Source organism: Hippocampus guttulatus, chromosome 5, assembly GCF_054856545.1.
Source record: "Hippocampus guttulatus isolate MCC_2025c chromosome 5, RoL_Hgut_1.0, whole genome shotgun sequence".
Taxonomy (NCBI): domain Eukaryota; kingdom Metazoa; phylum Chordata; class Actinopteri; order Syngnathiformes; family Syngnathidae; genus Hippocampus; species Hippocampus guttulatus.
In genome coordinates, this window is record NC_141265.1 from 11,093,914 (window position 1) to 11,145,916 (window position 52,003).

Here is a 52,003-nt window from a genome sequence, read left to right on the forward strand (position 1 = left end):
ATTGGGATTGTTAGAGAACTATTCATTTAGCAACATGTTTATTAATGTAGATTTATTTTGCATGAGTGTGGAACGGCACTATAACTACGTCATCTGACTTAGAGGTTTTTCTAGGGTATACGTGACTCTTGTTGGAAACCAACACATTTCACACACCTTTCCTTAGTGCAATTCGACAACGTGTTGTTCGCTCAATATTTCCCTGACTGTGCATTAATATATTTGTAACCATGTATTTTTTTCGACAATGCCCTTGTTGGATGACATTAGATTGCATAGCTGTGACCAGTTGGTTACATATAATCTATATTATTCATTGTATCATCAACATTTTTCCCTGCATGTGCTTTCATTGGCAACATATTTATCAGGCCGGTTATCTAGCCTTAATGTAGCCCACTAGATCTTACAGACTTATCCAAGTAAAGATGTAGGGGGACATCAGTGTTTGTCCATGTCAGTCCCCCTCCTCCAACATAATTGGCCCATCTCTGGCATAACTCTTCCCCTCCAAAGGCACCAAAAACTGTAACCGAGCTAGTGTGTTTTTCACTAATTGAAATGCCTAATGAGGTCCCAAGGGCCACAGCCCATTACCTCTGAATTAATTAAAGCCTAAGCTGCTCGCCAAATGGTGAGTAAAGATGCAGTAAAAGTGCAAGTGGAACAGGGATCCCGAGCACTTTTCACTGTGCTGGGACAGTGCTGACCTCCTTTTTTGTCATTGATATGGGACACTATATGTTGAGAAGGAGCAGATGTTCATTATTATTTTATTTGTGTTTACTTCAGGCTTAAATTTTTTTGTCAGCCTGGTTCGGGTTCTCATTATCCAATGCGGTTTGCCTAATTGTGCTTTATTAAACATTAAACTGTGTGGCAGCATCAGCAAGATTTTTATTTAGCCATCTCCAGTTTGGAGGGAGACAAAGAGACAATAATGTTGGAGACCCTTATTCAGTGTTAGTGTGAATTTCATCATACACTAAATCTCCTCAATAAAACCTTTGTTGTGGTCACGAGAATATTAATCCTAACTACATTAAATTCTAAAAATGAATTTTATCAAATCAACTGAACATGAAAAACAGGAAAACATTTTCCGTAAGAAACCATTTCAAATGTTTATTTAACATGTCAAAGAAGGGGCACACACTTGCGAATTGAAAAGAGGGCTGAAAAATTATTGGCCAGCTCAAGGACAAAAACAAAAAACAAAAAACAATACTAGAATTAATCAGATTTTGGCTACAAGGGATATGTATTTTTGTTCGATTTTTGTTTTTATAAAGAAACTGTATGTACACTGGTTCTTTTATACAAGAGGTTCGTTGGATAAATGCATCAAAACAAAAACGGTTCTGCAGGGAACTTTACAAAAAATACATTTTGTTTCATGGAGAGATCTAGAAAAGGAGACGGTCAAATATTGACCAATAATATTTCTTCCTTTTCTTTATTTCGAAAAAAAGGTTGCTTTACTACCTATCTGAAAGAAAAGCAATATACAGCTTAATAAATGGTGGGAAAATAGTTTTTGCAGATTCATTCTGTTGGCTTGGTGACCAAGGACAAGGGCTGTGACTGGAACAGGGCGTGGTGGGAGTGAAGGGCTGCCTGATGGAAAGGTGACGGGGGTGAGAGCATGGAAGGGTGCAGAGATGTGAACGGGATCGGCCTGGTCAGGATGGGTGTAGTCGACTGGCTACCTGAAGTACCAATTGGGATAGAAATGGTCGGCTGTGAGGCAGATGACGATGAGGAGGATGAGGAAGATGTGCCTCCCGAAACTTTTCCAAGTACAGAGAAGTGGTGGTGCATGCGGCCCTCCGGTTTGGTGGTGAGCGAGAGCGGCTGGGCCTGCTCGGAGTGAGTGGCCGCAGGAGCAGCTGGGGAGGCCAGCGCTGCGGAGGGGGTGGCTGGTGAATCCAACATGCTTCCGTGGGAAGACGCCGGGCTGTCACACATCTTCTCTGAGGGCAGGTACTGAACGCACTGTTTCTTGCTTCTGATTGAGAAGTCTGACAAACACAAAGGAGAGTTGGAAGCATTTGAATAATGGATCAGATGCTGCCTTCAAAAACTAGTACACGTCCCTCAATGCCGCCAGTGATAGAAGTCAACGAGTGATTGCTAAAACGGTGGAGATGGTAGCAATGAAATGTTCACGTTGCAAAGTGAAAAATGTTCAGGACTCAACTGGTACACATGAATGAAAAGCGTGATGCACTGAACACTCAAATGTCGAGGGCCCCAACTTATGTTATTATGCATTTTAATTTATTGCACAACAGCAGACATACCTGCCACTATTGGCACTGTACCTCATAAGTTGCTTGTTAAAGAATAGAGTCAAGCGGGTTGTGTTAGAGAAGGACATTGAAAAAAAAAAACACAAGTACATACATTCGTTACATATTCATTGCATGTGAGCTTTGTTGCTTCTTTTGCAAAGGAACTATGAGCCACTCGTTACCTTCTGGTTTTGAGTCCGGTTTATTGTCCCTCTTCCTCTTTTTCCGTTTTCCCTGCACACATTAAAAAAGGGGCTAACGTGCACAGATCCACTTTGATTACACACAATGAAGCCACATGAAATTGTCCTACTCACGTAGTTATCTCGTGCTGACCATCCAGGGTAGAGCTGGGAGTGGAGTTGCCTCTCTTTTCTTGCCAGCTCATAGTATTTGGCTTGTTCCTCTCTTGACAGGGAATGCCACTGTGGGAAAAACAACAAGCATACACATATATCAAAGGTTTCGTGAACATCCCAATGGACAAAAGATAAAACACACTCGACAGCGGTCTGGGCCACTTACCCGTCTTCCAAGGATCTGGTTGATAGCAGCACTTTCCTTCAGAGTGCACTCTGCCACTACTTTGGCTCTCATCTCCTTCATATACAACATGAAAGCATTCAGAGGCTTTTTGATATGAGGTTTCTTGTCCTCTTCTTTCTTGGGAGGAATGGGAGATTTCCTGCTGATCCGAGACATTGGAGAGATGATGTTGATAAAGTGATCTTTAGAGCAAAAATACTTGGTTGGATTTCTAATCAGAAAACTAGTTAATCTTACGCATGCATTGATGGGGTCGTATTGTCACTGTTGGGCTCTTGCTTGATGGCTGGTGACACGATTGCAGGATGGGGAATACCGGTCTGGTGCAGGCTGTGTGGTGGAGGAGTCACCATGTGAGGGGAGAAACGACTGGACACCAAGCTAGGGACAAAAGGGGAGTGGAGTTTAAAAAAAGTCCTTGAGCTCCACATGAACTAGTTCATTAAACATGCCAGAATGCATCTTCTCCCCTCAAAGAGAAAGTTGCTTGCATCTGTGACTGTCTAGATTACATTCATACACATACACAATGTGTTACATGGTTGCTTTTTTTGTTCAAATAAAGACTTTTTCAAAAGACCCCTTTATTCAGCAAGGGCTCGAGAAAGTAAAGTGTGTTGCTACCATGGTGACAGCATGTCCGTGACACCTGAAACCACTTTCCTTGCCATGTTCCAGACCAGGGAGAGTGTTCTAACAACCTTCCACACAGAACACCCTTTTCAAGAATCTTTCAGTTTTTCCCAATGCTTTATACAATGAAGCTCTGTGGGAGAAATTAGGCACCATAACCCAGCTATCACGAGGTCCTGTTCGATTTAGACTGGACAATTCCTCAATTTGAAGTCTTTTGGTGAAGTTGCATGCATCGTGATAGAAACTAAACAATACAGCCTTGGTTCTCTCCTTAAATGCAGAGTCAGCAGCTTTACTTTAAAATGCTCACTGGCTGAGTCAGCTTCAGCAGCCTAAGTATATGGAGGTTGATTCGGTGGTTAGGAAGAGATCTGGTGAAGTTCATGAAATAAGATTTGTATAGCTAATGCAGTCTTAACTGAACCGTGCCAAGATCTGCTGTATAATACTTCAAATAATTTGACCTGGATCCACAAGAAAATAACATTATATATATATATATATATATATATATATAGATATGTGTTGCTTTAGATAAACTATGATTTTTGTCCCCCCCCCCCCCAAAAAAATCTGCATGATGAATAGAGCCACAAAACCTTGGCATGACTCAGAACTTGATCATATTTCTTTAATCAATTTAAAAAGCGAAACCAGTCTTTGAAAGGCTTTACCTCTCTTTCAGTCCCAACAAGAATGGCAGTCTGGGATCTGACGTTTTGTCATAGCTTAAGTTTTATCTTTTGTACAGTCTTATTATCTAATCGTTTCCAATGTATCACCTCGTCAGCATTGAAATGGCGCACCAGCCATTTATTCTAAACGTTTTGCAAATACTTTGCACACAAAGATGCCATGGATGTAACGGAAGTGGCAGATACAGTGGAACCTCAGTTCATGAGTTTAATCCGTTCTGTGACGCCGTCCGTGAACTGAAACATTTGTGAACCCATGTAACCTTTCTTACTTAAATGAAAGGAAATGCAATTAATACTGGCAAGACCCAGAAAGTTTTATTTACCAACAAGGCTGTGAAGTCACACAGTGGAAGATGGCAAGTTAAAATGCAAGAAAAGAAAGGCGACTTACAGGAAAACATTAGCCCACAAAAGGTCCTTGATGGTGAACTGGTACATTTGCCTGACTTTGGTGCAGGCAGTGTGGGTTCCGTTCCCGCTCATTGACAGTGTGAATGTTTCTCTGTCTTTATATATGCCCTGCGACTAACTGGTGACCATTACAGGGTCCAGTTTGCCTTTCGGCCAAAGTTAGCTGGGATAGTCTCCAGTTTCCCTCAACCGTGAACAGAATAAACAGTATAGAAATTGATGAATGCCCGCAAAGTCAGACTAACACTATCACCAACTTGAGCAGTCCAGTTACCATTGATTCAATGCCCTGGGAATGAATGACCTGGATGATTGAGGACATCCACAAGCCTACATCTCTCTTTGTGTTGTGGCTCCTCCTACCATGGAGGGAGTGCTCATGGAGGGCTTCTTACTTCGCTGCCCAGAACCCACGGAGCGTAATAGCGTGTGACCCATGGTAATTGTTTTTCAAAAACCTAGTTGATACACGGATTTTTCATCAACTGGGCTCATTCTAAAACCAAGGTTCCACTGTATAATATTGATCTCTTTGGGAAGGTGGGAGTGTTGCTGAATTCGATCCACTCACCTGGACATGGATGCATTCATAGCCAGGGCTGGATAGGGGTGACGGAATCCCCCGGGAGGGATGGAGTACATGTGCTGGCCCTGCCTGGGAGATAAAAGAATGTGATGGAAATGTGAGGTGGATCACACACAGCTGACAGCAAGCCCAACAGAACTAATCCTCCACTCATCAACTCTAATCCTCCGCTTGTGGAAAAGCACCGTGGCAAATGGTTCCATGACTCCTGGAATCATTCAGAAATGTTCCTATTTTCCTGTGAGTAACTGATAACTTACAATTAGTATTACCGTATTTTCAAGACCATAATACGCACATAAAAGTCTTAAATTTCCTCTAAAATGGACGGAGCGCCTAATGATGCGGGGTGCCTTGTGTATGCACCGATTTCCAAAATCTGTCAATGCTGTTGTGTGCCTTCGAGGACGAGTCCGTTTGACAGACTGATGTGGTGCCCACAGGTTGCTTATATAGAGGAAAGGTGGACGTTACAGTGGGAAGGGTGGGCGTGATAGAGCACGCTAAGGCCATGCCCCCCCCCCTTAGGTGCCAGTGTGTGCATTGTGCAAACCAACATCCCGAAAATGGCCCCGACAAAGGGACATGCTTACGAAGCACAATTTAAACTGAAAGCTACCATTTATGCAGAGGACCATGGGAATCGAGGATTCGCGAGAGAATTCAAGATTGACCAATCCATAGGGCTTGGTGCTTTAGTTTGATGAAACAGCGCCATCTATCCATCCGGGCAAGGATGACGGGCGCGCAGCAACATCGGGCGAGTTACAAGGAAGAGCTGGCCAACTTCCAATCCTACTGACATAAAAAGTGTAATGTTCTGCGTTATAAAGACGCTTTTACTCCTTTATTCTGCCTCACTTGGCTTCATTTACCGACTGTTCTCTCAACCAAATCCCCACATTCCTAGCTTATCCGCTTGGGCTACAGCAAGTGATGAGGGACAAGCGTACTTTGCATTTTGAAATACAAAAAAAAAGATTGCCGATAAACACATCCTGCCCAACCACATCGCCAACATGGATGAGATGCCGCTCACTTTTGACAATCCCACTGAACCACACTGTAGAGAAGAAGGGGACCAGCACGGTCGCAACACGCACAGAGGCTTTTACGGTTGTGTTTGGTTGCCATGGTAATGGACAAAAACGGCCAAAGTGAAGTTCCGAGCAGCCTTACTAAGACGCAGCATCAGGCGAGTTACGCCACAATTTGTGAATGGATTGTGGATGCTTGGCTTTACCTGTCTGCTTGCAGTGTTGTTTGAGCTCACGCAAAAGCCGGCATCATTTCTGAGGAGCTGTACAGTCACGAGACTGACTCTGACAATGACGCGAGCGAAACTGGCGTGTTTGATTATGAACTTGCCCGGCTGTTGGTTTTGGATGCAGGTTCGGACTTTGATGGATTCCATAATGAGGATTGATCAAAAAATAATGTGAGTCCATTGTTAAATACTTCAATAAAGTACAACCAGATGCAGTTTTGCTCCTGCTGCCTTCTTAAAAACATACGCTAACGTGCATGCATGCTACCATATTGTTTAAGCGAGCGTACGTTTACTATGCCTGCATCCAATAATACAATGTGTCCTGTGTATGTGTTAAATGCAGAAATAGCACTAACTGACACTACGCCTTTTAATACGGTGCGCCGAATGGTTGTGAAAATAGGCGATTGATTTGGAGTCTAAAGCGTGATTGTTTTTCCATTGTAACACAAGATAAAACACTGCACTAAACATTCCGTGTTTTTTTTTGTAGTAAGAAACTTACTGTGGCATGAGCCAGCCTAACGGGTGTGCAATAGAACCAACTGCACCAGGAGACAAGGGGTAGTATGGAGACAGTTCTGATGGGTGAGGAGTCCGGGGAATACCTACAGATGCCAAAAAAAACAAAACAAAAACAGGCTTTTAAAATGCAGCGAATACTTCAGGTACTTCAAGTGAGACATGATTCTCAAACGGAATTCAATGGGGAAAAAATGTCGAGACCTATCATTCACTTCTCATTGGTATAGTATTGACAACGGATTCCAACAATAACCATTTTTAAATAGAGAAAATGTGTCTGGGACTAAACCAGGCCAGTCATGCTTTTTTTCTTCTTTTTCTAGTCACCGTAACACTCTTAAAAGCAACAGTTTTGCAGTGTGAAAACATCTAGTTCATAAGGTCGGCATAAGGAGAGTAGGAAGGTCTGTGTCGATTTAGACAACCTGCTGCGTTTTCTTTCATTGTTCTGAGTACTTTTTCAAAAGTGTGACTTAAATTGAGAGTTTTATTTTCGTGCTGGGTCGCCAAACTTTAAACTTTAAAACTGGAAGGGCTGGCCATGATTCTGTTAATGCCATAGCACGATCTCCTTCATGAGCACCCCTGTTTTAGTGTAACCAACACGAATTCAAGTTGAAAATCAAACCATTCTATTTACAGTTTATTGTTACTTATGTTGCAGTATCTTCAAATATTTACTCATGCTTTGTTCTATGAACGGAATTATTTTCATCCATGGCGCATTACCTGTCTTTGGGTCAAGTATTTCCGGAGAGAGATGTGACGGTGGCGTGCCAGGGGAGAAGTGTTCATTGCTGTATGTGATGAGGGGTGTCAGCGGGTGAACATGGTGGGCGTGCTGCACCACAGGAACTTTATTTGACTGTTGAAGCAAGAACAAAGAAGAAAAGACCAAATTTAGGAGGTGATCGTTGGCTTGGGTAATAGAGTGCCGTGAAAAAGTATTTGCCTCCTTCCTGATTTCTGTGTTCAAAGATTTCAGTTCATCAAACCAATTTTAATATCACACAGACACCCGAAGGAAATACAAAATACTAAATGCTGATTTAATTTATTTAGACATAAAAAAAAAAATCCAAGCCTACCTGCCCCTATGTGAAAAAGTAATTGCCCTCTGAACCTAATAATGGGTTGTGCGTAATGAGAGTAAGAACTAAAATAAAGCATTTACGATAATTGGTGAGTCTTTCACATCTCTGTGGAGGAATTTTGGCCCACTCTTCTTCTCAGAATTGCTTCAACTCTGCCATATTGGAGAGTTTTCTAACATGAACTGCTCGTTTAAGGTCACACCTCAATTGGATTCAAATCTTTGTCTTATCCGCTCCAAAACCTTTTTTTTAAAGCCATTCAGAGGTGGATTTTTCACATTCGCCTTAATAAATTAAGTTGGGATTTTGAAACTGCATTTTGTATTCCTTGGGTAGTCTTTGTGTGATATTAAAATTGGTTTGATGAACTGAAACCTTTGTGTGATAAATATGCAAAGAACACAGAAATCAGGAAGTGGGCAAATACTATTTCACGGCACTGCATTTCAACATGGTATACATATCCACAAAACAGTTTCAGCATTTAGTCAAAGGAATAGGTCTTCATTTGTAAAAGGACTTCATGCTCAGCATGTGTCCGACTGTTCCTCTGATGCAATCTGGATCCGAACCAAAGAACACTTAAAAAGCCTTGCAGACACATGCCAAGACCATTACAGTCATTTAGCAGAGGAAAGAACTGTTTGTGCAGTTCAACCAGAAAAAAACAACAGTACCACCATGTCCAAATGTCAGACAAGTAACTCACAAACAATCAGGCAAAGGTAAACGTAATGCTGGTCAACAACTGGAAACATAATCTCCCACTCAGTCTGACAGCAGTACGTTGGTGGACACAGTATGTGGGAAATAGACACGAATGGGTGGATTACACTGCCACACTGTGCTACGTATGACCCCAGTCTCACAAAAGCACTCCAAGTTCCTCGTGGAGAACTGTAAGTCCCGAGATAAAGTCTGCCTTTCCTGGAGCACTTGCATGGTTCTTTTTAAAAACAAATATTGCATCACGTTGAAAAAAATGGGAATTTTTGACAAGATCTGACCAGCGTTACCACTCCAATGATGATGAAGCTCATAACAACCAGCGTCTACTTTCATTAAGCAATGCTCAGCCGAGCAGTCATTTCCCTCTGGCTGTCTGCTGAATAGAGCACTTGTTGGCTCAACTTGTCACATGGGAGGGTCAAGGGGTGGGAAGGGGGTGGGGGGGGGGGGGGGTGGGGGGGAGAGAAAAGAGTCTTGTTCATCCAGACTAACCTTTCTTCAATATTCTTCCCCACCCCCTTCCCAACCTCTCGTCTCTCCATCGTGGTCTGGAATGGAACAAGGTTTGCATTGAACCGTTTGTACACGCTCTTGCTTCACGCTGCTTAGAATTGTTCCAAATCTCTGCCGTGCTATTTTTTTTTCTGCCATTTTTAAGGAGGGCCCGGCCGTTTCCTCCTTTTTAATCTTATACAAACTGGTTTCTGCAGTTTCTAAAGCATACTTTGATTCTGGTGATGCCAGATGGAGAGAGGAAAATATTTACTGGTGTTAAACACGGCTATATTAAGATCACTTTGCTCAAGGATTTTTGAGTTTCCCCAAACCCACAACATTTAGGGGCAAGGTATACTCACTCAAAACATTTTTGAGAGGAAGCTTTGAATCTTCAAGCCAGAATTATTGTGGCACGTTCAATTGGAATCCCGGGTCCCACATGTCATGTATATTTGAGTTCTGCTTTGTTGTTCTACTTGTGTACGATATACTGGAATTTTCCCTATATTGTGAAGGCTGTTTGAGACCTCGAGACCAAGGTGCCAACACATTTTGGGAAGCAGTTCAGTGAGAATTTGAAATGATGCCTATTAATAATTAATTGGCTTGAATATGCCAATACTGTGCTCTAAACATATCCGAGTTTGAAAGCCCACATTTCAACTCCAAACTGCCTCTGAGTTCAGCCTGACAAAATGACCAAGCTATTATGACCTGTTTTCTCCGGGTTGAGGACAGAGAAGTTCAACTCATCCCGCTTAGCTTGTCAATAAAATTCAATCGTTTTTTTCTTTCATCTAATCTAATTAATCCCAATTATGTTGATAAATACTTCAAATGATACGGGATCAAAAAAAGCTAGGTGAATGACTTAATCATGGCTCAAACTTAAAAAGTCATCCGTCAATGGCTTAAATGACTTTCTTTCTTTGTGTAGGTAATATTACTCTGCCCTATGACAACTTCATATAGCTCTATTCATGACCCACAAGCAAAGTGTACTAAAGAAACCACGTGTAACGTGAGCTGTGTTTTAAATATAAACAACATCAACGTGGTAGAACACATAACAAGCAACCTGGAACCAGATGGTATCGACAATGGCAGAGAAAAACCTTGCTCTTTACAGAAAAGTGCTTTCTGCAAACAAGTTCGCAGTCGCGCATACCTCTTAGCCAGTGACTTAAAAATAGCAGGAACTGGTCCTGCAGCGATAGGACCAGTAACAGGAAGTTTTAACAGGATAAAAAGGCAAACTGAAAAAGAGCCAGTGCAGAGAAAATATCTCTGTCTCAACCTTAGAGCCTCTGAAGCTAACTCGAAAGGCCAAGGTGGTAGTATACCTCGCTTGGCAGTCCAATTTGGAATGGCGCTAAGAAAAGCACAGTCCTTACTCAATGTGGGCGGAGGGGTGGATTTCATTCAAGCAAACATGTTTTTGGATCCTGCACATCTGAATTGAATTACTAGGCAAACAGCCGATGGGGAAGAGAGCTTTGAACAAACTGAATAACCCCGCAGCTTTGTGTGTCTTTATGCTTGGCGATTCTGGGTGGGAGGCTCAGAGGCCTTTCAAAACTCCAGGAAAGACAGGGTGAAAAGAATGCCTGGCATGCTGAGCAATCCAAGCCTTGTTTGTCAACGCCAACAGGAAGCGGACCGGAGAGCGAGACTGACCGTGTCCTATGTCTTTAAAATCAACCACTCCAAATACTGCCATTCGTCAAAGACAACGTGTGTTTTATGTCTGGCCATTGCCTCTGAAAAGGTCAATGGCAGCAATATTCCAGGGTTAAAATAATAAAGAACAGGGTGGCATCATATTACCGCAGTCGCCAACTCATGGTGTGAAAATCCGCAATGGTCATTAACTTAAGAGGGCACGCAAAATCAGCAAAGCATCTGCGGGACACAAACAGAAATCCTCTGAATTTGTTTGGCTAATACACACGGTAGGACTGGGCGATATGGCGGAAAAGTATTTCATATTGGTCTATCAATAATTATTGACTTTTTTTAAACTAAAACCTGAAGAAAAGTGCTGAATGTAGTTAGTTTTATTTTAACATGTCATATTTAACCTTTAATAAGAAGACAAGACAAACTATGAAAAAGTCAAATAAATTGGTCAGTATAAAGATTAAACTACAGGATGCAGTTTCTGGAGAAATTGCATGACATTATTAGAAGTACCAAGAACTAAACTGAGGCTCAGATGGGATCGAGCCTTTTCTGTTGCTGGTACCTCTCTCTGGAATGACCTCCCACTGAACATTCAGCAAGCCTCCTCGCTGCCCATCTTCAAAACCCTCCTCAAAACTCACTTGTATTCTTTGGCATTCGACTCAGCATGACTTAGATTTGTTCTTGGTTTTACTGTTTGGTGCTTTCTACCGTCTTTATTACCGATTTGTTTTACTGTTTATTGTATATGTTAAATTGCTCCATGTACAGCACTTTGTATGCAGCGATGGCTGTTTGAAAGTGCTCTATCAATACAGTTGAGTTGAGTTGAGAGGTGAAAGGCTGAATGAAAATTGGAATGGAATGGAGTCGTTTGAATCGGTCAAAAAATGTAGGAAGTAGAGGAAAAATATCCCAAATATGAATTTCTCTATTTTGGAATTTTGAAAAAATGTAGTCTTAAGAGTCAGCTGAACAGTTGTGTAAATAATAGCAGGGGGGGAAAGGGCAATATTTGGCTTTTTTTTTAACATTGAACAAAATTTGTGGGAAAAAAAGGAAACAAGGATACAAGGAAGCAATCAAGGAAACGAGGAACCAAGGAAGGAAGAAAGCAAGGAAACTAGGAAACAAGGAAATAAGAAAGCAAGAAAAAAGGAATCAAGGGATCAAGGAAGCAAGGGAACAAAGAAGGAAGTGGCACCAGTGGCATATTCATAAGTATCCAGTTTACGCCTCATATTTAGCGCAATATGGCCGCCCTATTGGTGTTATGGTTCTGGAGCAGTCCGTAACAGGAGTGGATCCCGTAAACGCAGACAAGAATAAGATCAAGTACAAAAAGGTTTATTTACAAAATAATGTGACTGCTAATGTGAATGCAAAGCATCCATGATGTGACACACATGCTAACAAAGCATGACGTTGATGTTTTCACAATACAGCCCTGCGTTTTGACTTTGGCTTTTGAGATTTGTACAATAAATGTTCTCAGAATTACCGCACAGTAGAGCGCATCTTTTCATTCATTTTTTTTTCAACATCATGTCCGGACGCTAGAACTCTTCAATTTCTAATGTAATCCAATGTTGATTAAGTAAACACAATTATACACTCCAGCTAAGGAGGTAAAAGTACAGTTAAGAGCAAACGGCATGTCACGGTCATTATCAATTTCGGGCATCTGAGCACTCCGAGCCGGGTAACCGCCGAGGGAATTTCAGCTGTGAATCTCATTCAAGTGAATGGGATCCGGCAAGAGGTGCTTGCGCTCGTGAACATTTTTACCCCATGTTTCAATAGAAGAAAATAAATATTGTTTGAGAGTCGAGGAGACTTTGGTCGGTTGAATGTTGACAACCTATAGCTGTTTTCAGTCGCCACATTAAGAAATTGGGTGCAGCCTCGATCGCTGGTTCAAATAAGCCACTGGAAAACTAAAGCCGTATTGACAAATGGCTCACGATAACTTCTGAAATCACTCGCAGCAGCGCCATATTACCTCCTACGTCAAGCAGCAGAAGCCAGGACTCTTTACGTGTCAGTAACTAGACCAACATTAATGTATTTGAGGCAGCTTTCAATATTGATCTAATGTTGCTGGTATCGGACCGATACAACTGACGTCATTTTATCCCCAATATGAGTACGATAATGACCCAAATACTCTTTATACGCCAAAGAAAAATGAAACAATAATAGTAAGAGTGGTAGTGAAGGTGTCCATGCTGTGGTCAGAACACAGAGATGGGACGTTGAGACAGTAGAGCAACGCTCAAGGTGGACTGAGCCTGATAGAGTTGAATGCGAAAAAGCGGAGGAGGAGAACCCAGCATGGCGGATGGGAAGGAGTCAAAGATGGAGCAGGATAACCACAGCATGGCATAGGGTCACCCGACTGTGCCATTAAGATTAAAGTTGACGAATGCTAGCCAGTTAGCTGAGGGAGCTAGCTACCCATGTGGCACGAAACAACAGCAAGAGTTAGCCGCTCCGAAACAGGTGAAAACCTGCCTGGGTTGCATCTACGGCCACAGTATGGCAATTAAGCTTAATGACGATTAACCATTAAAAAAAAAATGATTATGTCTGAAGCATAAGCCTAAATGGCTTAAAATGAGGCTATAACATTTAGAATGAATCTCACTTCTGAAATCATAGTTGAGTCCAAAGCATAAACAAATGCAGGTAGACATCCTCCATGTGAGGAATGTTCCTCTTGAGCATATCACTTAAATTACTTTAAGAATTTGATGACTAAGTGACTTATGACATGTTGACTAGACCGTGTCTCTTACTGGCAATTGGCAGTCAGACAAAACTAACAAAGAAGTCAATTCTTGCATCAATGTCAAGGGAAGATCTACCCACATTTATGCTGTGATCTGATAAGCATTTAGGGGTCAAACACTGGTCAATTTTACCCCAGTGAAGTGTCAGCGCTTCCACGAATCAAGTGTAACAGCAGAAGGCATTGACAAAGAGCGGAGAGGCCTTTTATATCAATTACTGCAAGTGCCGGAATGGTCTCAATGAGTGCCATACACAGCCATTATCAGATCAGTGTTAATGTCTGGGAATTGCTGAGTTTTAGAAAATGATGCATGTATAATTCATACAACAGCACCTCTACTCTCAAGTCCAGTTCAGCCACCAATGATGGGATGACAAGTTCCCCATACGGCATCACCTGGCCCTGCAGCACATTTGATGGATTATTCATAAAGAAGCAGCCAGTAGAACACAAACACATACAGTGTGAGGGCTTTGGGGGTTTGAGTTGTTTGCCTCGTGCCTACTATCCTCATCGAGACGCAATTGCCTTCATCCCACTCTTCCCACTATTATCGTTACTATCAAATGCAATACTCACTGAATTCTGAACAAACCTGTCTGTTGAATAATTGAGGACCTCAGGCCAAAGGAGACTTTGATTTGCATAGAGGCCCTATGAACCTTATCTGCAGAGTGACGGGACTGGTCTTTCGCTGACATTCCAAGCAATTGCTATGATTTCCGATGCACAGTGTTATCATTTGTTCGACACCACCAAAATTAGCACAGTAACATTATTCCAACTAGTACATATGATTGTGATGAGTAATGGATAATATTGTATAGTATATCTTGATAGCACCGTCTCAGCATAAAACCATGTTATGGTATAGCTCCTAAATTTATAGGCGTGCATATAATGATGTTAGACTGCTGAACATGTCTCATTAAAGAGTTGTACAGTACATAATACTGTGTACAATATGTTGTTTAGGATTTCCAAGAGCCTACCATTTAAGTCCTTTCTAGTGGACTCTAACAAGAAAAAAAAAGAATGCCTGCCATGTGAGGAAATGAGTAGCTGCTTAAGCAGCCCCTACTGGTGTATCCTCATCCTCTCCTTGGGTTTCGCTCTCGCTCCCTTTTCACCCTGGGCAGTAATCCTTGGACCCCTGTGGGTGACCACCCGTTCCCCTTACTCTCATTAGTGCGGAGTTGGGGGCCATAGGGAGGCTTGCAGGCTTGGGGAGACAGCCTGCCGCGAGCTGGGTAATGAGCACATAATCAGCCTTGCTCCCTCTAAAGCAGCGAGACACCAGAGGGGAAAGTGGGCTCCTGGCCCGAAGTGAGGTGTAAGGACACTTTCTCTCCTCTGTACCCAGGGTACCCAAGATTACAACATTTACCATCTTAGATCAAATGGTCCTCTTGTCGCCCGAGAAGGCATGGTGAATTCCACCACTTGGAGTTCTCCCTACAAAATCTAAAGCATTTCCACTCCATTTTTGCAAACTTTATTCTGCATTAGATCTCAATTTACATTAAATTTAAATATTTTTTTAAGTGTATGGCCTTTGATTAGAAGCTAGAGATAGGGTTGTGCCAGTAAAAAGATCAGTGAAATAAAGTGACTGTCCTTTATTATCCAATATAAATTTCAATTACATGGCATTAGCTTCAACCACTTGTATTGACTTTATGGATTATTATAGTGATTCGGTTGCTCCACATATAATTGTTCTGCTGAATAAAAAATGAATTACACTTTTGCAATAAAAAGTAAACACTTTTTGTCATATAAGTTGCTAATTCCTTTACAAAATCATCATGACAGTAATATATGATAAATATGATCTGTGAAAAAGAAGCATTCATCCTTGGTTCCATCTTGTGCCTCTAAGTTTATATACCTGTACAAGGAAAAAGAGACAGAAAGCATGGCTTACAAGGTGTCAGTCATTTGCAGCACGCTCACAGGTACACTCATCACAGGCACATCTCTGCAGTCTTGCACTGAGTGACCTTATTCGTAATGCAGTGTGACGATAACACCAAATGTTATCGCTTGGAAGGTTATTTTTTTTGCAAGAAATGACTGAGACCTTGTAATGCACACCTTTTGTTTCTGACTCGTTGTTGTTTTTTGTTGTTGTTCTTTTTTTTCTATCAGGCACAGTGTTTTGTTGCATATCCAATAAATATCTATTTTGTCTATTATCAATATACTCTATATTGCTGCGGGTAGTGACACAGTGGACGACACAGTGTAATGGGCATGGGCAGGCTGCGGCCTTCCCGTGTGGAGTACGCATATTCTCCCCATGCCTGTGTGGGTTTCCTTCGGGTACTCTGGTTTCCTCCCACATTCCAAAAACATGCAGTCTAAATTAACCATAGGTGTGAAAGGTTGGTCGTATATATGTGTGCTGCATTCACCTGACCACCAGTTCAGGGTGTACCCCGCCTGCTGCCCGAAGACGGCTGGGATAGGCTCCAGCACCCCCCGCGACCTTTGTGAGGATAAAGCGGTTTGGAAAATGGATGGATGGATGTTTTAATATTTGGCAATAAAAACATTTTCCGGCTGAAAAGTTATTTAGGTCACATCACACTGCATAAAAACAAAGATTCATCGCCATTGCTTTGTGAGGATAAGCGGTTCAAATAATGGCTGGTTGAATGGATGATTTATGCTGTGTGTTGTTGTTTTTTTTCTGAGGAAAATCCAACTTAATATTTACCGTTTTTGGGCAGTGTCTTCTTGAAGCGATTCCTTATGGAAGGACCTGACTTGTAAAAAAATATTTGCGGCATTGTAATAAGATCAATGATGACTGATCAATTCAAGTGGATGAGTAGAAAGTAGTAAATAAAATAAAAGCAAGAATATGTTGATTTCAACCCATTTATGTAAGAATTGTTTACTGGCCCAGATGGGCCAACATCAGTGAGCTTCAATTGGGCCAATGTAGTTGCTCCCAGGACACCTGGGCACTATCGAGTCAAAATTACCATTTTAACTAAAATGACAAAAAGTTTGTTTTTATGTTTTTATCTTTTTTTTTTTTTTTTGCAAGCTACCATTTAAATATGCAAATAGTAAATATACAGTTGATCTGTAAACATGCATCCATCCATTCTGAGAACCGCTCATCATGAGTAGGGTCGCGGGCATGCTGGTGCCCATTCCAGCTGTCATTGGGTGAGAGAGGCGGGGTACCACTTGAACTAGTTGTCAACCAGTAACAGGTCATATCCGTTACAGTGTAATTATAAAATCTACCTTTTGAAAGGACTGAAATATTTTCTGTTCCTTTAATTTTAAACTGATGATAATTATGTCATCATCTAAAGCCCCCAAAATCCCAAACTGTAACTGTTGATCTCATTTTGATACTTCAAAACGAGGTCAACAACTACACTGTGAAGTTGCAAAGAAGCTGTAAGTGTCAAAGAAAATTTATCAGGGTCAATGGTAGGTCAGGACTTTCTTTTTTTTCGAATAAATATTTATCATTGGTTTCAAATGAGAGTAGACGGCGGTGGATTCCCACAGGCCAACACCACCCCGTCCACAACAGTATCCCATTGAATGCGCTCGATGAGGACTTTGTCATGTGCATCACTGCGATTATGGGAAGCGGCAAATTGACCACAAACTCAGCGAGCATGGTTAGACAGGGTATCTAAGGTCAAGCGGCTGAGCCACAATGGCTTCTTTACTTAAGTGTGACTCTTTTTCCATGCGGTCGCTTGGCATGACTTCTCTATCAATACAATCAAACAGGTGAGGATGTTGATAGGTGCCAAGAACGTCACGCAAAGTTAAGCAAATTAAAAACAAGAATGTTTTCAGTCCCAAAAGTCCCAGCCAAAACACAAATCAAATGGGTCCACTGACGCCATGCATAGTCGAACTGCAGTGAGATACTGCGAGGTCTACAGGTTTACACCTGAGTGGGAAAGTTCAAGACGGGCACAGAGCATCACACTTAGAATTTTATGGAAGAAACTGAGTTATTGCCATATTGACAGACAAAGAAGGCTGCAGTTTGCCCTCTGGCTGCTGCAGCTGTTTCGAACTGAATGCGAAGGGATGTGAACCAGAAGACTTAAGTGCAGACGATAACTCTGTCATTGGGAGTAACCACATTATGCTGCTAGTTTGATTCAAGCAAATAATTTCTTCACTGTTAATGGATTCTTCCCTCAAATTTGCATGATTGGTTTGATAATTTGATTAACGTTTTGAGGTTCCAGTCTGGAGGAAACATCTCATTAGTACTAAACATGCAGGGAGGAGTGATTTCTTTGGGGGGATGGGGGGTGAACGTATACTGCCGGAGAGTTTATTTTGTGTGATTCTCATTGATAAACCCCTCGTCCCCAATTTCTTCACCCCTTTGGGTCATGCAGCACTTTTGTCAAACAGAACTCTCTTTGTCTCTGATGCCCGCATCAACACCAACTAATGTGAAAAAGACTCTGTAAAACAGGCAACGCTGACTCAAAACTTGATCCGAGATCTAATCAAATATTTCAATTACGGTGTTTCCAGCTGCTGTGTTATAGTGTTCATGTGCACTCACTAAATGGCCCGGTGTTGGAGAGCGAGAATCTTTGAGTCCTGCAGAGCCTGGGACATCCAAAAGAGGCCATTTCATCTGCAAATACTGTGGAGAAAAGGCAAAACAGCAGATTGAAGGAACAGCACAGGGCATGTAGCAAGACTAACATACCGGTACATGAAGATAATATTTGCTGGGTTCATGCAGAATGATTTCAAGTTATATCAAATCAACTTTAGGGGCCACAGGAAAAGTAAAAGTGACTGGTGTCAACAACAGAGTGGTGGATGGCTGTGAAATTGCTGTTTGTCAAGGAAAAACAAGAGGGCAGCTGCGGATGCCCATCGCAGCGCGGTTGAGAAGCGACAGCTGGAAGGAAGCCCCGACAAGAGTGCAAGGAAAGGTTGGGCTGCAGAGTTGACGCAAACTCTCTCAATCGATTTGGCCTTTTGTTCCACCTTCAGTATCACTATTTTTCATGCATTTTTCAAAGTTATCATCTAGGTTGTGTAATTCTTTGCGTTCGGTAGCACTCACCAACCGGCCGCAGAAAGCTGTTTCCTCAAGTTTTTTCCTCCTCTTTTGATTTATAGCACAACGCAACAAGTTCAACATTTTTTGTCCTCCAGCAATCGGGTTAGCATGAAGCCAAATTTTGAAAAGCACGTCTCCACCATCTGGTTTATGAATCACTTTAAATGTCGCATACGGCAGTTTGTCATGCATGTGTTGTTGTTTTTTTCACATTGAGACTATCTCAGATTAGTTTTCCTCATCCGTGTACATGTAAAAAATAATAATAATAAACAAATAAAAGCAACAAAGTTGATTTTATTTTTCTCGCGTGTGAATCATGTGCTCTGAATTCCAGCTCACTACGCCACTGTTATTGTGCTAATGGGCTCTGTTCATCAGCAGCCTGATCCAAAATACACCAAAAAAAAAATACATACAGTAGATATACAGAAAGATAGATATATATAGATACATAGATATAGATTTTATATATATACAGTACAGTATATATACAGTATATGAAGACCGTTGTCCCATTTTCAAAAAGGGGTGCAGGGTAAATGATGACAAACAAGCTTGCTGGAGGAGTCATGCTTTCACGTTTGGATTTTTAAAACACCATTCATCACTCCTGTTTGTAAGGAGGAAGGAAGCTTGGATGGCTGTGGGTTAAAAATGGAAAATACATTACAGGGGGTGGGGGGGGGGGGGCAAGAGGGGAAAAAAACATTTTCAGGAATGAGTTTGTCGAGCAGGCGGAGGGTATTGTTTCCTGACAGCTGGGGTCCAACAGAGTACTGGGCCAGGGGGAAGGGGACCCTTTTTTTCTTCAAGAAAAGAGGGGAATTTCTTGACATCAGCCCTCTTCATTTTCACTATTCTACGCAAGGCTGAATTGTGGGTTCCAACTAATGGGCCCAAGTCCATACAACTGTCAGGAGGCAGTTGCTTTTACAGACTGCTAGCTCACTATTGAAACTTTCTGTCACTGTGTGCATGGTGCCTAATGAATGCTGCACTGTGGGGATAAAATCCAAAACAATGCAGTTTTCTACATCTAATCTATGTCAATCATGAGGCCTTCCACAAATGAAACAAGTGCTATTGTGAGCATTTGGTTAAGCCCAGCCCTGCCCACCATGACTCTCCTACCCAATCCATCCATTTCTGACAGCTTTCTGCCAAGAATGAGGAACGTGCCCCGGGGCCCCTTTTTTAAGAGCGCCTACCTTTCTTTTAATTGCCAGTGCGCCCAATGGAGCAACTGTTCGCACATTTTCAATTGCTTACTGTCAAATTCGCCGTTGGGCGAATGATAAAAACTACAGCATAATTCAGTACCGCTCACAAACATGTGAGAGGGGGTGTGATAGTATAAGGCGATGTGAGTTGTTTCAGAAAACAAATGACCAGGAATGATGAGCTGTGTGGCTCAGCAAAAACTTATCTAAAACTAAATCATTTTGTGAAAAACGAATAAATGCCACTTGATAACAAAATAACAAGAGACAAATTTGAAAACAGAGATGGGTTCGTATCACTTAACGTATGTTTGACACTGAGTTAAAATATGTCTTTACTTTTTTTCGAGCACATCGTTTTAGGAGATATTGTCTTTTTTTTTTTCAAGTTTGACCCACAAAAACCTGTGCAATGAGGATTTTACCATGCCTTGTTACTTATAGCAAGTTTAAGGAAAATTCCACCTGTTGTTGAACCTCACCCTTAATTCATAAATATGATTCCATGTTTTATTATTATTATTTTATTTATGGTGTGATGTGCTAGATATTCTGAATCAGCTTAAAAAATCATCATGAAAAGTCTGATTCAAAAATGTAAACATTTGTTGACCAGTGTTCTATATTTTGAGACCACCCACATAAGTTTGCAATTGTAAATAAATTGCAAGCTCGTAAGCTTTATTGTGTCTGTGTCTGGTTCAGTATGAGAGTTGGAAGCACTATTCGATAGACGTGGACAGACAAATGAAAGAAATGTGTGGCTCAGTAATGTTAAGCTGATCCATTTTTTACAATTCTTTAATTGTCTTCCAGTCTTGCTTTGCAGCCTCCAAAGCTCAGAATAAACATCAGTCACTGTGCTACTTTCACGGGACCCAGATGCAACAAAGGTGGCAAAGATCCGACAGAATTTTTCCAAACTGGAACTGGGACCCGTTAGCTTTTTGAAGAGTGAATATGACATATGCTCTGGGGCATGTGGCCTGCCAAAGTGGGGTTCTAATTGTTACACTGCTCTCACAGGGCGCTGGAAAACACAGCCAAGAGTCTTTGTCATCTGTGAAGTGTGTGGTGCCATGCTGCAGGCCAACATCACAGTGTCGAAAAGAGACAGATGTGCGGACATTTGCTGTCAAACTAAGTCACACACTCGGCCAAAGTGACAAAAAGAAAAAAAAATCCGGAACTATACAAGCAACTAACCTCATATTTCAGAGGCAGAGCAGTCATAATTGCACAATCAGAAAAACTGAAAATCGTTGGAATTCAATCTAAAATTCGACACCAAACTACAATCGGAGTGGGAAAACTTTTCACCGTATGCAGCTCCGATCCAATCAGACAAAGTCAAAGGGCAAATAAAAGAGTGGATGTGTGCAAAGGGGCGGCTCATACGAGGCTTCACGCCTGTGAAATGGCTTCGCCTAACTTGTAGTGAATAGCATAGCAGCAGGAATGCCTCCACGGATCGCTCCAGCAGATAATGTCAATCACCTACTGTGTGGAGAACCCCTCCCCATTGTTTTCTTTTAGCCCCCAACAGCAAACAAATGGGCCACACAGCTTGCTCTTTTGACTGAGGTGTTAATTACCATCCCCTGCCCATATGAACAGCAGCTCCAGACAATAGCCCCCGTCAGGTCCCGACACAACAGTCCCTCCCTGGTTTACTCTGCTGATATCACCTGCTTATGCGGGGCTATTGACACCTCAACCCGATCTATGCATGAAACACAATTAAAGCGTTCGGAACAAAGGAACTGTGATAAGTAGCCCCCGCCTAGTCTCCAAGTTTGCATTAAAGTCATTGTTTGCCAACATTAGAGGCAATTACATTGACAATTCTTAAGCAAACCTCCGTAGCCATTGTGCTAATTAGTGTGTAATTGATGGGGAAATGACGAGCAGCTCAGTTGGTCAGACCTGCAAAGCCCTATTGGGCCAAAACAGACCTTCTTATCCCATCACCATGGAATAAGTGGATTAGTGAAGGAGGAAGCCATTTATTAAGACTATCTACAAAGAGGGTACAAAAAGAGAGAAACAACAAACATGTTTAGAAGGCGGAATTGAAAGTAAGCCCCTTCTTTCAGCTAGACATCATGTCTCTTGCACTCTATTCGGTACATTTTTGTTCCCCTGAAAACTGCACGCTAAATCGGCGTTGCCATATTATTTCAACTACTTTTGCCACTTCTTCCCGTTATTCTGTCACTTTTTATATCAACTTCCGTAAAGCCTACGGTTCTGTGTTGGAGACGGCATCCTGCTAATGGCTACCACATTTGAAGTGCCCATTAGCCTACTGAGGAATGAAGTTAAGTGACTATGTCAGGGACACTCCCTCGGTTTGCCGGGCTTCCATTGTGACCCGCTTGGTCGTCTCACACTCTTATTCGCAGCCAGTTAAAAAAAAAAAAATGGGTCAAAGGTCAGACATCCAGAGTGCTGTGGTTTCTATGGTAACACAGCCTATTAAGGCCAGGCTCATTGGCCTCTTAACATGCTCTTGTACACAAAAGAACTATTAGTGCAAAGAGGGAGAGAGGAGAGTGAAGAGTGGAGGAAGCATCAGGGAGGTCCGAACAACACGGCTTCAATGTTTTTCCAAGATTTGGAAGATGATTACAATCGAGCCGCCTGCACCTCTGTTGGACATTTTCAGATTAGCTCAGAATATTTGGAGAAAAATAATGTTTGTTGTAACAGTGAGCAGCAGCAACAGCGTCACAGTCCACATTTTGCCCTGCGCAACAAGCTAAAAATGCGTGACTGACTCATGCATATTCTTTAGGTTGTCAAACTGGCCCACAAGCTGGGTTCATTTGAAAAATCCTGGGAGTGAATTTACTGCAGTTCCAGTAATAAAACAGCATGAACAACCCACCCCCAAACATGCTTCTTGAATATTCTAACCCAGTGAGTTTAAATTTTTGCAAGTCAAGCAACATTTGTAGGATTTTTTTTCCCTTCCTTTTGCATGACATGATCCTGAGTTATTGCTTCCTGTATCCACAGCTTTAGAGCGCTAACTCAGAGCTCGCATGTGCTGTTGTACCGTGCAGCTACCATAAGTAGAACTTATTAGTAAAACTTTCAGGTCATTTTAATGACACCTAATTGCAAAAAGTTCCTTACCTATGGTTAAGGTGATGAATAAGTGATTTATTGTGCTCGGGACTGCTACAGCGGGTCATGCAGAGCTAATTGTATAATTAAACACGCCAGAACATAACTATGCATCTGGTAAGGGAGAGGGCCATCTCATAAAGACAGAGAGGAGAGGGTGTAAAGCTGTTCAAGTCAATTACAAGAAGTTAGTTATGTGGTTTCTTAAACCTTCCAGATCTGTTTTCAATTGTCAGTGGCACCTCTGCTCAGTGTCAGCGTGCTCCCATGTCAAGATGGCATACGCTTCCAGTGTCAGAGATTTCGTCACGTTTTGCATCCTGTGCCATTGTTTGTCCAGTTGCACAGGAACGCTACGTTTTATTGTTCAGGGAATAGGCTTATTTCATTGAAATTCACAGCCGTTAAACGTCTGTGTAATTAACTCCAGAACACAACGCGGTTAGCAGCGCTCGGCTGGAGGTTTATAGCAGAGCTCGACTTAGAATATGAGCGTGCACCTCCGAATCGACGCCAGTGGCACACAAGTGAGACACTTTCATTTGTACCTGAACCCAGACTGACTGATACAATGCAGAATTTCCTGCTTAATCATGGGAGGTAATGATAAGCCTTCTTACAATGAACAGGGTGAATAGCACAGCACAAGCCCCCACCGCCATCTTGCTTTTCCCAGATGGGGGAACGGTTTCAGATTTTTCTTGGCTCTTCTTTTAAATAAACTTCCCTAAAAAGAGTCGCTGACAACAGACAAGTCAGTGAAGACATTTGAGGCAGTGAAGTGGGCATAAATACGTGTAGGGAAGGCAAAAGTTGTTGTTGTTGTTTTTTTAACTGACTAAATTAAACACATTTGTTTCTGCTCGCACATACCACAAGTCTTATGAAAACAGAGGGCTGATTGTGTTCACTCTGCTGGTCCACCCCCATGCCCCCTTCTCCTCCACTCCTCACCACCACCTAACACCACCCAGCTTCCCCAAGCCACCCCCACCTTCTGTCCCGAGTGTGAGCCGCCCCCACCCTCCCCCCCTACCAACACTCCTCACACCGCCCCACACACACACACACAGCTGCCTGCAGATGCCTCCTGTGTTTGCTCTGCGAACACGAGCACAAATCTCCAGGCCCGCAGACTTCTGGGCCCTGCCTCATCTCACATTTTACTACCTGACATCCCTAACACCCCACTGTTAAACCCACTGTGACTCTCCTGTCTGCCTGCTCCCCACCTGCATGCCAGCTCTGTCCCACTCAAACACAGACACACAAACACATTCATGTGGCGCAAGTATGCTCTGCCACTCGGGCCTGTGGGAATTGAGGGTTTTAAAATACCTTGGCACAGGTGATGGAGAAATATGTTTAAGAAAATCATCGTCAAAGGTGCTGCGAGCAAAATCATTTGGTCACAAGCCACCTTCTCGGTTCTAATTAAATTAGACAAATAATAGCAAACAAAATATTATGACCTGAAGTTGTTTGATATAAAACGCTATGATACTTTTCAACACGAAACGATTCTCCTCATATAAATTCATCCTTCCACAGTGCGAGACAGAACCCGACCTACTGCCGTGACATTCCCCAGCGTTAGCTATGCGTGTTGTCAGCAGACTGCAGTGAGAGTTGGATAGCAGCCAAGCATTTCTAAGTCTCAAACATTTGTTGAACGTCCCCGCTTGCAATTTGGAGGCCTCATTTTCATCGCTCTGTTCCTACGGTATTGAGGATGGACTCATGACCCAGTGATATACTGTATGGCTATACATTTAACTTAGCTTGTTTTAATATTGGTGGGCGAATGGTTAGCGTGTCAACCTCACAGCAGAGGTCCAGGGTTCGATTCCAGCTCCGGCCTTCCTGTGTGGAGTTTGCATGTTCTCCCCGTGCCTGCGTGGGTTTTCTCCGGGTACTCCGTTTTCCTCCCAAATTCCAAAAGCATGCATGGCAGGCTGATTGAACACTCCAAATTGTCCCTAGGTGTGGGTGTGAGCGTGGATGGTTGTTCGTCTCTGTGTGCCCTGCGATTCTGTGTGCCCTGCGATTGGCTGGCAACCGGTTCAGGGTGTCCCCCGCCTACTGCCCGAAGACGGCTGGGATAGGCTCCAGCACCCCCCGCGACTCTTGTGAGGATAAAGCGGTTCAGAAAATGGATGGATGGATGTTTTAATATTTGGCAATAAAAACATTTTCCAGCTGGAAGGTTGTTTAGGTCACATCAGACTGCATAAAAACAAAGATTCATAGCCATCTATGAATAATGTACCTGTTGATATAAGACAACACACCTCATGTGCACACTGGCAGGTGTTTCCGATCAATTAAAATCCGTTCCATGTTTCAATGTTTAGCACCCATGGCTGAACTTGACAGTTTTAACTCTATGTCCAGCTGCTGCTGTCTTTCACTTTTCGAGTGCTCTAATTAGAACCTCAAGGTGATTATGCTCTAAAGATCGGATTTCTGCGGACTTTGTTCAGGGGAGTCCCCTTACAATTACACAGAATCCAGGAATGCAAAGCATGAACAGACAACCACTCAAATTGTGTTATTCTAACAAAGCAAAACTCTGCCTCTCAAGGTTTATGAACAGAATGCAAGTAGGAAAGTTTATCTTTCTTGAAGAGCTCTTTCTGAACCCTCAAATCTGTGCCACAATTGAACTTCTCAGTTCAAACTGCACACTGCTGCAAACAATTAGAGTAAACTCAAGAACTGTAAGTTGTTCTGAGCGAGACACTGGGAAAGAGTGAAAGGGGGAGTGACCGGAGGAGGAGAGGGGTGCTTGCGCACAATTACAGCAGGGATTTATGGCCTGAGAAACAATTTATAAATCACAGTGCCTGTGCTAATGTGCTCCAGATTGTTCTCCATGCAGCTGCAATTTTGGTCTGCGTGAAACGGCATAATAAACCTGGCTGGAGGACATGTTTGGGTGGTGGCGGGGCAGGGAAAAAAACGAGATTGTGGGTGGGGGGAGGGGGGTGTTGAGGGTGAGGTTATGTGCTCCCAACGTTCCAGAGGTGTTTTTAAACAAAGGAAATTTGAGACCTTTTTTCATTACCTGGTATGAAATTTTGCCCAAGTGACGTTTAAAATGTAGCCTGACCAAAAAAGAGAGACTTGACTTTGAGTATTGATGCTTAGAAAATGTCAAATCTGCAGCGTAAAGCGTGTTTTCAACGTGACTACTGGATTGGCACAGTACTCAAGCGGCAAAACTTCCAGAATTCTTCCCGACAAGGAAGTGCAACACATTGTGCAGGTTTACACTCTTGAGTATCCAGTCCAAAATGGAACCAGATTTCTGACTTCATTGTGAAACGCTACCCTTATTACATTGTAACACAAGTGAAATGAATTCTCAATTATAATAAGAAAAGGCAAATGTTGCAAGCTGATCCCGTCATTGTGGGAGAAGGCTGGTGTGGAAGAAGGGATCGGATGTACCGAGGATAGCCTGGGCTTTTGTGGCCACTCAGCCAACTGGCCCTGAACCTTGGCCTCTAACCCTTCACCCTGGGGGGGGGGGGGGGGGGGCAAACAAAGCTCTGAGTGACATCTGAAACTAGACACTGTGGAGGGAGAGTGTCTGCTCAGGACTCCAATAACCCCATTAACTTTCCAGGGAAAGATGTGTGGCATTTTCCTTGGGTTTTTGATAGATGTGTACGATGAGGCTGTTCGAAGCGGGCACTATCATTCAATCTTGTTTGCTTATAAACAGATCCATATTGCGTGGAGATGAGTGAAACGCTCCGTATTTAATGACAGAAAGCACAGGCCGGTTTAATTGTGAGTGATACACACATGCCAACAATTAGGGAGTATCAAAATTAATTCCTCCTAATAAGAACAACATGAAGCTAGTCTGCACTTTTATAGAGACTCGATGCATTTTCCCCATCGCATCGGGGAGGTTCTGTGGACGGAGTCTTAAAGCGCTAGCATTAGTATACTGTAAACAAAAAGAGAGAAAAGTTGGTTGCGTATGTGCAGCCATGTGAATGTGAGCCAGCGTCTCCAGTATGCTGAAGGCCACTGTAGTATTTAAATCAGGGAAGGAGGCAGGAAGACCGGGCCAAGCATTCTGGAGCTCAGCTGTGAGGCTCTAAGCCGTTGCCCTAGGGTTTTTGTCCTGCCTTTCAGGGCAAGTCTGAGGTAGTCAAAGACCCTATTCATGGCCAGCGCTCCCCCTGCCAACACACCCATACAGGCCCAGTTAAGTCAGCCGAGAGCTATAGAGCCTCCCCATTTCACACGAGAATCAAACCTGCCCCTAAAGCCTGCTTCAGGGACCTCCAATGGCCAGCCCCTCCAACCTATGTACAAATCAAACAAAAGGGCTTCGAGGCCTATTCCATATCATATAAGGTTGATTAGATCTTTTTTCCCCTGATGTCGATACTCTAAATTTGAGGCACAAGCCAGCGACATTTGTAAGGATTTGGTGTCTAGCTATTGAAATGGCCAGGGGACCATGTCAACAGAGTGCCATCCAAGCACTCCTACACAAAGATCCGCCTAATGCTTGAGCGGATGGGTACAACCTGAACATGTCACATGATTCAGTCTCCACACAAAGAATTCAAAGTCATGCTGCTCACCTGAGTTACGCACAAGGGGAATTTCACTCGTGTCTTATGTCTAAGGAACACAAGGTACCTCAAGCGCAGTCGTTTCATAGAACTAATCAAGAATATAACCTCAACATTTTAAATTAAGCAGATAAGGCCAGAAACAGAGGTACATCCTGTGATTGGGGCAGAGGTGACACAAGCAGTCCAGATGTTACTGCCGTTGATTCGCCAGGATCCTCTTGAGATAAAGCTGCTACACATTTCGTATGACTTGTGCTTTTGCTTGGCTTTAATCAAATTTGATGCTTGCCAGAACATTGTGACTCCTTAATAAGTACAATTGGTTTATGAGGGTAACTGAGGGAAGTCGGGGCACCCAGAGGTTGCATTATTATCAGTGCAGAGTCCTAATTTCATGGGACACTTGTATTCAAAGAATAAAACTATTTTTGGAATAATCACCGTCAGCAAAGAGTCATGGACAAATTCTCCCCCTCAAATTTCAAAGGTTTCTCTGCAATTACATTTTTGACAAAGGTGTGACTTGAATGACCTGATTTTGACATGATTTTATTCAATTTAATATTTTAACAAAATATCATCAAAATTATCCAACCGATTTCAGTGTCTTTGTCACTTATTTATTTGTATGTCAATACTGACACTGAAACGATACCGCGGAATCATGCATCCATGGAACCTAAAATCCGTACTAATTTTATAAATTAAAGAAATATTGGCCATTGGAGAATGTTTACACTAAATTAGTACATTCTTCCATCCATTATCTGAACCGCTTTATCCTCATGAGGGTCGCGGGGGTGCTGGAGCCTATCCCAGCTGTCTTCAGGCAGCAGGCGGGGTACACCCTGAACTGGTTATCAGCCAATCGCACGGCACACATCTACAAACAACAATTCGCACACACAATCACACCTTAGAGTGATCAATTAACCTACTAGGCATGTTTTTGGAATGTGGGAGGAAACCCGAGCACCCGGTGAAAACCCACGCAGGCACGGGGAGAACATGCAATCTCCACACAGGAAGGAATAGAATCAAACCTTTTGCGATGTGTCTTGCTGCCAGACAACAGCTGATATTTATGAAAAAGAATATGTAAGCCTTTTTAAGTTATTTAGTGTTACATGAATTGTTCTTTGAAACTTAGATCCGTGCAGCGGACTAGCAGCTTAGCTCCATCATCAAATGTTATTTAAGATAAATCGGTCCTTCAGTTCATTCCAAACAGTGAATTGCGGTCACCACCTCCTCCTTTCCTCCGCGTGTTGAGGACACGACATCGCCAGTTCCCCCGCCCCCTGACTGGACATTTATACCTGTCCTGTCTGCTTTCAACAACACCGTGCCGAGTCACTGGAGCCACGGCGACCCATTGAACCACACAACAATTGTGACAATTTATCCACTTGATGCGCTGACAGAGAAAGAGAAGAAGAGAGAGCAAGTGAGAGAGAGAGAGAGAGAGAGAGAGAGAGAGAGAGAGGGGACAGACATAGATAGATAGATAGATAGATAGATAGATAGATAGATAGATAGATAGATAGATAGATAGATAGATAGATAGATAGATAGATAGATAGATAGATAGATAGATAGATAGATAGATAGATAGATAGATAGATAGATAGAAATGTGAAACATTTTTTAACTGTATCGCACAGCTCTAATAAGCACATTATGTTTAAAAAGGCATTTATTTTATCTTTATATTGGTCAGTTTATTTGTCTTATTCATAGTTGCATTGAAGGTTAAATATTCAGCCATCCCGTTACCTCTGCGTCCCTCGTCCTAGACGCATAATTTTCACGCCAGACGCACAGTTCCAAATAATGTGCGTTTTTGGGACGCAAGGAAATTTCTTAGTAAAAAAAAAAAAAAAAAAAGACAAAAAAAAACTACGGTAAATCATTTTTCCAGCAACGAACGCAGTTTGAATCGCCATCATTGTTGTTTTGATCTCGCGTTTAGTAATCTCGCGTGACGATATTTCCGTTCTCGCGAGGCGAGATTGGCGAGATCGGCGAGATCGGCCTTCTCTTCATGGAAAGCACACGATTGCCAAGTTGTGTAACGTGAAAACAAGTGTTCCGAACAAGTGTTGCGAAAAAGTGTTGCGAAAGTTTATGGCGGAGATATGAACTCAAAGACTGAACCATGGCATGAAATAAGAACCTATTTCTCAGCAAATCTTGTATGCCTGAATTATTAAAATTTTTGTAGCATTTGTTTATAAGAAACAAACCTATTATCAATGTATATTGTTGTTTTTTGTGTTATTATCGTATGTAGTAGACCATTTCAGAATTCGAAATTTGGGATTCTCTAAATGCATAATGGGACTCATACTTTTCTGATCAGCGACTCGCAGGGCTCAAACTGTAAAATTATCACTGAATATTATATATTAAAATTAAAGTACCGGTAACTAAATTCACCCTTTGTTCTCCGGGTCTTTATTGTTCAATAGTTAAGGATATACATATACACACATACTGTATATACATATATATACTATGTATATATATATATATATATACTGTATATACATATATATATACTGTGTATATATATATATATAGAGAGAGAGAGAGAGAGAGAGAGAGAGAGAGAGAGAGAGAGAGAGAGAGAGAGAGAGAGAGAGAGAGAGAGAGAGAGAGAGAGACTTATCCAGCAATATGCTTTTCAATCATGTCACCCAATCCTACTATGTCTTGCTGTTAGCCCACTGTGGGCCCAATTCCAGACCTTGAGGGACTCACTTATAGAGGATTCATGTGTATCTATCTCGTATCATCACTTGCAGAGAAACGAAGAGCGACCAAAGCGTGTAGCTCCACAGTCAGTGCATGTCCTCTGGTTGTTGGATTTTGCAGCTTCCAGTAGATTGCATTGGTAAGCAATCGATGCCCTCCCAAAGCGGAAGAGGATGCCAAACTCTTCATCTGAATAATCACCAATGCCAAAGTCAGGCCGAGTTTTGAACAACCGTGCCCTGAAGATTTCCTCGAGCTGACCTGTGAATTTCTGCTTTTAAATTCCCTTAATATGAAGTACAACAGGTTTGTTGCTACTGTTAATTACTATTACTGGTCTGGTGACTTCAAAATGAATTTTACGTTACCTGTTCCAGCACTGTTTGCAAAGCCAAAGCAGATACTTTGAAGTCAACACTTTAACAGGCTGGTTCACGCTTTTATGAAGTTATCATGCAATGTACCTGACATTTCTATCCATGGATGCTAAAAAGTTGCATCACCACTGCAGGAGCAGACTCAGCGGGAAGCAGCAAAAGGATTTATAGGTTTAACATGAAGAGCAGCTGCTCTGCTTGCTGTCAACTACTCTCATCATGGACGGATATCCATTCACTTCTTAATTTAGTATGACCAGTACAATTTCACTGATATAAAACACATACTGTATGACATGGCCTTTACCATCCCTCTGTGGCCAAAGTGTATGTGCAGCAAGGGAAAGTCTGATAGAAATCTTCGCAGTACTGATGTGACAGGTATGTGATTTGATAGCTTCCTGCTGTTTGCTGATTGGGCTATAAGAGGGAATGGCAAAGCTTGACGCTCTGTGGGAGACATGAATCCCCCGATAAGTGAGTGCCTCAAGGTCTGGAAGTGGGCCCACTTCAGGATAACAGGCAAGGAATAGCAGGACCCATATCTGCCCCAGTTTCTGCTCCCTCCACCACCATCTTGTCAACAATCTCCCTTGTCTTGCTTGCTCTCTCTCCCTCTTCTACTGCTGCCTGAAGAAATTAAACTGAAAACAGCTGCTCGGAATACCAGACTGATGAAACCCTGTTTAGAGCATATTCTTTTTCTTCCTGCTGTACGATCACATTTTATTAGCATGGAGTGAAACGTTTAAGGTACAATTATAAACGGAAAGCATTTTTTAGGCGAAATAAACTAGAGTGTGTAAGAGCTACATACTGAGTCCAGAGAATGACATAATATTCCCACCACACCCCCACAGGAAAACAACTTGAGCCTTTTCAAAAAGAAGAGTACAATGAAACCCCCCTCCAGTGCAAGTTTCAGGTTTATGGTCAGGGAATTCCGCAGATTTTTTGTGTTCATAATTTTGTATTTTTTGCAGACTTTTCTGTGGTTTTTCAGTTAAATCCCGCACGTCAAGAAATAGTAACCGTATGTACTGATTCAGCCAATCAGAGTGTCGTTATCGTTTTGTCAGTTGGTGATTGGCAGTTGTGTTCTGTAAGAAGGGAGACACACAAGTGCACTGCTTGTCTTGCTGATTCACCTTTCTTGCACAGAATGTATTTTAGCAGGGTGGCATCCTGACATTGGTCTGTACTGCATTTTCAAAACAGCATTAATGGAGCTATCCAGGCATACAAAAGAAGAAACACAGCCAGCCAGCAACTTTTTTTACAACGTGCAGACCTTTATTTTGGCATTTAAATGGGAATGTACTTTTTTACGGCAGGATCATGATCATTTTTGGGAGAATATTTTTGTTATTCATTGATCTTGCTCTCACAACGATGGAGGTGGATTAACTGTATTTCTTCACTAATCGTATTACCTTAGTCATGGTTAAAATACAGGTCTTGAACTTAGAACAAGACAGAAAGAAAAGTAGCTAAAGAGATCACATGGCTGCCGCATAAGCCGCCCCCACACACGGATTGACGTTTAAACCAACTGAAAAAATGGATATGAGCTTTGACCAAAAAAAAAAAAGTTGGTTAAACTGAGCGGCATGCCTCCGCAGTAGCACCACTCAGCCATACAAATGCAGTATATGCTGGATATCGTATGTTACAGTCATACCAAAAAATATTTAGAATTTCATCTTTTCATTTCATTTTCATAATTTCATGCTAGAACGCGCCAACTTTCTGTCAAGCAATTGCAGAGCTGAATTCCATGAATCGGCTGATCGATCATTGCTAACAGCCGATTAAAGATCCCCCCTATCTTTTCACTCGTTTACTCTTCTCTGTGGCCGTCTGCTTCTTTCTTCACAGTGATGCGATGTGTTTGTGGTTCAATGAAAGTAATACACGACGCTCAATTGTATGTGCAACCTCAAAGCCTGTTAGAGGGTTGCCGTTTTTGCATTACAGTGCATTGATCGACGTGCAGTGCTCAATCGCTTCATGTACGGCTCCAATGAAGAGTCAGAGATTGTAAATTTTCTGCGATGGTCCACTTAGTGTACGGTGAGCCTTAGACTTGCGCTGAAGTGATGCGCATAATCAACCATAAAATGCTTGAGAATGTGAAACGTCCGATGAGCTCCAATGACAGTTGTATTTCATTATTTTGTAATAACAACGGAATGCAATGTAGCAACAAAAATACTGCTTTTAATTTCTCAGATATTGCCATGAAGGTCTACATATTGCAATACAAAACAATGAACAATGAAATGCTTGTGATTTGACTAAGCATAATCTTTTACAGATTGAATGTAATAGTGGATTTTTTTTTTTACATGATTCATGTCAAAGGTGAGAAAGAGATCCCATAACTATTGGTCCTTGCACCAGGAGTAACGATTCGGACCAAAGAAAACGACGTGACTGCCATTCCTGTGACTTACATGTGTCCATCTTGTCTGTGAATTGTGACGATTAGCCGCTGAAGGTTTTCAGAATCCTTCTCTAACTGTCAGTCCCACATAGGCTAACGACACACTGATCTGCAGACCATCTAAAGCCAGATCCATGAATGAAGGCTGATACATGTGTAGATAAGTACAGTACTGTACTCTACAGTAGTTTCCAACAGAAATACATTCCTGTGGAGTTATTTACTAGATATTTTCACACATCTCTGTAAGAAAACGTCCCTACACTTAAGATATTTAACATATATGAGCTGCTTCATACTTCCACAGATCTGACAGAGGCAAAAGGAGATAGCAGGGTGAAGTATGTTCACCTTTGGCCAACCAGCAAAGTTCGCTAAAATATTCACATGGAAAAACTATGTAGTGAAAACCCCAGACTGTGTAGGAGCATCACCCAAACATGAGAAGAGAAAAACACATCAATCGATAAAAGTATATTTGCCCACATATTCATGCCGTTACATCAAAGGGATTCATTGATGTCACTAAACATGGGGAGTGCGCGGTTTGAGAGAGGAGATGTTGGTGATCCTTTCCTCAAAGGGTGCTGAGATGCTCCTGATGGGCCCCACACTGGAGAAGCCAGAGTGCACTTTAAACAGAATTTGTAATGCCAGGCGGGAGGGTGGGTAGGTAGTGAATTAGCTGGGCTACGGGATAGAGACAGCCATTGACGCTATCTTTTGCTTTTCGCAGAGACCCACAAGGGAAGGATACAGACCAGGACTGACACCATTTCCAGCCGACCCGCACGAGTGCTGTGTGGTAGCAAGGAACGAGCAAAGCAACGCGTGTTCTCATAAAACCCAGACAGACAGGTTGTGCATAAAGCCACAGAGGTAACGCATTATTTAGGTGTTACCTGACATGGCATCTGCTGCTCTGACAATTGTTCAGTGAGCACTTTTATGCATTTTGGCAGGATGTAAATTGCTAATATAATTGCCACAATCATTCACTTTAGGCCTATTTAGTTTTGCTCTAAGTAAACTTAGAGGACTCTTGATAAGCCATTTGTAATGTGAGGGAAATAACTGAGATTCGGGTATAGGACTATAGTTACAAAACAATGAAACCTCGAAGTTGAAATCCCCTGAGGTTTGGAATTTTACCCAAATTTTCAGGAACATTGTCCCTCTGAAGCATAATTTCGGAATTCAATCTATGGTCAGGCATGTCATCACGCTGACTATAGAGCATGAGACCTTACCATACCTCACAATGTGTTGTTTTGTTTTTTTCTATGACAATTTATGGCTTTTTTTTTTTTGACCAGCCACTTGAAGGGTCTTAAAAGGAGAGCATGAGAAGAGAAGAATATACAATATATTGGAAGATTTACAAAGCAGACTCATATTCAAAACCTTGGATGCACAATCAAATATATAATTAATGTAATCTTAAATTTTTTTATTTGACTTTTTACCGTGGTTAACTTAATTTTACACTTATTGTAAGAAGGCTAAAGTATAAGATACATCTGCTATGTGAATCACCTTCTCATTATGTATTTGTCATTAAAGTCACAAGTGTTTTATGTGCAGATAACAACAGTGGTTAACTTATTTTTACACTTATATGACTGATAGGATTACCCCCACATTCCAAAAACATGATCATTAGGTCAACTGAAGACTCTAAACTACCCAAAGTTATGAATATGAATGTCAACAGATGTGTCTGCTTGAACAGAATATTAGCAAGTCTTTAAAACCAGCAAAGACATGTTTGTGGTTGCTGCTAATTGCTTTCTAATGAATCAGTGTCACGAAACTGATGAAGGTGTTTGCCTTTGAAGAGAAAATCTATTAAAAACTATATAGCCAGTCGAAAATTGTGTCTCTGTTGACACGGTGCCTGGCTGAAAAAATATTTGCATTCTAGCATTCAGATTAACTTGCAGCGGAGGAATACAACACTGGGGGTTGTTAGAATGTGAGCGCTGGACACTGTTGCCTCTGTTGCAACGTATCCACAGGGCTTCACCTGAACACGCCATCACCACCTCCCCTAACCCTCGCAGACTTTACACACACAAATGTGCTCAACGCATGAGTGCACGACTACACGCACACACATACACGCACGTACTAAGGTGAATAGAGTGTGCAACCTGATGAAAAGACACCTCCACACGAACAGCATTTGCTTATGTAGGGAGAGGCCCTTTTATTCATCAAGACAATGTCTGTGTTGACTTTTCTTTGTCTGATTTAAGCAGCAAACGCAACAGAAAGCTCGAGCAGGAGTGCGGGGGGGGTGGAGAAGTCAGAGGCATGCAATTGTAGCCTCTGACATGTTCAGACTTACACAAGCTCTCCATTCATATCTCAATCTCCCACAAAATTCTATTCTACAATCATGCCCATGAGTTTGTATGTTTGAGGAAGATATATTTGAGAGGCTAACCTCGCTCTCGCTTACTCGCAACTTCTCACACACAAGAGGCATTTCACTCTTTAGTGGCAATGATGATGACGATACTTGCGGAATTGTTTCAAAGTTGCTGATCGGGCTGTCAGACGTGGCCATGGAGCAGATTCAGCCATTAAATTTGGCACCGCTCTGTCACTACTGGAACAATGAGGTGACGATCACGTCAGTGGATTGACAAACAACAAGCTGGATTTAGACTTGGTGGGACAAACCTCCGCCCCTCAACAGGCAGGCGTCTGGTGGAACATCTCTGCAAACATAAAACCTCCTCCTCAGCCCTCGCTGGATTACAACGGAATGTCAGCTCGGAACGGGCTTTAAATCAGTTATGCTTGGCCCTCAGGGGAAGTCTGAGCTGATCCCATGTAGCCCGTCTCTCATTGCTCATGATGAGATTCGCCACATCCAAATTTGAAAGCTCCACACCCAAGGAAATCACTGCCTGATTACTCGTGACTGTATTTCACAAGTTGTATTATATTGAGTGTATAGTCGTAAAGTAGAAGTATGCTGCATTAAATTATATCACACCAATAGTTTAAGTGTCTAAAAATGATATCAACAGATACAAGAAGGCTCCATTAAAAACAAAAACAAGCCTCGGCGCATTGTTGTACATGTAACCACAAAAAAAAAAATGTTTGATTACCTTTACACCTATTAAATGTCAGCTCTTGCCAGGCAAACAAAAGCAGAAGATCATGTTACCTGCTATTAATCACATGATCTGTTTGCAACTTGAGCGTGTCTCATGTTGCACAAACATACAAAAACAATAAAAAACTGCATATAAAACAAACTTGTCAGGCCCAAAGCAACAAGGCACAATAAATAAACCATGCCCAGGCCAGTGGATTGTTTGTCTCTTAAGGGCTGGAGGGATGACAGCACATTTCAGTGTCCCCCTTGGGGCAAATCTTATCTCACGAGACATTCTGCATTTTCTACAAGCATTTGTGTGACGGATGTAACTGTAAAGACCGTAAGATAAACTCGCACCTAAACGTCAAAGCATGCTGTTGGGAAAATGATTCTACTGCACTTCAGGCAAATGTACAAACAAACGAAACCCCGAGTTTTAGGAGGAACAGCCAAGCCACTCATCAATTGAGCTACTCAGCGTGAAAAAAACTGTGCAATGCAAAGACCCCAAGATCGCTCCAAAGTATGCCATCTTTTGTCTCCTTGCTTTTTTTCTGCTATGGTGACGACAAACACAGTCAGCTAGCTCTGCCCCATTGACCTCATTCTTTTTTTTTTGCTCATATTGAGGGTACCCTGTATAAGCGGTTCACAATTTTTAAGAAATCTTAAACAACAAGCTCTAATTTTGGTGGAAACAATCAAAGACTCATTGGATTAATCAAGTAGCCAATAAGATAATATAGGCATGTGCAAATATATGGGCATTGACATCGACTATGGTGGGCATAAGAAACAATATATATGAGTTACAAGTTGTCTTGTATGGCGCGGTGAGAGCAGTAGCCATTTAGTTAATGAGCCCCAATGGAGACCTCCAATGAAGCCATCAAGACTGTTCAGAATAACAATGGTCAACTAACGCCTTTCTAATTGAATGGAAGGTACAGGGAGGTGAGGGGAGAGGGCCTGCAACAGTGAAAAGACGACGGAAAAAAGATGGGAGGGGGTCTTTTCAGTGCGATGCCTGCGGGCCATAACGAAAGTACTTGGGGTTTTATTTTTGGGGGGGGACAAGAGTTGGGGGGTGGACTATTCTGAGAAACACAGTTCTCCAACATGAAACTTTTTTACATGAAAGTATAGCCTAATTAAAAGTCAACTGAATAGAATTCAAGAAAATACTTCGCATTTCGCTAAGTGGATCATTAGAATTTATCTAAAATATCACCATATTTTATTTTAAATGAACATTCACCCAACATTGTGCTGCCCATAATACTAAGTAGAACAACAAAAGCAAAGTATCCTTCGAACTAAAACTTCACACAGAATGTTACATTAAACAAGAACCTGCAAGCTCTCCGTCAACACTTTAAATCTGACTCATCAAAACTTGAAAAAAAAATGTCTGTGGACAGCAACTGTCACAGATGCCACCTATATATGTCAAAGCACGGTATTACATCGTCGTGAATATTGGGTGGGACTTGAGCAACTTCTTTTATAAGTTGCACACTGTGTAAACACGGAGCGCCGATGGGTAGCACCATGCCACAAAAACACCTCAACCATGAAAGACAATTGCACACAGAGCCAAACTAAATTCTCAAAAAACACACAAAGTTTTCACAAGTTATTTCGCATTAAAATAATTTTGAATAAGTCTATCGTTTGCATGGTCAAATACAACTCTAGAAAGAGAGAGTACATTTTAATCACCCTCTAAAGGACAAAGAAGCAGTTCCTCAGGAGGCCACTCTGAGGAAATATGGTGGTCTGGCAGTGCTCATGAAACTTATAGGCTTGGCCAAAGTTTGTGAGGAGTGTGAGAGACTACAGGAAAGAGTGTCAGAGATTAGCGTAGGACATGGAAACTTACTGTTCTTGCACTGGGAGAAAGAGAGCCATTGGATAAGTATGGATTGGTGAGGTCTGGGATCATGAGAAAGGGGTAGCCAGGGTAGTGGGGGCTCTTAAAGAGACCTCCATCGTGCTGTCTTCTCAGTGCTGCAAATACACAGATAGGTTCGTCAACACATGCAAAACTATGTGTGAGTCCACATCGGATGTGTTTGCCTTTCTTACCTTCAGTAAAGTAGTCTCTTGCTTTCTCATAACTTTCTGAGTCAGCTCTGGTTTGGGGACGCCTCTCTGCTTGCTGACAGTGGGCATGTGCACATACAAACTAGTTAGAACTTTTCAACAAATTCAGATAAAACACCAAGACGCCTATGAAGGGCGGTTGGTTTAGATTCTTACCTCCGAGTCTGACGAGCTGCTGTTGTTTTCCGACTCGTTTACGAGCGAAGATTTCACGTCATCCAAATCTCTTTCCGCCGAGACATTTTCGGAAATCTTTTCCTCCTGCTCCCCTTCGTCTTTAAAAGATATCATTTCATCATTGGCCCCCAAATCATCCCCGCCGCCTCCGTTCAGCTGAGGCATTTTTGCACACCAGTGAAATGGATCGACAAGAGGGGAAGAAAAAAACGTGTTGCAGCCGCTAGAACAAACCACTTGTAATCAGATCGTCCAAACGGCTCAGTGGAGAGACACAACTAGCTACAAGAAAGTGTCCATTTTTCATCTTCTGGGTGTTCTGGCGGTGTCCATGGCAATGATAATCCACGGCTTTTGCAACAACTTGACAAAGTTTGTCTCCTTGGAAGCGCGTGCGTCCCCACTGTGGGATGTCCTCATGCAGAGACCCCGGGGCCACAAAAAAAAGACTGCAGTCCAACCAGTGAGAGGTTACTCAATGCACTAAAGATCCATGCGTGAGGAAACAATGGCTAACCCCCCCCCCCCCCGACTTCCAAAAAAAAAAAAAAAAGAGAATATGTGGCGACTTGCCTCCAAAAGTTTGAGTAAACGTGTGGTGATTTCCCTCCGAAAAGAAACAAAGGTCAAATGTTTGTTTAAAACGAATGTAAACACAGTCAAATAAAATAAAGTAGTATATGTTTATCCGGACGCCGTCGCTCTTTCGCTCCACATCGCAGCCCGAGAATGTGCCCTGATAACAAGTTGGCTGCTCAAGTGGAAGAGCGCAGCCCAAGCGTGCGTATAGAGGAGGAGTTTACTCTGAAAACCGACACTTCTTCGTCCAGCAAAGCTCCTATTCGTAACCCTCAAGATACCAACGCACACAATTACGACGTACAACTTCTGTTCTTCTCATATTGCGTTGCATGCGGAAAATAATCATAGTCACGCTGGACACAAAATTAATGTAATATGATAGTGACTGCAAGTTCCAGAGTCGGCCATTATGAAAACAACTGACGGCGAATTATAAAATCAATCAACAAAAAAAGCGATTATTTCTGCAGTTCTATAAATAAGGTTTGTTAGATTCCTTTAATTTCACTATGGGCTGTTGATTAGAATTAGGCCTTGGCAGAGGTCAAGGTTTGTGCGAAGTCACACTTTTTTCCAAATTCATTGTAAGTGTTAAAAGAAAAATGCTTTCAACATGCAAAGACTGAACTATGTTGTAATCAGTTGTGGAGCTATAGATAAACTTTTCCTCTTTTTTTAGGGGCGGGGGCATGGCTAGAACGGGGCACGGTGATACACTTGGGCCACAGCTTGAGGCCCCCCCCCCCCCTTTGGCCCACATAAGAACTTGAGCTCCTTTGTACAAATGAGCAGTTATCCTGTGCAATTGCAACATGAACTTAGCTAGCTTGCTATATCGACACCCCATAATTGCGTCTTGCCTTCAGATAGTCCGCTGATGTGGCCGCTTTAAACTGCCTCATTGTGGCCAGAAGTGCAAGCACATAAAAAAAAAGCAGGCATGCTGTGTCATGACGCCCGCATACAAATACTTGCTGTACTACAAAGATCCAGATTCCTTGCGCATAGAGCAAGTGCATGTAAAGAATACAAATCAATACCCGTTTGACAAGAGATAATCTGAAAAGGGTAACCCCGGGTCTTATCCATCCATCCATCCATCCTTTGAACCGCTTTATCCTCACAAGGGTCGCGGGCATGTTGGAGCCTATCGCAGCCGACTTCGGGCAGCAGGTGAGATACACCCTGAACCGATTGCCAGTCAATTCGCAGGGCACACATAGACAAACAACCATCCGTGCTCACAACCACACGTAAGGACAATTTTGAGTGACCAATTAACCCACCATGGACATTCAGGTTTTAAAAAACCTGAATCAGTTTATTCAGGTTTTTTTGTGCGGGTTTGCACTGCCTTTAAAACTCTAAATAATGCCATCCTTTAAAAACCTTGTTGACTGCATGTAAACGTAGTCAGTAAAAGCTAACGTTAGCCAAGGTGACTGTTAGTAGCATGGCTTATTCATATTGGAAAACCACCAAACACAAAATGTGACTGGTTTGATGCTGTATTACTTGCAATGTATAATCAATTTTAAATAGAGATGCTATCAACTTACCTGATGGCTTTGGTTGTTGATGCAGCCCTCCACAATTCCCAATTACATATATTTACCCTCAATTTGTTTCTAGGCCTGTCCACTTCCTTCTTCATAACTTTTGTTGTGTAACTTTTGCTGCTAAATGGATTTCAATCATTCAGCCCCCAAAAACTATTGGTGTGACGGAGCTGTGTGGCTTGAGCCAGCAGACTACTGCGTGAGCATGCGTGACTGCATGTGCGCACACAGGAAAATTATTGACAGACTATTGGGTTCTGCCCTCTTTCTCCTCAGTTTCTGATTATTGTGTAGTTTTGTCGCGTTGAAGTAAGTTTACACATAATAATCAAGAATTCAATTCGAGGCATAAAATGGGCCCAGAGAAGTCAAGTCAACAGTATTTATAGAGCACTTTCAAACAGCCATCGCTGCATACAAAGTGCTGTACATGGAGCAATTTAACATGCACAATAAACAATAAGACAAATCGGTAATAAAGGCGGTAGAAAGCAATTATTAAAAAGAGAAGGATGAATTTTCAAAAAATAATTTAAATAATATTCTACTGTCAGGTCTTCAACACGTCTGACTTCAATTCGTGCCACTACATTATATTTGGTTCAATAATAAATAGGTTCAAATACAAGTGATTTGTGTTTTACAAATGAATACAAATGTAAGGAACAATTTTCATTACAAATATAAAGCTAAGGCCCCATTTGTTCATCTGAGTGTTGTTTCACAATATTATGTAGTTTGCAGAACTGCACTGTCTCATAAACAGGGTGTTTTAAAGGGTTACAAAATTGTAGAAACATGTCATGGTATAAAATGATTAAAGCAATATCAATGTGTAGTTGAAAAGAAGTTTTCTGACGAACGTATACCTGCATTTCACATCGCTATTGAATTGAATTGAATTGATTCAATTCAAATCAATTACTATCATTATTGCGCGGTCAAAATGATACATTTTTATTATTCAACTTTAAATGGAGCCAGACTTCAACAGCAACCTGTCCATGTTATCAAACTTTACAATGCCGACTGGATTTTAGCTCAAGTGACTGAAATGTCATGAGTAGTGAGGGTGCCATAATTACAATGCCACAGGCTGGAGAACAATAATCTGGCAGAGATACTAGCATGCGCACCTGGGATCAGTATGTTGGTGGTGCAACTCAAGGCAGAGTGAGGCAAGCTTGAGACCATCCAGGGCCTCCTCTGAGAGTCTGCCTCTTGTTTTCTTTCACATAAGACTTAAATACACGGGCCACATTGTTCATTTGAGGAACAGGACTGGAGGGCCAGTGTTGCAATCATGGAAGAAGGGAAGTGGTTAGAATTCTTTTTTTTTTTTCCTGTGGAGTAACCTGCACATAAATCTGAATTGTGGCATAGAGATGTGTTTTCAAATGTGGGCGACAACATTGGTAGAGTTGGTGCGATGTTTCCCTCATCCTTACTAACTTCAACCTTTACCTTCTCTACGATAAATCCTTGGACCTGCAAAGTTCTGATGCAATTTGACAGGCTTGAAAAAAGATGTCCTTGCTGTGGAGGACTGTGTCAGCCTGCTGAGGGCTGACTGACAATTCAACGTCTCCAAGGGCCTCATTAGATCCCGTTTCCCCCTGGGTGTGTGTGCACGTAACTGTATTCAGTAGAAGGCAACCTAAGGTTGAGTGCATCAATGAGAATTGCATAGACAGTCACAGTTTGCTTGTTAGCATAACTACATGTTTGCATCACTCCATGGGTGAGTATTTACCCCCAGGCAAACATATCTTTGTTTTCATGGCCTATAGTATGCTATGACCCCAATAGAAGGCGTTCTATCTTATGCCCACACAAAATATCACAATATTTCATGCTGATAGACAGGCATGCCCCTGCAGGTAAACCTGCAATTATTCAGGGCCTATATGATTGATTAACAATGTAAATCAAATATCAAAACAAGTTGACACCGAGAAATGATTAAAGCACGCATTTGAAGTTGATGAATAGGGATACGGTATCACATTCACTTATGTGCTAAATCGCCGCCACCGGAGACATTGAGCCAGACCCCTCTTGTTCACAGTTCACAGTGTTGCAGCACAGTGAGACATAACACACATGCGGCAAAAACACAAATCTAAGATGAGATTCTTTATTCCAACACAATGTGGTTGTTGGAATGCACATTATCGTAAAAGGAAAACGAATGGCGCTCTTTATACGTCTCTGTTTTAATGAGAGCGACAAAAGGTTGAAACAGGTCGGTTTAGATCTTCATTTACATGACAATAGCTTTTTGCAGCCTGAAAACGCAATCATTCGAAAACAGGTCGAGTGGATGCTTTTTGACACACCTTACCTAAAATCTGAAAATAGTCTGTGAAAATGGTGAAGAGCCATGCTAAGTGTACAGTCTGGGACTGTGCAAATATATCACAACCAAAACAACTGCGGTGGACCACGCTGCTCCTGTGGCTTCAACACCAAGGCCCACCTATTTACCAACAAAGGGCATTCAAAGGACAGTTTTTGGATACACCCAGAAGAATAGGTTGTTGGTGAGCATGTGCAATGTTTCTTTACAAAGTGCCGTCGCCAAATCCTGGCCTGCCATGCATGATCAATGTTTTCCGGCATTCATACTGTAGGTGCCTGCATGTGAACGGGGATAATTTTTGCAGTCACCTTTACGTTAAAGGTTGTTTTTATTTTATTAAATTTTTCAATTTTTTGTTGAATGTTATTCAAACTGCCCTAGAATGGCATATTCAAGCCAATAAGAATACAAAAACAAAAAAACTTCATGAAGCAATGTATTTGTGTTTGTTAGTCTATTCATTTCATAAATTAGGAGGCTACTTTCTGTTGCATGAAGGTCAATGTTAGACATTGAATACAATGTAGATAGAGCAAAGACTCGACCATTTGTACACGCGCGAAAGGTTTCTAGGAAATAAATGGCATGAATAAAATTGTGGAGTATTCCTTTTTTTTTTGTCTGTTGTTTGTTAGATAGCAAATGTCGTCACTCAAAGAGAAATTCCGCAGTTTGATCCGTACCAATTTGATGAGTTCCTCAAGGTTCGCAGAAATTGGTTATGTAATTTAGATTAGGTAATCTCTCTGTTAACTAAACAACCAGAAATCAATGATGCTTAAAATATATGTTAGCCTTTGGACTTGTGAGGAGTAAATAGTCAAGTCAAGTCAAGTCAACAGTATTTATAGAGCACTTTCAAACAGCCATCGCTGTACATGGAGCAATTTAACATGCACAATAAACAGTAAGACAAATCGGTAATAAAGGCGGTAGAAAGCACCAAACAGTAAAACCAAGAACAAATCTAAGTCATGCTGAGTCGAATGCCAAAGAATACAAGTGAGTTTTGAGGAGGGTTTTGAAGATGGGCAGCGAGGAGGCTTGCCGAATGTTCAGTGGGAGGTAATAAAAGAAAATATTCGTGATACAGCACTTTGACTGGTTATTCACAGTAGCGGAAACTCTGGTCATCAAACCAGCTGCAATGGAGGGGGAGGGTTGTAGGGAAAATTGTATTGAAAATGTTGCGGTCGAAGTAATTAACATTTTAGTTGCGGTCTATGCCTCCCTCATATTCACCCAAATATCCTCTTCGTCCGTCTGAAACTGTCTTTTTCGAATGGGCTTGATTTTAACGGCGAGATGATGAGGGGTCAGGAGAGATTTGAACGGGGACAATCTTCGCCCCAGGGCAGATCGACCGGTGGCCAGAAAATGTATTCACAGGATGTTGTCCTAGCATCTGCCTTCCTTTGAAGTTGCTCACTCTGCTCTGGCATGTCATACATGAGCGGTTCATTCTCCTCCCGTACTTTAACAAGTGTGAAAAGGCCGCAAATACTGATCTGTGTTCCACTTGGTATTTGTGGTGCTCCACTTGTGTGTGTGTGTGTGTGTGTGTGTGTGTGTGTGTGTGTGTGTGTGTGTGTGTGCGTGTGCGTGTGTGTGTGTGTGCGTGCGTGTGTGTGTGTGCGTTTATGCTGTCATGTTAGTGAAAGAAAGCAGCAGAGCGAGGAGAGAAAAAGAGGGGGTCAAGATGATGTGAGCCAATCTGCACTTCCTCAGAGAATTCAAGGTCATCCTTCATGTTTTGCCAACCGTCGGCCAGTCACGTTCCAATCAAAGTGGTGCTTTAATTCAGCCGTAATTTCCATCTCATCATGTTTTCACCTCGGTCTCGCTAGAGGAGTTCTCTTCTGATCTGCTTCCGCGCATCCAACATGTCTTGCCAGATCGAAGCCAGTGAGAAAAGCTCTCTAATGATACTTGTATATTGTATGTGGAGTACAGTTGTACAGTTGTCCTCCATGAAGGATCATTGTCAGTGTGATGGTGCTCCAGTCATAGTTGACTTATTCTAACACATTACTGAACACCAATAGGTGTAATTTACATCTAGACAAATGATAATGACGTTTTAATATTTGTTGTTCCCACATGCTGATTGCACAGTAGCTACAGCAGCACGGAAAAAAGAAAATCAAATATGCCACTTTTTTCAGTGCGCCTTTTTGGAAAATGTTTCCCTCCCATTATTTGTTTGCCACTACTTTGAATGAAATAACAATAACTCCGAGACTGTGCATGTTTACTTTAACGTTCATGGTCACAACATTAGGTACAACTGTATATATTAATAAAATCATCATACTGTATTTCTGGCTTACAAAGCTCATAATGCCCTCGGTTAGTCAGTGGATTAAGTGGGTGTCGATAATGGCTATTAAATAATAATGAATCAATAGTGATTTCTCCCAACAAATCAGTGAAAAAAAATATATCAATCACCAAGAAAGATTTTACAGAAAAATAATTTTAAAAAAAACAATTCAGAATATGATTTAGTCATTGTAACAGTGTAAGTGTGTACCTATTTTCAAAAAGTCCCACGTTAGAATGTTTTCTAAAAATGAAATAATGGATTGCTTTGTATTTCAAAGCGGAATCAGTGTGTTTATTAATGAGTCGCTGATGGCATAGGTCCACTCACCTTATTTGTGTTGTGTGTCTTTCAACCGAAATCATCTCGGCTCCATCCATCTCCTCCCACCCTCAACAAGATAAGTGGTATCGAAAATAGCTGGATGGATTTACATAATTTCACAATGGTAACCAACAGCACCGCATCGAAATAAACAATGTTGCTGTGAGTGAGTGTATGATATACTGTATTGTAAAAATTGTAAAAAAAAAAAAAAAAAAAAAAAGGCTCCATCTGTCGTCTCAAGCAAGTTTTTCCTCTTATGTGACTAAGGAGCTACGCATTCTGAAACATGCAAGACAATGACATTACGTTTCGCAAATCCCAAAGCAATGATACATACAGTTGACTCCAATTGAGATGAAATTGCATTTGACCTAATTTGATGTGGCATAAAACGATGCAAGATCTATTAATTGTCTATTGAGTGTAGATATGCTCTGACAGCCATGTGATGCCCATGAATTTATTTCTTTCTTTGTAGCCTGCTACATGCTTCTGTTCCCTTCTCAACTGCTGTTTCAATGCCAGTATCGATCCAAATCATACTGCCACATCAGAGGATATGGGTGTAGTTCAGCTTCCCATAGTTGCCGTTATGTTGAGGCTGAATCATCAGCGCCTGTTTTGTGGAAACACATTTTTCTCATTTGCTTTGTCGCATCACTCAATTCAAGACAATGAAAAAGGATTTTAAATAACCAGTCCTACAATTCTAAGCCCTTCACGAGTGAACATAAAATAGTAACTCATTTTCAATGAAAAGCAATATTCATTGACCCAGCTATGCCATCGAAACTCACTTCCTCAGTCATTGCGTTACATCTTTCTGGGAGTGGCTTGTGCAATCGTGAATCTTGAACACACACACAAAAAAAAAGAAGAAGAAGAAGAACCTCATATCCGTTGTAATCCATAGATAGGTCCCCTTTCCTGACTGGTATGGGCGTAAATGCCATTTAAGATTGTGTGAGGTTATGATTAGATGACAGTTTTTACTGCCTGTAGGGTGTAACTGAAACACTAAACAGTGCAGAGGGGGAGGAAATAAAAGAGTTAGTTGCAAAGTTTTACTCCCGCTTTTCTCCTTCTTTCTGGTGTAGTGTTGCATTCACAGGATACCTTTTCCAGATGGGTCTTGATTTCAAGACAAGGGAGCTTTTTCCCTCTGTTGAACAGTCAGCGGAAAGTAAAGATATGGATCGTGTGGAGTTTCTTACAATTCAGTCCCAGTTGCAGTTCCCAAATGTGTGAACGACCACAGTTTTGTTGAACTTTATCCTGCGTGTTTTTAGAAACCTCCAGCAGACAATATATTATTGCCTCAATAAAGTCATGTGGAAATCCTTCGTTAGCAAAAGCCACTTGGTATTTATTTATGCAAGGGTATAAAATGTGAAGGGAAAGAAGACATCAAAAACGTGGCTGGAGTTGCCAAGTAGGGCTTATTCAGACTCTTGACTGAAACACATGCTCATGTTTTCCAGTATTGTAAAGGATGCTTTTAAGGAGTATTATTTTCTGACGACTTCAAAGCTGACTAAGAGCACTCTAGTTTCGGAGCGTACACTGGCTTCAAAGTGTACTACATTTTCCAAATGGACAGGAAAAGGCCTTCACTGGTGAGGTGATGCCATTGTGGTGTGGTGTGAGTTTTCACAGAAAAATGATATCTGTAAACATTGGCTTGCTTTCACCTTCATTTCAATTACTACACAATTTCAATTACTGCACAATTCATTCAATGCGTGAATTATTTTCTGCTGTCTTTGGAAATATATTTTTTTTATGGTCGAAGTGGAAAAATAGCTCAGCCAACACTATAAAAGGGTACCTCTGTGACCACTATTACACACCCACGGCAATTAAAGCCCCATAATTGACCCACACGTAGTGTGAGTCAGACTCTCTCCAGATGCTGCATTCAAGTTTTGTGCTTTGCAGGTTTTTATTGAATTCATCTATCCTTTGCAAGGTCACAGTCTGTGTTTTCTCAGCTGAGGATGCAGTGCTTCACATCCTCGGAAGACTGGAAATTCTTTCCCGTGATGTAAACCAAGCAGAAGTGTTAGCCTGTTGACTTCATTGAGTAGCCCTGCCAGATTTTAATAAGCGTTGTGCAAATGAAATGGTTTGCATTACGTGTGAACTATACGTTCCACAGAGCCATGCACGGCTGTAGACAGCTGGAAGTAACTTGAACCCCCCTCGGTCACTTATCACCACTGGCATCCCTGCCATTTCCCATAGCCATCTTCAGGCCAGAAGAATCCAGACATTGTTTGCGTCTCTGTGGGCCCTGTGTTAAACTCGGGCTCATTGATTGTTGCCCATATTAAGGGAGATTGTAGATATGTTTTGGCGCATATATTCTTGCCTTTTGTCAGGGGGAGGGGGGAAGGGCTAAAGTTGATGCATTCACAGAGGGCGCCTGCACCTGCACTGTATGTCAGCAGAAGGTTCTGGAGCAGACACTTAAGTAGAGTGGCGGTGGCTTTCACAGCACCGGATTCCAGGAAGCTCCTTATTTTTGAAAGGCAACAATGACCATGCACTCTTCAGGGTCTTTGGCTTTGGCACCTGGTCCGTGTGGCCACGGGATTATCCTCTGACTGCGTCACCTACATTTGAGCTTATTGGGCTTCTCAATGTTCTCCTGTTTTCCTCCTCTCAAGTTTCCAGGATGCTTTTTGACTGTCTGTTTTACACATAGAGACAGGATCCCCCATGGGGGTTGTTAGGGGGAGGTTATAGGAGGGGGGCGGGGCCAGCGGGGTCAGGGAGAAACTGTCTGTCTATTTCCTTTCTCTGGCCTTGGGAAACTTTCTACCACAAGTCTTTAGCATATTTTTAGCTTGCTTGCTGTTTGTGTCCGTGAAGCCACAGATGATAAAATTATTTCAAGTTCACTGGGACTTTTTGTTTTTCACACGAATTACATATTATTAGGGTTTTGGGCTCCCTTCTACAGTTCAGTCTTGTCCTGTGTACAGACTGTCAGCACAATGTAAAGTATAGCTCCTGGAAGCCATCTATTTTTTTATGTGCTCTTGCAAAAAAACGCTTCTAGAACTGCCGCACAAACCTCCACTTTCTCATATTCTAACTGCAGGTTTCAGTGTGTGTGTGTGTGTGTGTGTGGGTATGTACAGTACCGGTACCGGTATGTCCATGTTCTATGAAGAAGAGTTTTTGAGAAAGTGCACTGACTATATAGGACCATTGTTTGTGTTGAATATTTCAAATATCAAATTAAGATAATTAAAAACTGTGAGACCCGATGCATTTAAAATACAGAGTTTGTCATTTGGTGATTTTGAAAACTAAAATACTCAAGTAAGATTAAATGCCTGAGGATCGTTAATTATGGAGTTTATCCACCATTTCCAGGAAAAATATGCCATCCACCATCAGACATCAAATTAAACGTGACATACACAAACATGATGAACAATTTTATTTTGGTAAGTTTGAGCACGATCATCAAACCAGCCCATTCAGTGGTATAGCAGCGTTGTTGATCTGCTGTTGTGTGTACTGCGCGTTCATATAACATTTACTGTAAATCGAGTTAAAGATGCTACGGCCCAGATAATGTTGGTCCAAGACACGTCTTACCTGCTGAGCCACATTTCTTTGTGTTATCTCAAGGTGCACAAACACTGCGCTTGCTCTCGTTAACGTCTCGAGTGAATGATGAGCTGTTCGTAAAATAGCTGCAGTATGTCTTTGGAATAAATACTCCATATTGAAAGTGCAGCTCAAGCTTCCTGCTTGAGCTGTCAACACCTTTGCTTACGTCAAGCTTAGTCTTCGGCTTCGGGCAACAGTCACTATTTGTGTTTGTCTTGCTGTGTTTGCTGTTTGACTCAAGTATTTGTGCTCCGGCATCACACAAGCACGTGCGGCGAGTTCAGTGCGCCGAATTTAGATATAACAAAAAGATGTGAGGATCAGGGGAGACTGCAAGGAAATACATTTTTCCCAATGTCAAAATGTATTTGATTGGAAGGGCAGATGGCCAGATTAGAACAAGGCATGTCAAGTGTTTTAGTCGGGCCCACCTATCTGTGATACACAACTGTGCAGCTGCGCGGTGGAAAAAACAAACAGCATCGTGCAGCTGGGCTCCTTAAGACAGCGAATGGGGAATTTTAATCAATTTTTTTTCCTTTGGCACTGGTCAGATGTATTCGCTCATAAAGAATGGAAACCCACCCCATCATATGAGAAGGACTGAGAGGCGAAAGTGCAACACAACTTATGCCAACAGTCATTCTTGCTGACTTAGAAACACTCCTGGAGACCAAGTCCTGCACAAAGCAAAGACGAGATGACTAGTCAGTCCAAATGATGTGACATGACTGCTGGAAATGTGCGTCTCACATGCAAGTCCCGCAACCAACCCCTTTTGCTTCACTCTCCTGATATCATTCACAGAAACACTTTTATTGCAACACGTGTCTCTCCGACATTGAAAGGTTCCAGGGAGGCTCCAAGCAGTTCCAGCTGTCACGTCCCTCAGCCCCCATATCCTAACCTGATATGACAGGGCAAGACAAGGTGAGGGTCAGGCCTGCAGGATGATTCATGACATGGAACTCAAACTACAAGCATTATGATCACAACCTGTGGTTGAAAACTGAAGACTGCTGTGAAATGCCCCTACTGTCTCTCATGTTACGCTGACTATCATCTCATTTTACATTAGACATACAGTAAGTCCTCTCAAATACAAGGACAATAACAATGGAAATCCACAACAATGGAGCGGTAGCCGTATAAGTGTAACCGCTTGCACTGCTCAAGTAGGTACTGTACTTACTGTAAGTAAAATGTTCCTTTTTTTAACCTGTGTTATTTCTGCAACCTTCTGGAGCTTTGTCAAAATTATAATATTCAAATTCTACTTCCACACATTTCCATAAAACTAATAGAAGATCCAATTTTTTCCCCCCATTTGTTACTTTAGGCATATCTGGCTAAGAAAATGTACTCATTATCATAATCAAATATTGTCTGAATAAATAATAACTGGGTATGCTGCTGCTATTTACATTTACAGAGGTAAATATACTGCTAACATTACAGTTATGATTGTTGTACTTTGGAGATTTTTTTTTCTGCTCAATGGGATGTAGTTGACATGTCCCGCTGAGCGGGGGGGAAAAGTATTTTGCGCAGTATTTTACACGTGTGCAGAACTGGGCGAAAGGCTTTGCTCTTTAATCCCTTTTTTTCCCCCCCGCAACATCAGAATAACAAACAGCAATGATGATTCAGACGTTAACAATGACGTTAATTCTTGTTGCACTGCGTTTTTGTTTTAGAGAGTTGGCTTCTGGAATGTAACATTGTTGTAAATGTGTTGTTTTGCACTCCTTGTATAGGCTTCGCCTTGACTCTCGTGAATGGGAGGTGTAATTCTGTGACAGTAGCAATTTTATGAACAAAGGTAATATTACGAGACAAAAATAGTAATATTATGAAAACAGAGTCTCAATAATAAAAACATTTTAACGAATTTCAATGCATGCAATGAAATACTCAATGTTTCCTGCACATTAGAATGAACAGTTTCATTTTATTTATAGTACAAATGTGTGTGTGATTGTTCTTCTTTGTTCTTTTATGATTTCAACCTTTCACATTTCAATTTTGTTATTGTTATTTTCTTCATAATTTTACTTCCTTTTTCATGATGGCTCTAACCCCTCCTCACAGTTTTCTGAGTGCATTCTGAGAGAAGGCGAAATAATTGTATGTGTTACTTCTAGTTGCAATAAAAAGTATGTGAATCCTTTGGAATTACCACAAATGTACTGTATATATGCATACATTGGTCATGAAGTGTGATCTGATTTTCATCTAAGTCACAATCGGCAAAAATCCTGCTTGAACTAATAGCATACACTCAATTAAATGGGTCCTTTTTGCGATCCCAACGTGGTTAGTCTAACGCAAAGTGCAGTCGAATGCAAATTGCAATGTGCGCATGGGTGGAGTTTTCTGTCTTTTGACATTTTGATTGATGGGCACAGTTAGAAATGGGTGTTTGCGCTGTTGTGG

The 52,003-nt window shown here is 41.8% G+C and overlaps 1 protein-coding gene across 4 annotated transcripts; it reads right to left on the reverse strand.

Annotated features, from left to right (window-relative positions):
- Positions 1-1,098: 1,098 nt before the first annotated feature.
- Positions 1,099-39,959, reverse strand: tcf7l1b (transcription factor 7 like 1b). Of its 4 annotated transcripts, none has more exons than XM_086111413.1 (12): positions 38,767-39,956; positions 38,593-38,665; positions 38,387-38,514; positions 18,335-18,418; positions 7,696-7,831; positions 6,947-7,049; positions 5,157-5,240; positions 3,078-3,221; positions 2,820-2,982; positions 2,612-2,719; positions 2,477-2,528; positions 1,099-2,021 (listed from the first exon to the last, which is right to left on the reverse strand). In XM_086111413.1, exons 1-12 carry the CDS (start codon positions 38,950-38,952, stop codon positions 1,546-1,548), a joined length of 1,737 nt encoding a protein of 578 aa, XP_085967539.1. In that variant the 5' UTR covers positions 38,953-39,956; the 3' UTR covers positions 1,099-1,545. The 4 variants fall into 4 exon arrangements, with proteins under 4 accessions (XP_085967539.1, XP_085967540.1, XP_085967541.1 ...); XM_086111414.1 differs by having other exon boundaries at positions 2,820-2,979; positions 38,767-39,952; XM_086111415.1 differs by lacking the exon at positions 18,335-18,418 and having other exon boundaries at positions 38,767-39,959.
- Between the last annotated feature and the right edge of the window lie 12,044 nt (positions 39,960-52,003).

Bases quoted from the DNA above. Each gene is read 5' to 3' on its own strand.
- tcf7l1b (XM_086111413.1), bottom strand. From the start codon at position 38,952: ATGCCTCAGCTGAACGGAGGCGGCGGGGATGATTTGGGGGCCAATGAT. The intron at 3,222-5,156 runs GTGAGTGGATCG...TTTTGTCCCTAG, and splicing joins ATGAATGCATCCATGTCCAG to CTTGGTGTCCAGTCGTTTCT. The intron at 2,022-2,476 runs GTAACGAGTGGC...TGTGTTTGTCAG, and splicing joins ACCGGACTCAAAACCAGAAG to ACTTCTCAATCAGAAGCAAG.